This window comes from Eurytemora carolleeae, unplaced genomic scaffold (assembly GCF_000591075.1).
Source record: "Eurytemora carolleeae unplaced genomic scaffold, Eaff_2.0 scaffold19, whole genome shotgun sequence".
Classification (NCBI taxonomy): Eukaryota; Metazoa; Arthropoda; class Copepoda; order Calanoida; family Temoridae; genus Eurytemora; species Eurytemora carolleeae.
Genome location: NW_019396026.1, coordinates 615,883 through 687,971, shown reverse-complemented (window position 1 = coordinate 687,971; position 72,089 = coordinate 615,883). Strand labels below are relative to the sequence as shown.

Sequence of the window (72,089 nt, the reverse complement as noted above, 5' to 3'; positions counted from 1 at the left end):
ATTGTAATACTGGAGAAATATTTATCTCACCACATTATATACGTTCTCGTTTAGTGCAGATGAAATGTTTCTCTCAAACCATTATATACGTTCTTGTTTAGTACAGAAGAAATGTTTATCTCAAACCATATACGTTCTTGTTTAGTACAGAAGAAATATTTCTCTCAAACCATTATATACGTTCTTGTTTAGTACAGAAAAAATATTTCTCTCAAACCATTATATACGTTCTTGTTTAGTACAGAAGAAATGTTTATCTCAAACCATATACGTTCTTGTTTAGTACAGAAGAAATATTTCTCTCAAACCATTATATACGTTCTTGTTTAGTACAGAAAAAATATTTCTCTCAAACCATAATATACGTTCTCGTTTAGTACAGAAGAAATATTTATCTCAAACCATTATATACGTTCTTGTTTAGTACAGAAAAAATATTTCTCTCAAACCATTATATACGTTCTCGTTTAGTACAGAAGAAATATTTATCTCAAACCATCATATACGTTCTTGTTTAGTACAGAAGAAATATTTCTCTCAAACCATTATATACGTTCTTGTTTAGTACAGAAGAAATGTTTTTCTCAAACCATTATATACGTTCTCGTTTAGTACTGAAGAAATATTTCTCTCAAACCATTATATACGTTCTCGTTTAGTACAGAAAAAATATTTCTCTCAAACCATTTTATACGTTCTCGTTTAGTACAGAATAAATGTTTCTCTCAAACCAACTATGCATTCTCTTCTTGTGAAGTTTTAAGTTCAGAAGAAATTTTTTTCTTAAACCAATCTATAAGTTCTCGTTTAGTACAGAAGAATTTTTCTCTCAAACCATTATATACGTTTTCGTTTAGTACAAAAGAAATGCGTCTCTCAAACAACTATACATTCTCTTCGTGAATTGTTTTCAGTACAGAAGAAATATTTCTCTCAAACCATTATACGTTCTCGTTTAGTACAGAAGAAAAGCTTATCTCAAACCATTATGCACGTTCTCGTTTAGTACAGAAGAAATATTTCTCTCAAACCATTATATACGTTCTCGTTTAGTACAGAAGAAATATTTTTCTCAAACCATTATATACGTTCCCGTTTAGTACAGAAGAAATATTTCTCTCAAACCATTATATACCTTCTTGTTTAGTACAAAAGAAATATTTCTCTCAAACCATTATATACCTTCTCGTTTAGTACAAAAGAAATATTTCTCTCATACCATAATATACGTTCTCGTTTAGTACAATGTTTCTCTCAGTGCAAGTTTTAAGGATAAGAGAAATATTTCTCTTAAACCATAAAATGCTTTCTCTTTTTGTAAAGTTTTTATAACAGGAGCAAATTTTCTCTCAACCTATCATATACTATCTCTCTTTGTGTAGTTTTTAGCACTGGAGAAATATTTCTCTCAAACCATCTTATAGGTCTCTTTTCGTATAGAATTTGTAGTATAGGAGATATTTTGTTACGTTCTCTCCAGGGATAGTTTGTAGTACGGGAGAACCTTTCCTCTCAAACCATCCTATGCGTTCTCTCCAGGGATAGTTTGTAGTACAGGAGAACCTCTCAACTCAAACCATCCTATCTGTCCTCTCCTGGGATAGTTTGTAGTACAGGAGAACATTTCCTCTCAAACCATCTTATACGTTCTCTCCAGGGATAGTTTGTAGTACAGGAGAACCTCTTAACTCAAACCATCCTATACGTTCTCTCCAGGGATATTTTGTAGCACAGGAGAACCTTCCCACTCAAACCATCCTATACGTTCTCTCCAGGGATAGTTTGTAGTACAGGAGAACCTTTCCTCTCAAACCATCCTATAAGTTCTCTCCAGGGATAGTTTTGTAGTACAGGAGAACCTTTCACTCAAACCATCCTTTACGTTCTCTCAATCAGGGATAGTTTGTAGTACAGGAGAACCGTTCCTCTCAAACCACCCTATACGTTTTCTCCAGGGAGAGTTTGTAGTACAGGAGAACCTTACGTCCTCACCATGTACAGCATTTAAGACAGTATTGCCTTTTTGAATAAAACAATTCTCATACGATCTCAAGGAGGTTAAAGTTTAGAGCGCTTGTCTTCTATATAATTATTTATATATTTGTATGTTAACTATAGCTGGTCAAACGTCTGAAGCAATTTGGCTTAATTTCTTTATTAAACCCATGGATACCCTGGGGGTAACATAGCCTAAAAAAACAGATTTTTTTCAAGATGGAAATAATTTTCAAAATTTTTAAATTCCACGGGTAACGCCGGGCATTTGAGGTGATGTTTATTGAATTGCATTGTATGCCATTTATGGCATCAATCACTAGAATTACTATTTTATGTAAATTTTGTAAACTTATGTTTAAGTTTGTTTATGTAAATACAATCTATATTATTATAATTTTCCATATTTGTCCTCTCTCTTGTTCCTTCCTACATCTAATCTAATTACAGTCTAATACAACCTAGATCCCCAGCGGGGAAAAATGAACCAGAGTTTGCTGAGTTGGGACGGAGAAGGGAGAGGGATTGAGGATAGTGTGAACCAGAGCTGGGACGGAGAAGGAAGAGATGGAGAGAAGATAAACCATGATGAGGAGATCGTAGCTATGGTCCTTCTTGAGATGTTTCTCTCATTTTCAGGTTTAACTTAAGATCAGAAGTAAATAGAAATTCTACCATCAATCTAGATATTCTGGAAATCCAACAAAGAAATAGAGTCTTTGACACAGAATCTGATTTTCTAATCCGTATATCCTAGCAACCCAATGTCATAGATTTTGGATATTTAAAACTATGAATTCTGTCGGATTAAATAATCTTTGTTTAAATATCAAAGTTTTAAACCTTTAGACTAAAAATATAAGGATTAGAAAATATGAGTTTGTGGCAAAGACTCAATTCCTTTGCGTGATTTTTTTTGTCAAGAGAAACATTCGGTCTCATAAAATACGGCTGCTCTAGAATGCTAGAGTATCTTTTAGTGTCCTGGTCTGAACCAATTATGAGATAAATAGCGATTTTGTTTAAAGAAACTGAAGAAGCAGTTTCAAGTGACCATCTATTTGAAGAGTGGCATGTCATTTGACTTATCATAAAGGAATGAGATATTCTAGTCTTTTTTTTAGCTGTGGTCATTCTGTATAAGTGACTTGCGAATTTGTGTTTGAGGAAAAATGAAGGAAATGCTTTTAACGACAAGAAAAACGAAAATATATTTCTTATTGTTATTTAGATAAAATTTTAAAAGGGTTCCACTGTGAATAGGACATGTCACTCTTTCAATACAGGGTCGCTTGAAATTACATGATTAGTCCCTTTAAGAAGATGACTCAAACTTGGTTTAGGGATACTCTCCAACTTGCTGGTTGTTACAACAGTTCGACATCATGATCAGCTGATGAGCTCAACAGTTAATCTTCTCTTACTAAACCTTTGCTTCTCAAACCTTCTCATCTCATTCCTCGTCAAACCAATATCCGCCATTTACGGCGGATACTCAATTTCAACAGGCAGTTGGCAGGTAAAAATAGTTCTTCCGCCCGGATTAGTGCGAACTGCACTTTAATCTCCCTTGGGGCTGATTAACTTCTCGTCTACTGTCCCATTTTGCCGTATATAGTATTATATATGTACCGTACTGCTTGCTCTAGTTACCAAATAGTCGAACCGGAGTTTACAGTGACTGTACACCAAAGTGATTGACTGTATACAGCAGGTATAAGATCGGAATTGTTTGCTTATTTGATAAAATGCGTAATACACACATTTTCCTAATTAGAAACATAACATAAATAGATCTATAATATCGCTCAACGATATCCCTAGGGCCAGAACAATAAATACTTTCTATTACGTAATCATAGCGGGTTTTTCTGAAACCCAGTATTTTTCCGTTTTAAAACAATGCGTGAATCGTTTTTTTTTTTATTAATTTAGGCTTAATGTTATCTTTTTACAATCCCAAAAATATGGGCATTACTGTGTATTTTTACGGAAGTCTATAATTAGCAAGATTTACCTTTATGATGTGGATATTGAGGATGACATGAAGTTTTTCTGTCATCTTTATAGCGGATACCGGATACACAATATAGAGTAGATTTAAATTCTTCTAGATCTTTCATGAGGATTTTGAATATCCCTGCAGGAAGCCGGAAGACATTAAAAGTTATCTTCCCTGGATAGGAGAGATATCCAATATCTGCCCTGGATAGGAGAGATATCGAATATCTGTCCTTTACAGGAGAGATATCCAATATCTGTACTTTATAGGAAAGATATCCAATGATTGTTCTTTAGATATCATATAACTGCCCTAAATAGAAGAGATATCCAATATATGTTCTTAGGACAGATATCCAATATATGTTCTTTGTACAGATATCCAATATCTGCCCTAAAAGATAAGATATCCAATATCTGCCCTATAAAGAACAGATATCCAATATTTGTTATTTAAGGAGAGATATCCAACATATTTTTTTTTTTACGAGGATAACCAGTATATGTTTTTTTATAGGAGAGATATTTTATATATTTACTTTTAAAAGGCGGATATTTGATATTTTTCTTTTTAAGGCGGATATTATATACATCTGCCAATTATAGAGTTATAGCCGGCAGGAATCCAAAATTTGTCTTAAAGAGACTGAAAGCGTGTGTGACACCTCATGCAATGCACGATCAAGGGCAGCCTTAATACATTTGAATTTCCGAGCCGGGTCAACCTTTCCGGTCCCAGTTTGTACTGTATCGCCTGGACTTTGGCCAAATAAAGCAGACACTCAATATGACTAGTAGTCGGTGGAACAAGGTTGACGCGGTCAGACTTTAGGTCGAATTTACTTTTACTGAAGGGTCAGGGGTGCGTGCGATTTACAATGGCTGCACCCTTTAAACTTTTGTCTGATTATCGAGGCCAGAGAACTCTGTGTGTATATTTTTCAAAAAGTGTAAAACGGGAGTGTTCGCTAGCGTACAGTGTGAACTCAATTCAGGTGACGTAAAATGCATACCTCGAAAATACCAAATATTCTATGTTCAAACTGGTTTTCAAAAATACAATTGTAAACATTTATTTTCTGCGACTTCTAGAAAGAAAATATTAATATGTCTGAAATTTAAAAAATTATATTTAATTTAATTTAAAATTATATCGTTAGAACCGGAGAGGGTCAAATCAGACCAAATATATTTTAAAAGGTATTGTTTTGAATCAGACCACCCCTCTAAACATGGAGGGTTGCTTGAAATTATACTTACAGTCCCTTTAAATCATGAACGGGAGGTCATGGAAAGGGAAGGAAAGTTATAATTTCTACCCGCTGTGATTGTATTATCAAGTTGGTTTCTTTTCTACAATTATATCTCATCATATATAATTATATTAGTATATTTCGATTTTGTTGATAAAGTCAGGTTTCTACAATTTATCTCATCATACATAATTATATTAGTATATTTAGATTTTGTTGATAAAGTCAGGTTTCTACAATTTATCTCATCATACATAATTATATTAATATATATAGATTTTGTTGATAAAGTCTATAAAAAATAATAATAATGTTGCAGAGTACAAATCATTGTCGTTATTTAAGTTATTTTCTCAACTATTGACGATTCATTCTTTCTAAGTTTATAAATCAGTTATGTAGGAGGAGAAAAAAAACTTTGCTCAGAAGTGCATTGAACTCAATAAATAATAATATCTATCTTTTTTCCAGCTGAATCGTTTTATTTTCCTGTGGAGCAAGAATGTAATGCAAGGAAAGTTTATTGCGGTCGTGTATACTCTGCGTACATATTGAAACCAGCTCTCTTTGGGCGGAATTTGTAAACAAGAATAGATGCATCGTTGTTCGTTTAGTATCCGAGGAGGTTAAAAGCATTAAATTTTGAAATCTTTCAAAATTCACATAATAGTTTCCTATGACCAGATTATTTCATCGATTTTTTATGTGACAGATGGATCCCATTTCAGGCTTCGACATCCGTCTTGTGTTTACATTACCGCCCAGAGACAGTACACTGCAGTACAAAAGATGTGTACACTTTTGAAATAACTTTCCTTGCCTTACAATCCTTGCTGTGAAGTATATAATATTATACTATTGTTTCTTTATATTTTGTTCTATGTACACTGCTTAAAGTAATCCTACATGACTGAAACTTGATCCGCAGAACACTTAGATCGAATTTTTATAAAACAAAATTTAAAAGATCTGTTCTATAAACTTTGATAGAATTTTGTTCTAATAACCTAACAAAACATGTATATTTTAATAATGATAGGAATAGCTAAAAGGTTTTTAAATATATTTTAGAATTATCTATAGTTTTTAAACGTATACAAAAATACCAGCAACACATAAATATATTTGATATAAAAAATATTTGTTTTTGCATTTTTTATACATATTTGGGTTTTATTTATACCTGAGTCATTTTAAGTTTGTTAACATCTATCTATAATACTACGGGATACTACTATACATTACGTTTCAAAGAAATTATAAGAAATTGCCTGGGCTTGACTTCACTCGAAAAAAATACCTAAATTGATCATCCTAAATTAGTGGTGGTTAATAGGATAGAATAAGTTTGAAACGTGTTAATTTACCAAATTAGAGTATGTTTTAAAAATGAAATTAAAAATTAAAACATAAAAAAAAATTATTAAAAAATGAAAACAATAAAAAATATAAATAATTAAAAAAAAAATAAAATAAAAGTATATAGTTCATGTAAAGGAGCCTGCAGTGGCAAGGTCGATCCACATCCAACATTCCACCTTTGCAGTACAATGTAAAAATATTTTTCTGAATAGATTCTGAAATTCTTTTTAGCTAAACCCCTTGTTGTCTAGAAACTAATTGAAACTAATTCTAAAACTGGTAAATTTAAAAGAGAGTAAACCCTTTAGGTTTTATCCCCAAAGGGAAAGATTATTTTGCTCCAATTATTTTTCCTTTTTGTTGACAGGATTATGTAAAATTGAAATTGCAATTCTAAGATATACTTTCCTTACATTTGAAAGTACATAGAACAGTTCTTAAAGGAACTGTAAGCGTATTTTTAATTGACCCTCTCAAAGATGGCAATACCTAATTTACAACCGCCGTTTTTCTGACTTGAAATTTGTTTGATTCTGAACATTTTTCTATTGCTTTTAATAAGCAAGAAATGCGAAAGTCACTTTTACAGAGAACCTGCAAATGAAATAAACAGTTAAAAGGAATAACAACATGTTTATTTATTTCATACTTGATCAGCCAACGCTTTAAAGGGTACCGTTGTAAATCGGGCATTGTCATCTTTGCATTGAGGGTCACTTCGAATTATGCTTACAGTCCCTTTAATTGGTTAAAATATTTTCCTGTCAAACTTCTATCCAAGTCAGAGACTAGGAGACCATTATCAAGCCTGAAAATTATGTTGCAAGGTTGTCAAAACTTGCGTTTTACTATTTATGAATTCATCGTGAAACGCAAATTTTTTAATTGTTCAATTTATCACGCAGTACAGCGAATGCAATACCAGTTCATTTTGTAATTTAGAAAAATGTAGAGCTTAGAAATCAGTGACTATTCTCTTTAAACAAGCTGAAAACGTACCTTTTAAGTAACTCAAGTAACTTTCCCTTGCCATGTCCGATTCACCCCTTAAATCTTTGGCTGATGGATGTATGAGATATCTTTATTTTTCTAACTCAAAGCTTCTAAACAATAGTGCACACTTGTATGCTATTCCATTAGCGCCTGATCCAATCAGAGTTCAGTCATGTGTTTATTGTCAATTCTGAACCAATAGAAATAGTATTGCAGTATCATCTATCTTTCTATTTATCTCATTATCCAATTATAGTTATGAATCCTTATATTGGGACTAAACAGTAAATGGAAATATTTACTTCTACTGAAACTATAGTGAGTGGTTTCTCTGTAATAGTGACTTATAGTGAATTATGAGAATTGAACACTTTTAAAGATAGATAGACGTCTACAGTCCCTTTACACGCCCCTCTGCCCCTTTAGTAAAAGTAAATTCAGCCTATATGAAGCATAAAGTCTGACCGCGTCAACCTTGTTGCACCAGCTAGTCCTGTCCATAGAGCTAGGTACCGTACAAACTGGGGCCGGAAAGATTGACCTGGCTCAGTAATTCAAATGTACTACGGCTGCCCGTGTTTAAAGAAATTTAACGACACCCAACCTTACCGTTACAATAAGCCTTTGATTCCTTTGATAAATGATCCTAATATTTTACATGATATTATTCTTATAAAAACTTGATATATGTTTAATCCTTATTTGTGTAAACTTGTTCAAACATCCTTCTTAGATAATCTCTCTCTCTGGTTCTCCAGGGTATCAAGTTTATAGAGAAGCAATATATCTTTATACTTTACTATAGATACATCTAGAGCAATACATATTGTCGATCTATAAACTTTAAGTTTTATCAAGACCCTTTTAGCAAAGAGTTAAAATGATACAATGTATTAGTCATTTGCTCGCTTGTCAGCTGTCACTCGAAACTATAAACCAAGAGCAAAAATCATCCGAACTGTAGCTCAATCAAGGTCTATCCTTTCATTCAAAAACCAAAATGAAAAATATGTAGGGAATAAGAATAAAGGGAAGGGAAATGGCGCTGGTCTGGCATGAGAAAGCCAGTCGCACTGCTTTGCAGACGAGTTCGTTATTACACACGCACACTCTCTTGGTGCAGGCACACAACATGAAACCAGTCAAGGAAATTGCAGAACAATGTCGTCAATTATAATTAAGCTTATAACAAGTAGTTTATTGTAAACTTTAACCTAATTATATTGTTTGCATGAAAATTTGGCTTATAGTGTTGACTTAAATATGTAAATAATAGATTACATGTATATTAAACTTATTTTTAAGTAAACAATTAACAATAAAAAAATGTACTCCCTAGACTGTACAAATACCGAGATTCTTATGTACTGTATATATCTACACTATACACGCATAGAGAATAGAATATATATTAGAGGGGAATTTAAAGAATCTCTCGGTATGAATTTGTTCAGTCCCTTTCAGTCTGAAAGGGAGTTCAAAGAGTACAAATCATGTAAATGTTCACAAATTATTTGCATTAGAGTACATTAATACAGTATGTTCCCTAGACTATTTATTTCAATTTCGAATTTTTTAAACTGTTAAATTAACTTTATAATGAATTAGGTGAATAAAAAACATCATTTGATTTATAGTTATAACGGAAAATCATCGTTTATAAAGTGGAAGGAATAGAATCTATGTGAAATGATCATTGGTCAATTATGAAACCAGCCTATTTCATAATTTGGTTTTCTTTTAACAATAATTTTAGATTTTCTATAAAATGATATTCCAGGGCCCAAAAGGTTATATAGCATAAATATGTGAAGTACACCTGCAGTATGGAAACAGTACAACAAAATGGCCGTTTTACACTTTTTTCTAGTAAATTCCCCTCTAATAGATATTCTATTCTCTATGTATACACGCCTTTGATTCGTTATTACTTACACACACTCTTTTGGTAAAACACACGTACATAACGTTTCCGCCCCCCTGATAAGGTTGAGTTCAAAATGTAGCATACAGATTAACAATTTGAAAGTTATTAGGGTACCGTTGTGAATCGTTTAAGGGTTGCTGATTAAATTAAAAGTCACCTTAACTCAAACTGAAACTTCTAAAACTTTACTGCAATTGTAAAACATTTTCACATAAAACTTGTTTTTTCAAATATTTGCCTCGAGTTTAAGGCCTTGTTTGTTGCTTTTCTCATGCTTCCTTAGGGCCATCTTAAAGGGACTGTACGCGTAAATTTAAATGACCCTCCGTGCAAAGAAAGCAATGCCCGATTTACAACTGTACCCTTAAAAGCTTTTTCTGATCAAGTATAAATTATATTTCCATGTTTTTTGTTTTTTAATTGTTTATTCGCATTTGTGGATTCTCTGCAAAAGTGACTTGCGCATTACTTGCTTATAAGACACAATGGAAAAATTCACAGAAATAAACAGACATGTTTGATCAGATAAAGGTTTCAAGGGTACCGTTGTAAAATGGGCATTGATATCTTTGCACGGAGGGTAATAATAATGATAATGGAATAGAAAGACGACATTATAACAATATTTAAGCGTTTTGATGTTGTTACAAAGCAAATATTTTTACTAGGAACTTAGCAAAGGATAATTTGAGTGAAAATTGGTCTATTTGCACTGTACAATTTCTATGTCTAATGTTTATTGAACTAGTTTAAGTCCTTACTTGAGTTTTAAAGTCGTCTTCCTAATTCAGAGTTTTCTGATTATCGCTGTATCTTTGCATGGAGGGTCATGGAGGAAATTACGCTTACAGTCCCTTTTATATTAGAACTTTTATCTTAATCGAGGTTCGGGAGATTGTTTTGTTGAAAACAGAACCATTCTCTCCGGTACAGCCGTTTTATTTCAGTAATCTCATCTCTCTTGATCCCGTTTTGGTCCTTTAAACATGCATTTCTCGTAATTCATAGTTTTATGCTTTTTTGTTTGCCGTTAAAAAATGTCAATGAAAAGCATGCAATATCATATGGACGATTATTTATTTACTCCAAAAATCTATTACATAATTATAAAAGATTGTTTTAATGATGTTGTAATTACTATGTAATGAGGTTACACAAATTTTCCATCAGGCTTTCATGGACATTACTTTTTGGCCGTGGTAGGCCTACATTGAAATGAGTATTTGCTCTTGGTTTTCCTTAGCTGTCCTATATTGATCTTACTCCAGGACTTTAATTGTCCTAAATAAGACCTTGAATGTTTTATGTATAGATAGGATCTTGACTGTCCTATAAAGGAAGTTGAATGTTCTAAGTAGGTTCTTTAATGTCCTAGATAGGTTCGTGAATGTCCTAGATAGGTTCTTGAATGTCCGAGATAGGACCTTGAATGTCCTATATATAGGATCTTGAAAGTCCGAGATAGGACCTTGAAAGACCGAGATAGGACCTTGAAAGTCCGAGATAGGACCTTGAAAGTCCGAGATAGGACCTTGAAAGACCGAGATAGGACCTTGAAAGTCCGAGATAGGACCTTGAAAGTCCGAGATAGGACCTTGAAAGTCCGTTTCAAATCTATCTTGACAACTTGGCTGCCCTATTTTTATACTTACTGCAGTTCTTTGAGTTTCTTATTACAAATCTATAGTATCAGGACAATACAATGATTAAATATTAGTTATATATTCGCTCCTTTAAAGGGACAGTAAAGGAAAAATGAAAGGGGGTATAGGTTAAAAGCTAATCTCTTTAGCTCTTGATCGCGACCCATGAAAGTTTTATCTGATGTTCCTGTCTCGAGAAATTGATATAAAACTGTGTTAAAATTATATGAAAATTCATATATGTAAAATTTAGAAAATCTTAAACTTAAATCACGTGACCAGAACTTTCACCAATGGCAGAGCAGTATACTGATCACGTGTTTTTGCCTGTATCACGTGAACACTGTACTGCACTGTCATTGGTGGATTTTCTGGTGAAGTAATTCGGACGTGTACATAATATTATGAATTAAATCTATTAAAAATAGAAATAACAAATATAAAATTAGAATTGGAGTAAACCTAAGTAATAATTAGCTTTCTCGGGGATATTATCGTTTTCAGATTGGTTGCATATTTGCTGAATTTGATCTATTTAAACCCACTACTTTTATACAAAATTGTATATATATTAATTTTCGTATAAATTTGACACAGTTGTAAATCAATTTCTTGAGACAGGAACATCAGATATAACTTTCATGGGTTGCGATCGAGAGCTAAAGTGATTAGCTTTCAGTCTATACCCCCTTTCATTTTTCCTTTACTGTCCCTTTAATTATGAATGTCAAGGAATGACATTAAACAACTTTAGAATTACTTATTTTTAAAAAAGTTGCATTGAAAATATAAATGGCAGATAGATAGATAGTCGAGAGTTGAAAATATAAATGGCAGATTAAGGAAAAGATCGATTTTATTCAATTATTAAAATGTAGAATTGACAAAACTGAATACAGGACTAGAATCTCGGACCAAAGATCTAGGAAATATATTTTCTACAGATAAATCACTGTAAGAGTGGGAAGAAAGGAAAATGATATTTTGGTCATAAGTAAAAAAAAATTAGATGTATTTATCTAATTTTTTTGTTGTTATATTTATACTTTACAAATTCACATAGTTTAAATCTTCCGTTGGAAAATCTTAACAATTAAACCCTTGTTTTTTATTGACGAAAAATAGAAGAATAGTAAAAAATATAGTTTCCGTGTAATTATTAACGATAAATAAAAGAAAAAAAAACAATAAGCATAATTGAATTACTACCGAGAAACCCCTGTCCCCTGCCTTGGAATATTGGAAAGTAAACAAATATTTAATTACAGTTCCTGTCAATAAACACAAGACCCATATTTAATGATGTACAGTGATTTATTGCTGTACCTATCCAGGCCCTCGTATACCGAGCCGGATTCAACTTTTTACAGTAACAAGCCTATAATAGGCCTATTTAACCTAACCCACTAGATTTAGCGAATTCTCCAGTCCAGTTCTCTGGCTTTCCAATGATAAATTAAACTTTTATTGATGCTTTTATCTTTCAACATTTATTATAAAATAAACTTTTTTACGGGTTTTGTTATCTATTTTCGAGCTTTTTTCTGGTAGATACATTTTCATACACTTAGCAGTAAGAATTTTCACAGGTATTTGTTTTTATTTGTCCCATTGTCAAATGAAAAAAATGTAAATATATTTGTGAGGCTGGTATATCCCTAACGGATATAGCAGTCAAGTTTCAACACTTTTCGATTAACGGGACTGTAAGCGTAATTCTGAACCAATTAGAAATAGTATGACGGTAACATCTATCTTTCTATCTATCTCATTATCCAATTAGAGATAAATCCTTATATCGGCGCTAAACAGAAAATGGAAATATTTACTTCTACTAAAACTATAGTGATGCAAAGAAGATGGCAATACCTGATTTACATTGGTGCCTTTAAAAGCTTAGTCTGATCAAGTATGAACTATAGAAAACAATGTTTCAGTTTCTTTAAACTGTTTTTTTTATTTGAGGATTCTCTGCGAATGTGACTTGCTCATTTCTTGCTTACAACAACCAATGGAGAAATTATCAGAGTTAAAAACTTTTCGAGTCAAACACCGACGTATCAACAGAATTTGAGCTTAGCAATTCCTCAGAACACATTGATTATATATTATATTATATTATATTATAGGTATAGTATATTATATATATAGGTATAGTATATTATATATTTAGGTATAGTATATTATATATATAGGTATAGTATATTATATATTTAGGTATAGTATATTATATATATTATATATAGGTTTAGTATATTTCGGTAATGATTTACAATAAACTATAAACTAGTCCGGGACACAGTAATTGTAATTATGTCCCGGTTAAAATCTTGTTAGCCTGAACTTTTTTAGTATTTGATATTTTTTTACTTTTTGTTGAATATTTAAGTAAATCATGTCTTTAAAAGTTTTGGTTAGTTTTAAATATGGCTCCAAAAATAAATTTTATAATTTAAAATTAATAAAAATTGATATACAACGATTTTGAAATGCCTTAAAAGTTGATATATATTTTTACGCAAAAACCTTTCTTAATTCCATTTAGTCGTAAAAAAAACCTTCTTTAAGGGAATGTAAGCGTAATTTCAAGTGACATTCCATGCAAAGATGTAAATGTCCGATTAAAAATGGTATCCTTAAAAGCTTTGTCTGATCAAGTATGAATTAGATATGAATGTTTATAATAATGAAAACTCCTTGATTTTGATTATGTGGTTTCTCCACAAAATTGCCTTGCGCATTTCAACAGCAGGAAAAATGTAGGATATCATTAAGTTGTGTACTAAACATCCTTCTTAATTTAATTGTGTACCCCTTTTAATCTTTTCACTTTAACTTTAATCCTTAAGAATTAAGTAAAATGAAGGTGTACTAAAAGTACTTTACCTTATCTGGTTGCATTCATCAATAAATTCCAACCTTGAAATCAGAAAGTTTTGCGTTCAACCAATGAGAAAACAGAGAAAATCAAGAAATCAAGCAGATTCTCTCTGAAAATTCAAAAGGGCCCACATTTGATATCGAGATCCCAGCTCTGGTTGCATTCCTCAATAAATGCCAACCTTGAAAATGATATGGATAAATGCAAGTTTGAAATAGTTCTTCAATATAACATTCTGCATCTAGTTATAATATTACTTATAATACTCAAAACAACAATGTGTATTCCTCTAATCCAATAACTTTCTGTTTGTTTTGTACCTTCAGAATCGATCTGTATACAAAGTAATGATTTCTCTGTTTATTTGTTAAGATATCCGATCATATCATAACTCATATCATAACATTTATATTTTTAGTGGGAACTCGGGAGAACCACGAGAATGTTCTTAGCATGTTTAAAGTTCAAGTTTGAGTGGGTCCACTTTTGCAGTGAAAATTCCACGCAAAGCTGGGTTCCCTAGCTAGTATAATATTTCAGAATATATATATGACCACAATTTATAAAGTTCGTTCAGAACTATTGAAAATCTAGTTTTGATAAAAAAGGAACTGAATACTAGCATCATTTTTTTTTCTTTTATCCCTATATATTTGCAAACTCGATGTCGTGTTAAGCTTTGATATTTAAAACTATAAAATCTGTCAAGTTGTCAGATTTTAAAATATCATTTGTGTTTTGTTCCTTTGTCAATAATTAATAAAATAAAAATAAACGGTGTTTAAGTCATCTTTACATAAGCTTGAAAGAAATCAACTGCAGAACTTGCTTAATTAGTTTTAATAAAAATAAACGGTGTTTAAGTCATCTTTACATAAGCTTGAAAGAAATCAACTGCAGAACTTGCTTAATTAGTTTTAATAAAAATAAACGGTGTTTAAGTCATCTTTACATAAGCTTTAAAGAAATCAACTGCAGAACTTGCTTAATTAGTTTTAATAAAAATAAACGGTGTTTAAGTCATCTTTACATAAGCTTGAAAGAAATCAACTGCAGAACTTGCTTAATTAGTTTTAAGATAGAATGTTTTTACATCTTTTGGAACTGAGTCTTAATCACAAACTCTGATTTTCTATATCCTATATCTTTGCAACCCAAAGTTGTAGACCTTAGATATTTCAAACTATGAAATCTGTTATGATCAAAGAGTGTAAGTTTGAAATATCAAAGGTTTCCAATATCAGGTTGACAAGATATAGGGATTAGGAAATTTGAAATTGTGGCAAAGACTCAATTCCTTTTGTAAAATACTTAAATACTTACCTGTGTTTATCTAGAGGTACATTAAAAATAATTCCAACATCAACATTCCATGATGTATACATTTTTAAACACATTGGGAAAATAAGTCCTAATTACTAGATCTATAAAATCAAATAAATATTTCCATCTCACAATTTAAAAACCCGTATTTTTCAGGTTAGTCTTGTATTCTGTTCCTTGTACACCCTGATATACAGAGTAACCTTGTGCATCCTACCCTTCACCATCATATCCCTGTCATCCTTACATCTACTACCAACCCATCTACAGGTACAATATTTCCTTGTACACCCTGATATACAGAGTCACCTTGTGCATCCTACCCTTCACCATCATATCCCTGTCATCCTTACATCTACTACCAACCCATCTGCAGGTACAATATTTCCTTGTACACCCTGATATACAGGGTAGCCTTGTGCATTCTACCTTTCAGTCTTCACTTTAATATCCCTCTCCATCATCATTGAAGGTTGAGTTGAGAAATTGAGTCTTTGCCACAAACTCAGGGAATTATCAAACCCCAGAATTTAGGATGAAAATTACACCATATTAAAAGAAAAGCAAATTAATGAAAAAAAGGAATTGAGTCTATGCCACAGATTCTGATTTTTTAATCCCTATATCTTAGCAACCAAATGTAATAGACCTTAGCTAGATATTTCAAAATATGAATTCTTTTAGATTAAAGAATCTAAGTTTGAAATATCCAAGGATGCAAAGATATAGGGATTAGAAAATGAGATTTTGCTACAAGACTCAATTCCTTTGTACAAATTTTGTTCCGAATTTTCTTTCTTTTTCTGATGATTTTCCTTTTTTTGTGAATCACGATTCTTATTTATTATTTTGTCCCAGGAAATGTTAAACTATTTTGTTCTTTATGATAACAACACAACGTTGTAATTTTCTGAAGAAGTTATATTTTAGGATTTAAGCATGTTCCTTCGTCTAATTTTGAAACAGAAAGAACCAGAAAACTGTAGAATAGGTAGACGACATTATAGCAATACTTTAGTGAAGTTTTACTAGTAACTTATTAAATTACATATCAATTTAATTGGCTCTGTTAACACTGCACAATTGCTGTGTTTTATGTTCATTGAACTATTTAAAGTCATTGCTTGAGTATAAAAGTCGTCTTCCTATTTCAGAGTTTTCTCGTTCTTACTATACAATACACAATACGTTCATATTGTACTTATTGAACATATTGTACATATTGTACATATTGAACATATTGTACATATTGAACATATTGTACTTATTGTACATATTGTACTTATTGTACACCAGAGTGGAAAACTAGTTAAAAAGTTTTCAGTATTTCAATAAAATCAGTTTGATGCAATTTGAATTGTTTGCAAAACTTGTAATTGTAGAATAAAGGGAGTGTAGGCAAAATATAAAAGGGGTATGGGATTGTAGAATAAAGGGAGTATATGCAAAATATAAAAAGGGTATAGGATTGTAGAATAAAGGGAGTGTAGACAAAATATAAAAGGGGTATAGGATTGTAGAGGGAGTGTAGGCAAAATATAAAAGGAGTATAGGATGAACTATTTTAAATTTCTCGGCTCTTCTATTTCTATTCCATGAATCTGTTAAAATAATTAATCTAAACGGTCCTCCTTGAATCTTTTAAACGCTTTGCCTATGTTGTCCAGTTTGCAGGACCCTGAAGGCTATGCAGCTAGAGAGAAAAAGAGGATCAACCATATTTTCTGGCTCTGTGAATGTAGAGTTTCGCAAAGTTATTATCATTACAAACATTTAGGGTTTTTAGGCGTTCCGGAGACTTCCCAAAATTTGTATAAATTTTGGCATGTTTTAAAATTGTATTCTTTAAAAAGTTTGCTTTTATCACAAATGCAAAATCTTGACTCTGGTAGAAAATACAAAACTGAGCGATTTTTCAAATCGCTCTTTAGCGCACGATTAATTTAGCTTTGTTCAGACTTCTAGATTTTTGTGAAGCCTCCTAAAAAACAAAAAAAAATCTTAAATATCTAAAAAAACGGATAATAGCGAAATCTTTGTAGATGACAAAAACATTTGATGGAAATAAGATTAATTTACAGTCTTATCAAATCAAGGTTCGTTCTCTCCCCCGACCATTTTTTCGCGAGAACTCTCTTTAAATATAGAAATTTGGTAAAAGTTAAATTCTAAATATTTGGTCTAAAAATAAAATCTAGTGATCTGAGATCAAAAACATCTTGAGACATTTAAAGTATAGTTTAGAGGTTATACAGGAATAACCAGAATAAAGTGGAATAAATGCTGACTTAACGGTTGTATTCCCTGACACTCAAAGATAAAGGGACTGTAAGTGTAATTTCAAGTGACCCTCAATGCAAAGATGGGAATGCCTGATTTACAACGGTACCCTTGAAATATTTATCTGATTAAAACTGTAAAAGATAATAGATCAGATAAAGCCTTTAAGGGAACCGTTGTGATTTGGGCATTCCCATTTTTACATAGAGGGTCCCTTGAATTATGCTTACACACTCCCTTCAACTAAATATCTGCAGGGTTTATCTGTACCAGTGGTTGAAACTCCTCCCCCCTCTCCTCCTAGTTCTCTATTCAGGTAAATATTCAAGGGACTGTACCCGTGGTTGAATCCCCTCCTCCCTCTCCTCCTAGTTCTCTATTCAGGTAAATATTCAAGGGACTGTACCCGTGGTTGAATCCCCTCCTCCCTCTCCTCCTAGTTCTCATTCAGGTAAATATTCAAGGGACTGTACCAGTGGTTGAAACTCCTCCTTCCTCTCCTCCTAGTTCTCTATTCAGGTACACATAATTTATACTAATCCCACATTGTAATGGCATGTCCGATTCACAACGTTACTATTAGAAACTTTGACTGATCAAGATATCCAACGAATTATAATGACATCCATCCTTTATATACAGTTATTTTCAAGTGTGGTCTTTTCTAGTGATTACAGAAACAATTGAGGAAATTGTAAGAATTAAAAACTTTTCAAGCTAGACAACATCTTTCATATTATTGATCAGTAAAAGCTTTAAAGGGTACCATTGTTAATCGGGGATGGCTTTTTAAAATTATCTAAATTAATTAAATTTGAAATTACAACTACAGATTAAAAGTTTGAAATGATACATTATGAATGTTAAACATTGGTTCCTGGAATTTACTTAGGCTGACATTTTGATTTACAGAATAAAATTCATCTAAAAAGTCGTAAACAAATAGTTTTTAACTAACAGAAAAAGTACGAAATCGAATAGTTTTTATATGATTGTGACTATTTTATCTAGTTTCAGTTTTAATGTACTTCTATTTCACTGCTATTTTTATACATCTTAAAAACTTTTTATATTTTCTCAAGAATGCTTAAATTGTTCAATATAGTATATTCTGATTGAACATTCCAACCAACTTTTTCAGAAATTCTCCCCGGTCGTCCACTCCTTCTCCGTACTATCCAGGAACCTAGAACCTTCATCAAAACCTTATTCATGAATCATGAATCATGTTCTAGCAAATTCTGTATAAATGAAGGATATAATAAAATTTCAATATTCGATCATGATTTGATTCTTTAGTCAAAAAGTAGTTACCTGAATGAAGTGAAAATTCGAAGACGACCTAAAATTTTCCATGGACTTATTAAGTCACGTGACACGATTGAATCACCCTATTTCCTATTCAAATTCCGGGACCACTCTGTAGCAATATATTAAAAAAAAGTCTCAATAATTGTTTTATGAGCATGGTGCCAAACATTTCCTGGCAATGTTCTTTTTTAGATACCCATTAGTACAGCCTTTTATATTATAAAGCATCGACAGTACACGTAAAGTTCTGCACGGTTTAAGTTCAACCAAAGGCCATGCCGGTGCAAGAATTTGGTACGGTACAAATGAACCGAAATAGTACTCTGATTGTCTTCATTGAAGGTAAAATCGCGGTCATTTGTTTGACGGATTCTAATTTTCGAACACTCAGGTTCAGAAATTGGTTCAATCAGGATATGGTTTGAATCTCAGATTAGTTACAACTACTTTAGACTTATTTCTACTTAATTTAAAATATTTGATCTAATGCAAGAAAAAAAATTGTTAGATTTTTTACTCATATATAATATATATGTAGGTTAGATCTAAAAAAAAGATTGTGTTCAATTTTATAGTTAATAATTAGCCTCTTCTTAGAAAGAATTTTATGTTTTAAATGTTGCTTTTTAATTCGCCATCTTTTTCGTTCACTACAAAACTTAAAATTTTACATGTTTAGCAAGGGTGGATTTTAAACTACCTTTAAAATCTCCATTTTTTCTAGGCAACATTTTCAATTTCGATCATCCACAAAACTTTCCCATGGGATTATGTGAGATACCGCCAAAGAAAAATAGTCACGATCGGTTCAACGTTTTGACATTTATTAGATACAAACAAACAAAAAACATAAAAACCAACAAACCTGCCAAAATATATTTCTGAAAAGGTTTACAGATATTAGACCGAAGGGTTGAAGCCAAATAAAAAATAAAATCACCCTAGACTATGCCTTTACTGCTTACTTTATAGTGATCTGCAGTTCTACGACCGAATAAATAGTGGGGTTTAGTTGAGAGTGAAATGGGCTGTATCAAGGTCTAGGTGATGAATAGGGTTGAGTCCTGAACCTGCTCCACCCTCTCCACAAACCAAGAGAAGACTTGCTGAACTCAGGGAACCCATTTTAACAAAATATATAAATAACAAAATATACAAATAAAAAGAATTAAAGTTTAGATTATAGGAAAAAACACCATTAATATAGAAAGTTTATAATGCAAGAAAAGTTATTTCAGAGGTGTGCGCATCTTTTGTACTGCAGTGTACTGTCTCTGGGCGGTAATGTAAACACAAGAAGGATGTCGAAGCCTGACATGGGATCCATCTTTCGCATAAAAAATCAATGAAATATTCTGGTCATAGGAAAATATTATGTAAATTATCAAAATTATCAAAATTTAATGCTTTCAACCTCCTCGGATACTAAACGAACACTGATTCATCTTTTCTTGTTTACAAATTCCGCCCAGAGAGAACTGGTTTCAATATGTACGCAGAGTATACGCAACTGCAAATAACTTTCCTTGCATTATAACCTTGGATTAATTAATCTAAATAAGGAATTCATTCTTTAACACAAACTCTAATTTTCGAATCCCTATATCTTTGGCACCCAATTTCGTAGACCTTAAATAGTTCAAACTATGAATTCTGTTTGATGAAATAATCAAAGTTTGTAATACCAACTATCAGGTTGCGAAGATATGGTGATTAGAGATTATGGGTTTGTGGCAAAGACTCAATAAATCTATCTTAATAATCCAAACCCAAGATACGTTGACATATATTCTAAGTCATGTTTTTTAGTGTATCTCTATAATTCTGCATTATGGTGTTCTCTACAGTGATGATCTGACCTTAAAGCAAAAGTTGTGTATTCTGGGTATATGGATATTTTCTGCATTCTACGGTATAGCTACATGCTTTCCGGAAAAGGTGGGTTTCACTGATTTTATAAGATAATCAATCTGACAATTAACGTCGATCCAGCCAGCCTACATTTGTGCATAGAACATGCTGAGTTGACTACACACTATTTATCCCAGACCCGCCGGTACGGGTGAATCCTTGTACCGGTTCGGATGATGCGTCTATTGGACATGTGTCAAGCATCCTAAAAATAGTTTGTTTTTTTAGCTTACAAATTCTTTCTGCTTCTTGTATTTTAAGGACAAATTAATTAATTGCTATTGAAAATCCGATAGTGAAGTTTGATATTTCATTATTTTGATTCAAAATCCAGATTATCACTCCAGTTTCACCCTGTGGAGCATGCAAATTGCATGAGGTTGGGTGATGATCCAAGTTTTTGCGCTAAAAGATCAATAATCAACTTTAAAAACAGCGCTTTGGTACATATCATATTTACTTGAGGGACCAGATTTAATGATGAGTTGAACCACGTAGATGTGGTTCAGCCACTACACTTTAACTTAAACCGACGCACAAAAGAAGTAGTTAAACTACCTCAGCGCGGTTGAGCTAATTCGTCCTATTCATTAAATCTGGTTCCACGTCAAATGTAAATTAAAATCTTGAAATTAGCTGTTCATATAATATTTATTTATTACTTTTATTGTGATGAAAAAGTGAAATGAAAAAAATGTATTTTTGTTTATTTTTGTATGCTTGAATTTTTTTCTGTAGATTTAGATAAGTCCCTTTATTATTCAAGAAGTTATCATAAAATAAAACATTTTCTTCTACAAATATGATGTTTTAGTTCTGAAATGGAATTGAGTCTTTGTCACAAACTCTGATTTTGAAATACCTATATCTTTGCAACCCAATGTCATAGACCTAGATATTTCAATCTATGAATTCTGTTAGATCAAATATTTAAGTTTAAATTTTGTAGCTTTACGCCATTAGGTTGCAATGATATAGTGATTAGAAAGTTTGAGTTTGTGGGAAAGACTCAGTTCTTTTGATGCAAAAAAATGTTGATTAGAAGGGACTGCAAAGGAAAAATGAAAGGGAGGCTGAAAGCTTAGCGCGCATTTGAGGAGTTGATCGAGACATATCAGAGTTTTATCTGGTGTTCCTGTCTCGAGAAATTGATATAAAACTGTGTCACAAACACAGATTTACTAATCCTAATATCTTTAAAACTTGATGATGTAAACCTGTGATATTTCAAACTTTATTTATAAGATCCAGCATAATTCATAGTTTGAAATATCTAAGGTCTGCGACATTGGGTTGAAAAAATATAAGGATGAGAAAATCAGAGTTTGTCGCAAAGACTCAATTTCTTTATACAAAATTTATATATATAAAATTTTATGACAATAATACTGCACTGCCGGTGGGATATTGGTCACGTGATATAAACGTATTAATAATATTATCAATTATATAATGAATAATTATTTAATGCAAATAATAATAGGAGCAAACCTAAGTTTGTCATGGGCTCATCTGGGATATCGTAGTTTTCAGATTTTTGCATATTTGCTGAATATAATCTACGATTTGTATACAAAATTTTATGCATGTCAATTTTTGTATAAAGGAATTGAGTCTTTGCCACAAATCAAATTTTCTAATCCTTATATCTATGCAACCTGATGGCGTAAAACTTTGATATTTCAAACTTAGATTATTTGATCCAGTAGAATTTATAGTTTAAAATATATAAGGTCTTCAACATTTGGTAGCAAAGATAAAGGGATTTAAACATACGATTTTGTGGCAAAGACTCAATTTCTTTTACACAGTTTTATATCAATTTCTCGAGACAGGAACACCAGATAGAACCTTTATAAGTCTGGATCAGCTCCTAAAATGCTATATCTCCTTTCATTTTTCCTTTACAGTCCCTTTAATAATTAAAATCCCTTTAGATATTTGGAGTGGAACTACTCAGAGATACTCAGATAGAAGAGGTATATCTAAACTGTTTAATTACTCTATTATTAAACTTGCTAATTAGTAATTAGTTTAATTCGTCTAATTATAATCATTAGCTTTAGAAACTATCCTGCTATAATTAGTTGGTCAATAAAGAAGTGTTCTAGTCACTAAATATTTGAATATTTTTCTAATTTAAACTTTTCATGTGAGAAGTTTTAAACTTATTAAAGACCCAGGCGCTGCAGATACTTTTAGTTAGGTAATATCAATACTTTATCTATGTTCTATGTTATATATATACTGTTCCATTCATAGAAGTGTATTCTAGGGAGTAAATTATAGCAGGTATAATCTAGGAAGTGTATTATAGGCTTTAGGCAGTGCATTTCTATTTTCTATTTTATATTCTAGCATATTCTAGAAATTGTATTCTAGGAACTTTATAGGAAGCGTTATCTAAGAATTATAATTTGGGAAGTGTATTCTAGGAATTGTATACTAGGAATTGTATACTAGAAATTGTATACTAGGAATTGTATTCTAGGAATTGTATTCTAGGAAGTGTATTCTAGCATGTATATTCTAGGAAGTGTATTCTAGGAAGTATATTCTAGAAAATAAATTCTAGCACGTATATTCTCGGAAGCGTATTCTAGGAAGTATATTCTAGGTAGTATATTATAGGAAGTGTATTTTAGGAGGTGGGAAGTGCCAAGGCCGAAGAGATGACTGTTTGTAACATAAAGTCCGGGCTCAATGATTTTCTAGATTATATATCACTAGTCGTCTGTCTCGTCCTTCCAACTATTCTTGGTCCTTTCCTTCTACTCGTCCTCTCTCCATTTTTCGTCTTTCAGGTGGGTTTTCTTTTAATTTTGCAGCCAAACCCCGATTTAAAATTTCCAAGTTTTAAAAAGAAATCATGAATATCTAATTCGTTCTTGATCAGAGAACTTTAAAGGTAACAGATCAATTAGAAAGGTCAATTTGTTAAATTAATGGTCGCCCACTTCAAATAAATTTAAACTATAAAGAATGAAAACAACAAAACAGAATCTAAAAACTATATTTGCAGAAGGCCCGCGGTGTTCCATCCCTCCGTCTCTTGATCTGGTTGAGCCTGATCTACATCATCTCATACTCCTTCCACCTCGTCATCTCGGAGTCCCTGGAGGTCCACGGGTTCGTGTTCCTCGTGTTGAAGAACCTGGTCGGATTCTTGTTCCTGGTTGCTGCTCCGATCATCATTATCATACTGCAGGATGATATCAGGTACCTTGAGCAATAAATTCGGATAATTGATCAAGGACCAAATCATTCAATTTCTTGATCAATCAGAGAGTTTTAATTAAATTGTAAGGAAATCCTTAGACGCTCTATATTATTAATAAAATCCAATCCAAACCTTTTATGCCTTTGAACCTAAACCACGATGATTTAAAAATAACTTTCATTCGCACTTTAGTCTTTTGAATCTATTTTTTTTTTGCTTTTCTTTTTCATACTTTTCTGTCGAAGATTGCGTTTCGAATGAAAAAGTAAAAGAATGTTGAATTACCAAAACACAAATAAATTCGAATTCTAGAAACAGAACGGATCTTGTCCCATGTTTAGTTCAGGGTGAAACCTTTGAGTCTTTTGATTATTAAACCTTTAAAAGCTTGATCTCGACGGATGGATCGTATTTTACCAGATTGGATCCAATCACAATAATTTTTTTGCCGTTTTAACTTTTTTTTAAATCGATGAATGACTGACATTTAGGTAAAAGTTATAAAAGCTATTAACATTATTCTATATAAATATATTCCATTATTCAGAAATTCTATTTCCGAATACGTTTGCAAACTTGTTCTCATGATTTTGATTTGAAATTGAAAACTTTGACATGAAGCACAGTAAACTCATTAGTATTGAATTCCCCAGATTAATCTATATAGGCGGCCTGGATATATAGATTAATCTATAAACCCAGCCTGGATATACAAATCTATATATAACTTCATATGCATATGAACAGCTTTACGTATTTGTAATGGTCCAAAAATCGTTCACTAGGAAATTACCTTGTTCATTTATGGGAGCACGAACGATCCTTCTTTTTAAAGGGACTGTTTACTTATTTGGGTATTTTAAGGGTAAACTAAATAGACTGTTAGCTATATTTTGGTATTATTTGGTATTACTATAAAAAGGTGCCGCACCTTGTCCCGTAGTTCGACCGATAAATCGATTTTTTTTCTCCGGCATTTAGGCATGTTTTTTTGTTTGTTTTTTCATAAAAAATTGATTTTAAAATTGTAAATTTGTAGATTTTACTGTAATTTAAAGGTCTCAAGCTCTCAAGCAAAAATCTATGAGAATTTTGTCAATTACTGCTTAAAAACCAAAGCTAACAGCAAGTGCTTTCTAGTGCCAAAAAAATGTACATGTCAGTAAAGGGCTACCAGGGGGGATGATAGTTCTCTACCCGTGTGCGGCTCAGTTTCATTTGCCATAAATATTTTTGCCATAATTACATTTTCCATTATACGTTTTCCATAAGTCACACTTGCCATAAGTTACACTTGCCATAATAGTTACACTTGCCATAATTACACTTGCTATAATTACTCTTGCCATAATTAATATCAAATTTGTTTTGAATAAACAAACATATATTAATATTTTTTTACAATTACAAATTGAATACAAATTACAAATCTAATGGAGAGACAGTTCATGAGCTATCAGGTTTAGGTACTCTTCTATGGGAAGAGTAGTATACTGTAGGACAATGTTAGCAATCCTCTCATAGGTTGGAGGGAGAAATTCGGGTTCGAATTCTATCTGAGCACATTTTAACCAAACATTTCCAATATTTCATTTCTGTAGACAAGGCATTGGCTACATATATGGTGTAGTTGTTGCTGTCTCGAACCATTGGTTTACCCTCAAAGGTCACTAAAGGGTCCTCCATTGTGAGAAAATATTGAGCTGAACTTGTGTCAACTGTTCTGTTTTAAAACAATGAGAAAACTAAAGTTGGGAATTTTCTTGGGAAAATTTCCCGCATTTGCAATAAAAAAGAAAGATTTTCATCTTTTTAGAAATTAGAAAATTATGACAAAAGTAATTATAGCCAGTGTAATTATGGCAAGTGTAACCATTATGGCAAGTGTAACTTATGGCAAGTGTGACTTATGGCAAGTGTAACTTATGGAAAGTGTTACTTATGGCAAAAGTATTATGTCAAGTGTAATTATGGCAAAAATATTATGAAAAAATGAAACTGAGCTCTTTGTGCTCAGTTAGCTGTACTGTACGCTTACAACTGTTTACTAATCTATATATAAATTTGGCTTGTCTGTCTGTTTGTTTATTTGTTTGTATCCAATAAACGTCAAAACGGCTGAACCGATCGGGCCCAAATTTTTGTGGGACATCACGTGACCACAGGAAAGGTTTATGAATGATAAAAATTAAAAAAAATGTGTTTCAAAGGTTTTAAATTTTGTAAAAAATTTAAATTTTTGAAAATCCTCGAATTAGCAGGCTGAATCTATAGTCATTACAGGGTTACCCAAATAGCTTAAAACTTTAATGAAGACCTATGAATCGATCAAATGTTAAAATTTAAAAATTATGTGTTAAAAAACTAAAAGAGTCTCCCAGGTGCAAGGAACCATGAGCTAAAGACACAAGTCAATGACGTAGTTGCAACTCATCTTTTTAAACAAAAACTCCTTATTTTTTCTTCAAAAAAATGGCATTAGTCGTATACCTCTTTATAAAATTAAAGGATTCATTCAGTAAAAAGCTTGCAAAAGTTCTGCAACATTCTGGCGTAAACCTTAGATATTTTAAACTTAGATTATTTAATTTAACAGAATTCATAGTGTTTAAAATACCTAAGTCTACTACTTTGAGTTGCAAAAATATAGGGATTAGAAAATCAGAGTTTGCGGCAAAGACTCATTCCTTTGAAGACAGTCTCGTCTTAAAAGCGTCGCAACGGCCTGGGTTTTGGTTTTTACCTCACCAAGTTACTTAAAGGTTTTTGTAGCCCCAGGCATATTGCATATACATTTAAAAACTACAACGCTAATAGTTCTATAGTTTAAGTTTAAAAGAAGTGAATGACAAAATACTGCACGATTCTTGCGTAAGGGTGTTCACATCTTGGTTTGCAGTTCTATTTCTTACAATAGGACGGGGTTTATAAATAAACTAAAATTCTTTTTTGTAAGCTTTGTTAAATAGATTCAATCACTATATATAACTGTTTAAGTATGTAATGAGAAACGCTAATTTCATGATTGATAAGTGGAACATAAGAATGTAGAAAACATGAATAATGGAAAATTTAAAACTTCATTTTTGAGAATAAATAGATTTACTATCTTGACTGCGTCCATGTAGAATACTAATACAAACTCCATCTTTCATATTTTCATATTTTAATATTTCCAGAANTGGTACGACACGGCGGAATATTTTTACTATAAAAAATTGAGCTTAGCTCTTCTACTTTATTCTAAGTGGGCCAATGAATACATCAATATGAAGAAAAAAATATTTTATTGGTTTTCAACCTTTGAAAGAAAAAAAATGCATTCTCCGGAGTCATAAACTTTTTGGAGACTCTTTACAGACTAAACGGAACCTTTTGAAATGAAGCTAGTTGGATGAATATATTATCCGTTTTTTCTTTCTGACAATAATTTCAAGATGGTTGAAATATCTTGAACTATTATTGGTTGGATCCCCGAACGTTGACTGAATAAAACACGGGGTTTTAAAGTGTGCAAGTAACGGTTAACGAGGGAAGAAACGACTTAGCTTTTTAGGAATAGGTTAGCTTGCACCGAGCATTCAGAAGTTTCCAGCTCCGTTCCGATCTTATATGAAGAAACTGATTAAAAAATTGAGTCTTTGCCACAAACTCAGATTTTCTAATCTCTAAATCTTTGCAACCAAAGGTAGTAGACCTGAGATATTTCAAACTATGAATGCTGTTAAATCAAATAATCCAAGTTTGAAATATCAAAGCTTTACAGCATCAGGTTGTTGAGATATAGGGAATAGAAACTTTTAGTTTGCGTCAACGACTAAATTCCTTTCTTATAGATATTGATATTGATATTTATATATATATTTATTTATCTTAAAGCTGTAAACTTCTAATATCCTTTAACCTGATGGTGAAAACTTTTTATATTTCAAACATTAACTGTTAGATGTAATAGCAGAACTCATAGTTGGACATATCAAAGTTCTCGAAACTTTGTTTGAAAGATAAAAGGACTAAAAAGTTAAGTATTGAGGCCCGACGTTATACAATCACTCAAACACAAAGTTAATAAACTCATATATTAATTAAATTTTTTTTTCATCTTTGAAGAATTGGAAAATTTTTCTTAATGTTTTCGTATTTCTAGGGGAGGTTTACGGCCCTTGTTCCAGAGTAAGATAATTTGTCCTCCTGATGAAAATCAAGAAGATCAAGCATGCTGACCTTCTGGAGATCCATGAATATCAAGAAAATCAAGTATGCCGACCTTCAGGAGATCCATGAATATCAAGAAGATCAAGTATGCCGACCTTCAGGAGATCCATGAATATCAAGATGATCAAGTATGCCGACCTTCAGGAGATCCATGAATATCAAGATGATCAAGAATGCCGACCTTCAGGAATCCATTAATATTAAGATGATCAAGAATGCCGACCTTCAAAAGATCCTTGAATATTAAGAAGATCAAGGATTCTAACCTTTAAAAGATCCTTGAATAATAAGAAGATCAAGAATGTAGACCAGCGTAAGATTCTTGAAAAGTAAAACATATTCTGTAGAAACCAGATAACCTCCCTAATAAGGAACTGAATACTTGCATCTAACTCGAATTAATTTTTTCTCGCAACCAGATATTTTTGAAAACCTGCTGGATTAAATAATCAAAATAAAAGGTTTGCATCATCCTATTGCAAAGATTTAGAGTTTTAGACGAGTTGTCAATTTCTTAGCATTTGCAGGTCAAAAAAGATTTTATCAATCGTCTTTTTTTGTGATTTTAAATTGAAAAAATAACTAACGAATTATCCGCAAGTACCTTCAATTTCCCACTTTTTCCCCTTTATAGTAATAGTAGGAATGTTATAAAAAATATTCCGCTAAATCTGTATTCTATGTTTGTCAAATTCCAGCCAAAAACATAACAATTCATCCAAATCTTTCAATGTTAACTGTTAATCTTTCAAAGATCAGCTTTCATCGTTGTAAATATATGTTGCTAATTTCAAACCTTAAAATTTATCCGCCCCCCCCCAAAAAAAAAATAATGAGGTGTCCACCGTGCATAACTCACTGTCCTAGTCGTAGCGCTCGGCCGATAAATCTTCCCAAACCGACATAACTCTAGATATCTGTAAATGTTACTGCTGATTTTATCATTATAGGTGATTCTAGTTTGGCAAACGCATTTTTAGGATGCTGGGTGTAACTGGGGGGTGGAAGTTTTTATTTCCAGAATCAGCTTTTTTCTCATTTTTTGTCAGTTATTACTTAATTTATATTGCAGAGATTTGCAGAGATGATATTTTAAAAGCTTAAACCCGGGTAAAACCCAAACTCGGGCTTGGAAAGAACCCAAGTCAGGATTGGTTCTGATTCGACCAATGAGAGACTGTTTAGCAAGCTTTCTCTCTGTAGCAGACAGAAAAACCCGGGTCTTCACTTGAGCTTTACTTGGGTCTAAGCAGGCGCAAAGACTGAGTTTTACTCGTGTTTAAGCTTTAAAAATCTCATCTCAGAACAAAAAATTATCTGTTATCATGCTGCAATATTGTTGTTATTCAATTATCTGTTATCATGCTGCAATATTGTTATTACTCAATTATTGTCGCCAATACTTCTTTAATATAACACCATCATTGTCAGTTATCATATTCAAATACTGTTGTTAACTAATTCTTATAATTGAATATTTTTTCTTGGATTTGCACTCTGTTAAGTTGTAATTCTGTTGTTATTTGATTATCTTAATGTAATATTTATTGATTAGAACAATATCATTGTAAGTACACTTAGAAAAAGTGGTTGTTATTCAAAAAATATCATCGATGTTACGCTGGACTAGGGTCAATTTAAATTCGAACCGGACCGACCCCTTGTACTGGGTTTAATGAAGAGCAGCAACTACCGGCCCAACCATATCCCTATGTTGCCTCGGTTTCGAAGTTCATGGCGCGGCCAGACTTTTTACAGTACCCGGCATATCAATTATTGTCTGCAATCATAATGTTTATATTGTTGTCCTTTTATAATTGTAAGATAATAATTCATAATTAAAATTAATATTTATCGTCAGTCATCCGTTATCATGTTGTTGTAATAATGTTGCCGTCAATGTCATTTATCATTTATCATGTTGCAAAACGATTGTCATTTATTCACTTCTAATATTTCTTGGTAAGAACAATATTGTTGTGAGTTATCATAAACTAATACTGTAGTCATTTACTTATTGTTATCATTTTTGTCATTTGTCACAAAGTGGCATTAAAGGAAAATAATGACTTAAACTTATTAAAACTCAATCATTCAAATTAAAAGTTTTCAGCTGTGAACGTCTGCCAGGTTAATAGTTTTTCCTTGATGTTCCAACTAATAAATGTTCTGCAATATTTTCATTAATGCCTCAACTCGGACACGATCTTATAAATTTCAATGTCTTAACCCGGACACAATCTCAGGGGTTTCTTGTTCTCTAAACAAGGAACAAATTACTCTTGCTTGGTAATCGTTCAAGAGTCTGTTTCAACTCAGTATATTTTGAATTATAGATTAAAAGTCAAGTTTAAAAGACGTAATTATAAGTTTTGCGTCAATGTATACAAACGTAGTTAAGCTAATCACAATATGGGTTTGACGGAGTTAGGTATATTCGTATATAGGTTAGGTCAATCGCAATATAAGATTTGCGTATTTACTGATAAGCGCAATTAGATTTACGTAAAATGTACAAAGTAAATTAGCTAAGTTACTATGGGACCTAACCCTGTATTACTTACATATAAACTAAAACTTAATTATTGTTATTTATGAGAATTTGATAAACTTATCACAATTTGTTGTTCAGTGACATAATTGCAATGTGTGCTATAGACAAAAAGTAAAATTTAAATCACAAAGAAAAGATAAAATTTATGGTTCATTACTGTTTTGACTTTGTGACCTCGTAGCTCCTCTAGATTTGATTTCAAGCACAAATATGAGAAAAGCTAATCTATCTATTTGCATATTAAAATTTTAAAGCATTGTTGTATATTTAAAATTCTATGCTATAAGAATAAGAGAAGTTTTGATTGTAAACATATAAGATTTCAATTTTACCTCTAATCTACTTTATTTTACCTCCAATATACTTTATTTTACCTCCAATCTACTTTATTTTACCTCCAATCTACTTTATTTTACCTCCAATCTACTTTATTTTACCTCCAATCTACTTTATTTTACCTCCAATCTACTTTATTTCAATTTTACCTCCAATCTACTTTTTTTCAATTTTACCTCCAATCTACTTTATTTCAATTTTACCTCCAATCTACTTTATTTTACCATCCTCCTAATAGCCAGATCACTGTGAACCAAGATTTGCACTCTTTTATGCAAAAATCGAGCGGTATCGACATTACTCCTTTTAAACTTGAACTATAGAAACAAGCATTTAATGTGCATATGTCTAGGGCTACAAAAAATGATAAGTGACTTTGTGAGGTAAAAGCAAAGCCCATGGCCTTAGCGATGCTTTGATGTTCAGGGTGTCTAAATTTTTTATGACTAATTTTCGATCATATAGTTTTCTATAAATATCAGTGAGATATGCAAACTGCAGGCATATCCTTCATTTTTTTACCTACTTTACAGGGTTACCCACAAAGGATGAGACTGTAAAAATATGACGAAGCTTAAATTTTGGTTTCTGCACTCAATTGAGTATTTTGATGGTTTACTGAATGATGAAACACAGAAATAAACCAGTTTTGACCTGAAAGAACTCTGAAAAGAAGAAAATGAACTAAACAAGTTCAGTTTAAGTCTCTGAAGTCTCATTCTTTTTGGGTAACCCTGTAGATTATTAAGCTTACCGCTGTTTATCTATATGTGAATATATGAATATGAGTGAATATCTAGTGTTTATCCTTTGTATCTTTACGGGATTAAGATATGGATGCAATATTGCGTTAAATATATATGTAAAGCATGTGTATAATATCACTGTTTATTTGTATATTTCAGTATATGTTTATTTGAATATTTAATCATTTGGAGCTTATTTAAATGTTAATGTAAATCTGCATGTACATTATATTGTACATTATATTGTAAATTATATTGTACATTGTATAGTACAGGGTCACGAGGGTGACCAACTCCAAATATTGAAATATCCCCTAAAACAAGAAGAAAAACCCTCTTTCTCACCTAAATAAAAATTGAAAATCCCCCGAAATTCCCAAACTTTGGACCGATTTTTAAGACAAAGTTTGGCCATTGAAACAATAATTACCACAAGTAGCCATAGGTTTTAGTCAAAAATAAGGTTAACTGATCATTTTCAGACAAATTATATATTTTTATAATTTTTGGTTTTTTTTTCAATGAAGTCATATTCTCAACTAGGTTTGAAATATGAAAAAACATTTTTCTTCAATGATATTTATGAACAATTTCATTTGCCTGTTTTTTCGTTTTGTTTACTGCTTATTTTTAATGTTAACACTGGTTGATATTAAATGTTGATATTAAAATTCATTGATTATTTTTTAGAAAATGTTCAAAGCTTTACTATCTGTTAAGAATAAAAGAAATTTATTTGAAATTGTGAAAATTTCATAGTTTTTGAGCTGTGTAATAGTCAACTTAGTCAATTGAATTATGAAAATACTAGAAGGATGTATATACTCGCTCTAAAAATAAATGTAAAAATCGGTTATAAAGTCCTTTAAAATAGAAATTCTTAACTGACATGGAAACTTTGAAAATCCCCCAAAAATCCCCAACTCCCCAAATGTGCGCTTTTAGGGGATGAAATCCCCAAGGTTGGTCAGCCTTGGACCCGGTCACCCACAAATCACAAATGTTAATCTCCTTAGTTTAGTTTTTATAGAAAATAATATAATCGCACAGCAAATTTAAGGTCCTTCTTAAAAATCTGTAAGCCTTGACTTTAGAACCATTTCACCCATTATTAAATGTAAAATTTTTCGCATTTGCTAATAATTTTTGTTGGGCTATTTAACGTATATAAAATTGTTAATTCTTTATTTTGAATGAAAGATTAAATTATGACAAAAAAACAAAACGTACAGTATGCAAACCTAAATGAGGATACTGCAGTAGCCCACCATTTCCAGCCAATTAAAGAACCAGACCCTTGGGTACCATAGATTTTACCGATCCAGGGGGGGGGGGCTGCACAACCCCCCTGTTTACGTAGTTAGTATTCCGTGTGATGAACGTACGTTGATTGTTGATTATATTCCAGGATCCAGGGTTCGCTAGTGGGAACTCTGATTGCAATCATTCAATTAAGTATTGAGCAAGAATATAAAGACATAAAATCTAGTCTTTCTCAACAAAAATAACGAAAAAGAATAAGTCATGGAATATGAATGGAATTAGGGTTGGTTTTATCTGAAATTTTTATCTAAAATAAGTGAGAACAAATTGCAATTGATTCTTTAGGATAAAAAAAAATTAAGATCATTTCCTAGAGAACGATTATTTGACTTAAAGAAATTGAAATTTTAAATCTAATTCGGTGTATTTTTGTGTATTATTAAACCCTTTAGTTCGGAGAAACCAAATTTTCTATGCAAAGAGATTATTAAAATTATTTCCGCATGAGGACCTAAAGATAAAAAACATGACAGCTTCTGGAGATAAAATCTTTCTTGATAGTTTCCAGTTGCAATCTATAATCTGTATATTGTGTCACCTGAAAGGACAGGAAATGTATTGCAAATGGACGGAAATAAAAACAAGTGTTTGGTTCTAAGTTGGTTGATTTATTATACCGTTATAGTTGATACTTTTCTTCTTTAGTCTTTACACTTAAAATAAGAACAGTAAGAAGGGGGGGGGGGGAGGTTGGAGGTCCCCCCACCCCCTCCCAACACCAAGACAAAAGTGTAATTGTGATTTCCACTGACCATTCATTTAAAAAGTGATTAATAATGTAGAGGATGTTTTCAGCGAAAAAGATACATTCTTAACACATTCTTACAAAGGAATTGAGTCTTTGCCACAAACTCTACAGAGAGTTGGATATTTTGAATTGGATTTACGTAAAAAATCAGCGACTTAATTAAAAATGAAGAGGACAAACTCTAAAGACAATTTAAATCTGGGAATTAGTAATTCTTAAATCCACCGGAGAAAGCATTAAAACTCTGAAATAAATTCTGCAGCCAAAAGGTTTAGCCATCAATTTTCAGATCTGCATCTTAGCCTAGAGTCATCAGGCGGGATGATAGTTCTCTACCTTTGTGCTCAATTAGCTGTACTTTACACTTACAACTGTTTACTAATATTGATATACTATGGGTTAGGTCAGAATCAACTTATAATAAACAAATATGCAGTACACTCTCGGTATAGTTTAAGGCCTGTAAAATTAGTAAAGGATTAGCGTATATCATCACTCTATAACCTCGTTTAGAGTCATCTTTTTAATTCTGAGACTAAAGATATGTTTATTTAAGAGTTGTGATAATACCCTTGATATTACCACCCTCACCGTGTTTACAATATACACTGTAAACACGGTATAAATGCACAAGAAAACTAAATATTTACCAAGAAAACATAAACACAATAAAGATGTAGATATTTATAATATATAACCGCTCAGGAACCAAGTTTAAGCTAAAAATCTGAACTTTTTTTCATAATAAAATGACAAAGAACTAAATTTTAAGTTTCTAAACACATTCCCGTGGAGTTTCCAAATCAAAATTTGAGGCAGATCGGTCGGAAGATCCTTGATTTCTAGTCTTACATACATACAAACAACTAGGGTTTCCAGTCGTAATTTCGTTACGCGTAATTACGCGTAACGAAACGTAACACTTTCTTTCACTTACGCAGGAGCATTACTCGTAATCCTGCGAAATTACACGAAATGAAAATTATTACACGTAACTGCACGTAATTACGCGTAAGAGAATAATCTATTACGTTGGAAACCCTAAAACAAACGTTGAACGAGACTCGATCCTGATCTACATTTTTTGGTCAAATAACAACATTTTTAGATTTTAATTTACGAAATTGAAAATAAAGAGATAATATAAAAGTAATAATATCAAAAAAAGAAATTGAGTTTTTGCCACAAACTTAAATATTCTAATCCTTATATCTGTGCAACCTAACTGTGTAAACCTTTGATATTTCAAACTTAGACTTCTTGATCTAACAGACTTTTTTAGTATGAAATAATAAAGGTCTACAATTTTTGGTTGCTAAGATATAGGGATTAGAAAATCAGATTTTGTGACCCAAACTCAATTTCTATCTGAATAAATGTATTGGTATCTACAAAATTGTCTATCATGAAGCCGGGGTTCGATCATGTTATGCGTTACCAATGCACGTAAAACTAACTACCACGAATTTCGTCCTCTCTGTGTCGGAATGTTTTCAATCTTATTTTGATCTCTTATTCAAAATTTGATAAAATTAATGCAAGACACCTAGCTTATATGCACAACAAAAAGTAGAAACAGAAAATATAAGAAATTAATATTTAATGGGTAAAAATGGGGTTTGAAGTTAAGACTACCGTGAATGATAAGGGCTGAACTGTACTCCATGTTAATTCTGGACAAAATGAAAAACAAAGCGCTGCTCATCAGACTTCTAGCTTGTTTCTGCGTTTTATTGCTCCCAGACACATATTGTAGACACATATTTAAAGTTTCTTGTTTTCCTTATTAGAAAACGTTAATAACATTTTTTACACTGTAAAGTGTTTAGTGACTATAGTGAGTAAAACTGAAACATACAATCTTAAATCTTAAAACTTAAACAAGTACATAGAATAATCTCCCCTGTCCTATCTGTTCATTCTTTTGGGTAAAAGAACACATATTTATCATTCTTGAAACATTTATTTTGAAAATTGTGACAAATATAGCTCCTGGGTTCTGGCGGTAATTTGGAATAAAGCCACTGGTGTTTCTTATTTATGAGAAGCTTTAAAGTAGATATGTTGTTGTATACAGTTGGGTAAATAAATATATTGGGAGGGGTCACACATGTTTAAAAGAAATATGGATATTTTTGAAAGAAGTTTAAGAAAACTAAAAACAGTCAATTATTTAAAGGCATGTAGACAACTTTCTTGGAAGGTATTTAGAATTAATTTTAAGCAATGCAGTGATGCCACTTTTGATCGGAACTTGTTCATTAGGAAATAGGAAAAAGTTTTTAAAAATGTAGGACACTTATTCAGGAAAAGGATTAAGGAAAACTGTTTGAAAGAGGTAAGAATTAATAATAATAAATCTTCTTGATTTATAAGGGATTTTGGAAAACTATAATTCATAATTATTCCTCATATAAAAATAATATATAAAAATCATAGTTCTATTTTATATCTTTAATTTATAATTTTTGTTTTCTTTTTCATGCTATTCAACCCATCAGTATCATTAAAAAATTAAGTTTTCGCTAAATATTATCTAGCTTTTTTATTTTGGTATAAATTATAAAAGAAATTTAGTTTGTAGCACAAACTCAAATTTTCTAATCCATGCAACATAATGGCGTAAATTTATTGTTTGAAATATGTAAGGTTTACGACAATGGGGTCTTTTTGTCTGTTTATATCCAGTAAACATTAAATCGGCTGAACTAATCGGGCCCTAATTTTGTGTAGAACCGCATATGACCTCAAGAAAGGTTTATGGATGATTAAAATTTAAAAAATTTGCCTCCAACACAGTTCGATTTTCATTTAAATTTTTTAATCTGCAAACTTTTTTGTGATTGTTTTACAATGTATACAAAGAGAAAATTTTCACAATTTAAATAGAAGATTGGCGCAAAGCGCCCTGAAAGCCTAGTAAATTAAATATATATAAGATTCAGTCCACTGTTGTTGTTCTCCTAGTATCCTATAGAAGCATAATCAATTTCTAATCATATATACTATACATGACAATGGTAATTGATTGCATCCATATATTTATCCATTTATTATCTAGGATCCAGATTCTTATTACAAGCATACTCTGTAAACACAATTATTTATGAGCAAAAGATTGTTTACTCCTTCTACAAAGGAATCCATACCTTCAAACTGTCGTTCACACAAAACTACGCTTTTTCTGATCAAGTATCCATGTTTTTTTGTTGAAAACTTATTATTTTCAATTGTGGTTTCATTACAAAAATGACTTGCGCATTTCTTACTTAAGAAACAATGGAAAAATGTTCATAAAACTACATTATCCTATTATTTACCAGATAAAGGTTCAGGGGTACCGTTGTGAATCGGGCATTCCCATCTTTACAGTGTCAGTTCTTTTAATCCTAGACATCTGAATCACTGTGTGCATTGAAACCAGGTGTAAAAGGTCGTTGATGAGATCTCCACAATGTTCCAAAGGTTCCAGCTCTCATGCTAAAAATTAATAAGAACTTTGCTGATAAATGTTTCAAAAACTTGAAAACTTGATATACAAATGTTTAATCTTTCTAAAATGTAGATGCGAAGGGCAGCAAAAAAAGATGAGTTGGTGATAAAATAAAATCAACCAAGTCTGAAAAAGGTGAGATGGTGAGGTAAAATAAAATCAACCAAGTCTGAAAAAAGGTGAGATGGTGAGGTAAAATAAAATCAACCAAGTCTGAAAAAGGTGAGTTGGTGAGGTAAAATTAAGTCGACCAAGCCTGAAAAAAGGTGAGATGGTGAGGTAAAATTAAGTTTACCAAGCCTGAAAAGGGTGAGTTGGTGAGGTGAAATTAAGTCGACCAAGTCTGGAAAGGTGAGTTGGTGAGGTAAAATAAAGTCGACCAAGTCTGAAAAAGGTTAGTTGGTGAGGTAAAATTAAGTCGACCAAGTCTGAAAAAGGTTAGTTGGTGAGGTAAAATAAAATCAACCAAGTCTGGAAAGATGAGTTGGTGAGGTAAAATAAAGCCGACCAAGTCTGGAAAATGTTCACAAATAAATCGAGTCTTTGCCACAAATTTCTATCTTTTAATCAATAAATTTTTCAAACATGATGTTGTAAACCGTTGATATTTTAATTCTAATATAATTCATAGTTTGAAATATCTATGGCTTACGTCATTGAGTTGCAAAGAAAATCAGAGTTTGTGACAAAGACTCAATTTCTTTCTGTACCAGTCTGAATCTAATTGTAAGTTCAGATAATTCATAACTCGACCAATTATAACTCAGGATTAAAAGGATAAAATTAGAAATTATACACTACAGTGGTCGGCCTTTACAGTGGTCGGCCTTTATAATGGTCGGCCTTTATTTCAATACAATGAAGACAACTTTTCTATTTAAGTATTTAATTCTAACAAGCTTTTTTCAAATTCCAAGTTTACAAATAATCAAATAGAAGCTAAAATAAATTGACAGATTCTCTTAGTTTTCATGTTTTCATCTATATTGCTTAAATAAAATATATCAAAAGTCGTCTTCATTGTATTAATATTTACGACGACGACTGTACTAGGAAAATTGTCTTAAAATTTCATTTTGATTATCTTTACATATTTTACAATATTTCAAGTTTCCGGAAGTTTTGAAAATCCAATCTTAGCTTGAATCTGTCAGGTGCTAGCTTAGGACAGAATAATAACAACACAAACATTTCACATTTCGTAATCCTCGTTTGAAAATATACGTTTGAATTCTTTCATTTCAGGTGTTTACCAAAATGTTTTGACTTTCATTCAATCCCCATAGTAAATTTCCATTAATCATCCATAATCATGTAACAAAATCTGTCCTATGACTGATCATGTAACAAAATCTGTCCTATGACTGGTCATGTAACAAAATATGTCCTAGGACTGGTCATGTAACAAAATCTGTCCTAGGACTGATCATGTAACAAAATCTGTCCTAGGACTGATCATGTAACAAAATCTGTCCTGATCATGTAACAAAATCTGTCCTAGGACTGATCATGTTATTTTTTACAGATAGAGCACGTCAAATTCTACAGATAGAGCACGTCAAATTCTACGGATAGAGCACGTCAAATTCTACAAATAGAGCACGTCAAATTCTACAGCTAGAGCACGTCAAATTCTTCAGTTAGAGCACGTCAAATTCTACAGATAGAGCACGTCACATTCTACAGATAGAGCACGTCAAATTCTACAGATAGAGCACGTCAAATTCTACAGTTAGAGCACGTCAAATTCTACAGATAGAGCACGTCAAATTCTACAGTTGGAGCACGGCAAATTCTACAGATAGAGCACGTCAAATTCTTTCTACAGACAGAGCACGTCAAATTCTACAGATAGAGCTTGTCAAATTATACAGATAGAGCAAGTCAAATTCTACAGATAGAGCACGTCAAATTATACAGATAGAGCACATCGAATTCTACAGATAGAGCACGTCAAATTATGCAATGTGTTTAAAATCAAACCTAGAAAAGCTACGAGGTCACATAGTAGTAACAACAGTAATCTCGTAAAATTTTGACCTTCGCCTTCTGTATGGTTCAAAGTAATAAATAACCAATTCAGAATTTGATTAAATATTTTTTTTGAGTTTGTGTGTTTTTTATATAATACAGGAAATTTAATATTAATTCACTAATTTGTTGCTTTCAGAAACCCTGAAATATTTACAATTAAAGTTCCTTCAAGAAACTTAAACAAGAATTCTAATGTAACAAATGATGAAGATTCTGTATTATTCTTTGAGAAAGTTTTTTAGAGAGTAGATAGAATATCTTTGGTTGATTTAGTAAAATTATTTGATTCCCTCCAAATTAAACAGCAGAACGTTTTATTTGTGTTAAGATCTCTAGAGAAAAAAGAAGAAAATTGACAGAATTTAACACGTTTTTTAAGATAAAATAAAACGAAGATATCATCCAATCCTTTTTACTTTTTAACTATTTTGAAGAAGTGAACATTGTAAATGAAAAATAATTTTCAATATTTGAAATACCATCATAGATTCCGGCAATCTCCTCCATTGTTTCTGCAGCATAAATGCGAAAGTCATTTTAACAGAAAACCCACACTTGAACATAATCAATATCCCATTATCCTTGATCAAACAAAGGTTTAATGGCTACCGTTGTGAAGATCAACTTGCAGGTGAAGGTCGGATGTTCGCTTTTCTAATTATTTAAACATCAATATTAGTAGAGCAGAGCCCGCGATTTAAAACTTCGGCTCAATTCGTAATTCATTAAACCCGACTTTAAAACCCAATCTTCAACCCAACTCTGACAACAGTTTGTGTCACGTGATTGACAGCTGAAAGATCTTCGGCTCGACTTAAGGAGTTAGGCCCAATGAAAATAAAACCGATCTTGGTTGGTTTTAGTGGAGAATGAGGCCTAATGTTGAGTCTTGTTTTCATAAAAATCCAGAATGCGCCATTTCCTACCATGAAAATCCGCCAAATATAATATTAAACCGGTTTTTGAACTCAACTCTGTGGAAAATAAGATGCAGCTTGAATCCTCAGCTCAAGCCGTAATAAGGCCCAAGGACAGTTTAGATCCGAGCCGTATTTTCCCGAATTTTTTTAATCGCAGGCTCTGTTAAAGCAAAAAATTAAAATGTAAAATTACATAACTCCAAACGGCCAGAATTGTCTTTTCTTTTAAATAAAAAAAATAACTATGATAAATGGATTCCACACAATCCTCACTTCATTCATAACTTAGTAAATTCAAGTTTTGGAATGGACAGTAGGACATTTAAGGTAAGGTTTATAGACGATCAAATTTGAAAAATTTGCCTGGACTCGATCTTGTGTGGGCCCTAAAAGCTTAGAGTAATAAATGTTAACATGAGGAAACGAATGTAAGAGAATGTATAAAGCCCAGAGTAATAAATGTAAACATAAGCAAACGAATTGTGAGAAGATGTATAAAGCTTAGAGTAATAAATGTAAACATAAGTAAAGGAATGTAAGAGAATGTATAAAGCCCAGAGTAATAAATGTAAACATAAGTAANTCTAGATTCTGAATACAGAATATCTAGCATGTTCTTAAAATTAAATCTAGATTCTTGAACCAGAATATGTAGTATGTTTTTAATGTTAAATCTAGATTCTGAATACAGAATATCTAGCATGTTCTTAAAATTAAATCTAGATTCTTGAACCAGAATATGTAGTATGTTTTTAATGTTAAATCTAGATTCTGAATACAGAATATCTAGCATGTTCTTAAAATTAAATCTAGATTCTTGAACCAGAATATGTAGTATGTTTTTTATGTTAAATCTAGAATCTGGAACCAGAATATTTAGTATGTTTTTAATATTAAATCTAGATTCTGGAACTAGAATATTTAGTATGTTTTTAATATAAAATCTAGATTCTGGAACCAAAATATTTAGTATGTTTTTAATATTAAATTTAGATTCTGAAACAAGAATATTCAGTATGTTTTTAATGTTATATTTAGAATCTGATTCTGAAACCAGAATATCTAGTATTTTTTTAATATAAAATCTAGATTCTGGAACCAAAATATTTAGTATGTTTTTAATATTAAATCTAGATTCTGGAACCAGAAAATCTAAGTAACATATTACTATATTTTATCTAGAATCTAAAACCAGAAAATCTATCTATGATTGTATTTTTTCTAGAATATGGAACCAGAAAATCTAGATTTTCTGCATTTCAACAAGAATCTGGAACCAGAACTTCAAGACAAAATATCACAGTAATTCATCTAGAAGAATCTAGAACCAGAAAATCTAGATATTATTGTATTTCATCTAGATTCTGGAACCAGAAAATCTAGATAAAATATTTTTGAAATTTATCTAGATTCTGGAACCAGAAAATTTAGATGATATATTATTGTATTTCATCTAGAATCTGAAACCAGAAAATCTAGATAAAATATTACAGTAATTCATCTAGAACAGTCTGGAACCAGAAAGTCTAGATAAAATAATATTGTATTTGATCTAGAATCTGGAAGAAGTAAAAAGGCTTGGCAGGGTAGGTACATATCATTACTACTGTCTGTCATCCGGAACCTGGCTAGGATATTACAGACTCAGGATTTTCTTCCAAATATTAAATCTATGTAAAATTCATAAAATCGCTGATCAAGTGACTAAACCTTCACATTCGAGCCCATTTGTACTCTGGACAAAACGAGAATATTTTAAAATGCTCTCTTTACTGTTATTTTTTAATTATACTTTCAAAAACCTTGCATTTGAAACTGGCTACTTGCGTTTAAAAAAAAAGAATGTAATAAAAAAAATAAACAGATTTATTTGGCTTCGGGTAATCTCAAATGTAAAAAAGAAATATCTGTACCAAAAATATCCGTCTTGAAACGTCTCAAACGTTGAATCATTAAAACATACTAGATTTTCTGGTTTCAGATTCTAGATTCTAATGTACGAAATTTATCGAAAAAAAATCCGTGAAAGAAAGTGAGTACTTGCCCCAAACTCTAATTTTCTATTCCCTTGATCTTTGCAATCAAATGTCGTAAACCTTTGATTTTCCTGACTATTAATTCTGTAATAGAATTTCTGATTCCAGATTCTAGATAAATGGTATCTGCAGTTTTACAATTGTTTAAATAATATTAATTGAATATGTCATGGCGTTACAACTTCTCAGGTTAAATTTTGATATTTTCAACCAGAGCTGGAAAGTTTTGTGTCGGGTACTCCCAGAACCCGAAACTTAAGACTGGGTATCGTAATGAAACCCAGTATCGGAACCCGGTTTCATAATTGGGGTCAGGCAGTTTTGTAGATAACAATATTCTTGTTAAGAAACATTATTTAACGTGGTTTCTTTACATTCTTTTTTTGTTTTCTGATTTCTTAAATTAAAATTTGCGCAAATGTTTAGACCCCAAAAAGTATCTCGGGAGCCTCGTTCAACGATACTCTTTTAAATTTCCGGCTCTGGGGGCTGGACACAAGACGGATGTCACAGCCTGACATGGTATACATCTTTCACATAAATAATCAATGAAATATTCTAGTCATAGGAAACTATTATGTGAATTATCAAAATATTCAAAAATTAATGATTTTATCCCCCTCGGAAACTATTATGTGAATCATCAAAATATTCAAAAATTAATGATTTTATCCCCCTCGGAAACTAGAGTAACAATGATGCATTTATTCTTGTTCACAAATACCGCCCAGAGAGAACTGGTTTCAATATGTTCGCAGAGAATACGCAACAGCAATTAACTTTCCTTGCCTTATTGCCTTGGCTACCTGTCGGTGATATTAGCCTGAGTGTACTGCACTTTTAATATCTTCATTTTAGTTATTCCTATACCCTGATCCTCCCTTCAACCCATAACAAGGTACGATTACCATGGGGGATATAAAAAAAATCATTGAATTAATCTTCAAATTAACAACAGATCGAGATCAAGCGGATCACTGCTCTGTATATTCACAATACAAGAGTTCCCGGCTCGGAGGTTATTCCTTTTAACATTACAGTGGTCGACCACATCACGGTTCACTATTGTGGTCGTACGAATTATCTATCTTTCAGATAAGAATTTAGTGTGAGACATCTGGCGGCCAAAAAATTCGTCCCCCAAAGTACGGCAACAACATGACGACTGTTCCAGGGGCGTACGAGGGGGGGGCCGCGCCCCCCTCTATGTGTGCCCCCCCTGAGAGGCTGAGAGGGGGCACCCATGAGGGAGGCTCTTTTAATATTACATCTGCTTGCATTTCCCTTCCTCAGGCCAGGCAAAGTGCCCCCCCTGGGAGTTCCAGGCGGGGCAGTGCCCCCTGGAAAATACAAAATTAAAAGGAAACTTCGTTTTAAAAGTAACACCTGACAATGACAAAGACTAAGGATTTGTCTGAATTCACTGTTAATACAAGGAGAGAAATAAAAACAAATAAAAAGGTATCAGTACTTTTTCAAAACAAAAGCCCTCGTACGCCCCTGGACTGTTCTTACATTATTAAGGTAAGAACGGGCTCAGATAAAACTTTCCAAATGATAAATTATGTTATTATCATATTGGTTGATAAGTTAAAGTTTTGAATAAGAAAACGTGCCAAGACTGCAAATTCTTTGGCATTAAATGCAGTAGTGCAGTATACAATATACAATATTATAGATACATAAATATTCAAATAATTGACTTTATGTTTGGGGGAATTCACATAGCTTACTCCATACTATAGGATGCATATAAAGAGACTGTCAACGAAGTTTTGAGTGCAGACACCTCCCAGGCTAAAGACTATATATTTAAGCCCAAATGCATAGGCTTCAGGGAGTAAGGAATAGAAGGGAGATATAACTGACGCGGTTCGCCCTACCATATGATTAAACGTGCTTTGCAGACGAGTACTCCATTTGTATATGAAATATTCAGAATAGGTTATTGTATACGCGGTAATTGTACATCAGACAAATATTTCTTAATCTTATTCAAATGAATGACCGTCTGCAAAGCATGTATAATCATATGGTAGGGCGAACCGCGTCAGTTATATCTCCCTTCTACTCCCTGATACGCTTCCTGAGGGGGGGGGGGTTCTCCTTTAAGGGTGCAACAATAAGAATAATTAATTTTCAAACTTAATTTAAACCCGAATTGTGGCCATGCACGCCCCCCCGGCCCCCAAGATGTTCTAATTTCTTATTTAGATAGACGTGACTCAAATACTGCAGCAAATACATTTGTGCATTATTCCACTTAAAAGGACAATTGATATAATTTCAAATCTCTCCACTTATAAAAGGGATATATGCCTAATCTACAGTGTAGCAATTTTAACCTTTTTTTGATCAATTCTGTGGAAGATATCGTTGTTTCACTAGCTTAAGAAGTAATTAATTCTGATAATTTCCTTCATAGTGTCTGCAAGTCATATTTGAAGAGAACCCACAATTGAAAATAATTAATTTTAGAAGAGAAAAACATTAATTTTTCATTCGTTAAAGGAACTGTAAAGGAAAAATGAAAGGGGATTTAGGCTGAAACCCAAACATTTTAGGAATTGATCGAGACCCATAAGAGTTCTCTCTGATGTTCCTGTCTCGAGAAATTAATATAAAACTGTGTCAAATTTATATGTTTATACAAAATTTTATATATATATATATTTTCGTAAAAATTTGACACAGTTTTATATTAATTTTTCTGTACAGGAACATCAGATAGAACTCTTATGGGTCTCGATCAACTCCTAAAATGGTTAGGTTTCAGGCTATACCCCCTTTCATTTTTTCTTTACAGTAGTCCCTTTAACGACCGCACAAAGCTTTTACTGGTACCATATTGAATTATACATACCAATTTATAACTTATCACTTGTATAATTTCGACTATAATTAATTTAAATGTATCAAACCAAGTTTCACCTAATCTTAGCTTCCGAGATGAACCGTACTTTTTCGAGATTTTATTTTTGTATCCAACCAAAACCATTCCAAGTGAGAAAAGTTGACTTTTAAACTGCTTCCGCATACAATGCAATACATGGTTGTTAACACAAATTCGAAATATAAGGAAGACGATTTTACCGACTCAGATGCCATAGTCTATTCTCAAGACGTGTGTATCTATTTTCTCCATGAAGCGCCCACATGTTACCCTCGCTCCTTCGATCCCTCCTCACCCCTCTACACATCCCAGCCCGGCAGTCAGTTTGAAACACTAGAGATGATCACAACTCCGTCTCAGGGAGCAACCCTGGCTCCTTCATGGTGATGATGCAGATACCTAGCCATCAACAGACGATGCTTACATCCAGCTCAATATTGTTCCAAGAGTTCCAAAATTATCAGGCGAACATTGAGACGCCTTCCCTCATATTCGAAACTGATAAGACCGCGATCTCTCCCCTGTTCCAAGAGTTCCAAAATTGTCAGGCGAACATTGAGACGCATTCCCTCATATTCGAAACTGACAAGACCGCGATCTCTCCCCCTCCTTATCCAAAGCCTGGGGTGAGCGGAAACCTGTTGTTCCAGTTCCTGATGATCAGCACCACCATCATGAAGTTCTAAAAATATCTTCCAACTGATGTTCGTCAATAGTTTTCTTTGTCCATTTTTAACCAACCAATTTTACTCAGCCATGGGCAAACATTTCAAAACTTTCGTTTTTTTTAAAATAAATGTTAGAAATATCCATTTCAGATATCTTTGTTTTATTATAGTGACTTTTTAAGTCAACAATGGTACATTGGTATTGCTAACTATTTACAGTGTATTTTATACAATGTTTATTTTCATTGATTAACGTTGTGTAAATTTAAATTTTTACATGTAGGACCCATCTCATATTTTCACAGTTCGGTAAAAAGTTTGAAATTTCAACAATCATTTTGTCATTTATTTAATCACCAATTCTTTTTACTTTCTTGATGCTCGAAAAGTTTTTTTTCAGCCAGCCCTCTAAGATAAGGATTACTTGAAATTCCAACGACAGTCCTTTTAGATGAATTATTTTAAATATTTTCGGAAGGTTCCCATCACAATGCACACTAGGGACTATAATCATAGAAAAATTAATCAGAAATTCTTTCAATTCATTTATTCAATATTTACATTTTACATGATGAAATATTTCTTTAATCAAAATATATGTTGATAACCCTTGAAGGGTGTAGATATAATTATTATTACTATGTAGTTTAATCATCACTTTTTAAGAGAACATTGCATAATATATAATAAATATTCATACATATATTTCAAGTAATTAATTATATAGTCCAGGGAGTGGTGGAATAAAAAATTAAAAATGGTCTACTGGGTCTACTGGGTCTATTGTTAATCGATTGGAATTGGTTTTATTTCTGTCCGATGTTTCTGCAGAGCAATTGACGAATAATGGGGTGCAGGGGAAAACCGGTTTCTCTCTGTGCTATCTGACTTAACAAGGAGCGCGCTCAACCACAGAAACATCGGTTAGAAAAGTTGTTTAAATTCATAATTAACCCTTCCCACCCCCCCAACACACACACACCTTCACGTATAGAAATATAATGTAAACATTTATGATGATCATTTATGTTTAATGATGCCTCATCTGAACCAAAATGGGGGAAATTCAAAAAGAAAAAATATCAAAAATTAGAGCTATTCAACTTTTATTTAAAAAGAATTTGTGAAATTAAAACCTCTGTGACTAGAAGTAGAATTATCAATGGATCTAAGTGGTGTTTACGGTAGAAATGTTCTTTGTTCAGAATTTTAAATTTCCTCACAAAATTTTTCTTTTTTTTCATCATAAATCCGTATGTGAGAAAAATAAGTTTCAAGTTTTGCTGCACATTGAATTACACAGATTATAAATATTGGCAAAACTCAATTCCCTTTATGGAGGTTTTTTTAAAACAAATCTGAGCTGAAAACTTTAGAATTGGATACTCTAAATACCGATCGCTTAATCTGAACATCCACTGTGGACACTTTTGATTTCTACTTACTCCGCTCTTTTCCCCCCTTTTTGGATATCCCTGCCGGATTTCGACCTAAAATATTCTTCTCATAAAATGGCGCGGAAAATTTCGAATATCACGGCTTCTCATTGGCTGTTCGGAGTTCTGCATAATTCATTCTGATTGGTTGATTTTTATGCATTTTCCTGGAATCAAACTGAAGATAAAAATAATCTTAAGATTAACAAAAAGAGGAAATCAAGCAATATAAAAGTTTACAGCTCTTGTAAAACCTTCTAAATCAGGATTGGAATATCCAGCAATGAATAATCCACATTATAAATCCGGAATGTGGAACTACGAATTATCTCTGTGAAACTCCGATTGTAGAAATCATCTTGGCAATTTTCTCCTCGTTCCTCAGGATGTTAGATTTTACCACCGAGATCTTATCCAACTAAACAAATATTCATCTTCTAACTTATATACGGGTTCAGGAAAACATGTGTGATGGGAACTATTCTTTGAAAAAGAATTAAAGAAAATATTCTGATGATACGTATATATATACTTTTATATATATGTATATATATATATACTTTTATATATATACTCTCAATACCCCTTCTTCTTCCCTCCAATCTTCTCTTTTTCCCTCCCTTTCTTCCCTCATAACCCTCTTCCTTCCATCATATTCTCCCCTTCCAATATTCTCTCATAACCCCCTTTTTTCCTTCTAGTAATATCTCATTACCCCTTCTTCCCTCCCCATCTTCTGAAAAATATCTTCTCTCTTTAATCCTTTTTTTACCTTCCTATATTTTCTTTAACCCTTCTCCCCTTCCAATCATATCTCGTAACCCTTTTCTCTCCTCCCAATAATCTCTCATAATCTTTTTCCATTCTCCCAAGCGTTTCTTTTCTCATTCATCCATCACCCCTTCTCCCCTTCTACCCTTTCTCCCCTTCTACCCTTCTCCCCTTTCTCCCCTTCTACCCATCTCCCCTTTTCCCTTCTGCCCTTTCTCCCCATCTCCCCTTCTTCCCTTTCTCCCCTTTCTCCTCTTTTCTTCCTCCCCTATATTCCTGTCCCCGAATTATTACCCGTTCTGTTCCTCATGCAGTTCTGCAGAACTAACCATCTCCTCCTCGCCATTTATCAACGGAGGAAAGGAGGGCAGATCCATTTCAACTGGTGCGGGAGGGAGGGATGGTGGTTCCTCTTCCGGCTCCATGTCAAGAGGAGGGGGTTCAGGCTCATCGTTTATTAGTGAATCCGGGGCCTGTAATATGATATCAATTATAAATTTTATAAAATCTTCTAATAAAAAGTTTTTGATGAAGTGTTTTAATAGAAATTTCGTTGAGAATAAATTTACTTCATTCGACTTTGAATTCTATCTAATTATTTTAAATACTGATATTATCTTGTGTATGCCCTATTCCAAATCTACATCAAAGGTATGTTTTAAAAAATGTCAAATGTCAAATGTTAGAATTTGTTATGCCTAGTGGATATCTCTGTTTGTTTGTTTGTATGTCCGATCATAACGCTTACACCCCTTCACGGATTTGCCTCAAATTTGTAACTATTGGGGAGCTTGGTCACTATAGTTTCAGTAGAAGTAAATACTTCCATTTACTGATAGCGCCGATTGAAGGATTCATAACTCTAATTGGATGATGAGATAGATAGAAAGATAGATGTAACCCCCACACTATTTCTATTGGTTCAGAATAGACAACAAACACATGACTGAACCCTGATTGGATCAGGCGCTAATGAACTCGGCATACATGGAAATATTCTTAGCTCGGTTTAAGAGCTTAGGTTGAATGGTTTTTACTTTTATAGTGAAAGTTCGGTTTCTAGACAAAGCTGGGTTCCCAGGCTTCTACTGTGAAACTATATGGCTTGAGAACCCACCTTTGCCGGGGAAACTAAACTTTCTCTTTAAAAGTAAATTCACTCAGCTTAGAATTTTTAACCCAAGCTAAGAACCCTCCTTGGTTCTACCAAGTTTCCCAAAAGACTTGAAGCAAATCGGTCAAGGGGTTTATAAGTAATGATCGGACAAACTAACAGAGATTACTACTTTATCTATATAGATCATTAAGGTTTGAGTTATATCATTGGAGATTAAAGTGAGATGTTTAATATTATTCTTCAAAATAACCCGCCTCAGTTCTTGTAAGTTGTAACATTTACCTGTTCTGGCTCCGGTTCAGGAGACGGGGATTTAGGTTTAGGTTTTTTAGGACTCTCTTTAGCTCCAGTTTTACTTGTAGGCTTCCCAGAACTGCGTCGATTATTTTCACGATTTTCCTTATTTTCGCGGTTTTTCTTGTCAGGAGTCTTTTTTGTCGTCTTTGTTTCAATTTCTTTCTTTTTCGCAGGCTTCTTTTTTAAATCCGGCTTTTCTCCATTTTTAACCCGAGCAACAGCATCAGTTGTGTCAATCTAAAAAGATTAAATTTAAATAGCAAAGATAAATGTTGATTACAAAAAATTTAGAAAATTCGTGACGACATAAAATAAGTTTCTGGGGGGGGGGGCCCCCTCTTCGGAGAACTAAATATATACCAAATGCAGTCATTAGCCCCCCCTCGCCATTAATATTTTTGCTGCCACTTTGATATCATGATTAATTTATAATAAAATATTTCCGAGAGAGAAAAAACCTTATTTTCAATGACGTTGGCAAGAGCTTGGAGTAACTGGGTGTATTTGTTCATCAATGTTTAGTATATTACTTACAATCTCCACTCCTTTCTGTGTTTTATTCCCGTCCTGGAGGTATATTATGTACGAAATAAACTACACGTACTGCTAAGGGCAAATTTTGTATACATGTCTCTACTGTTTTGTACCCAGTCTTACTTTGTGTACTGTACTGCACCTGGTCCTGTACTGTATTTAATGTACTGTACCTGGTCGTGTATTGTGTATACTGTACTGTACCTGGTCCTGTACGTGTGTACTTTACTGTACCTGGTCCTCTACTATGTGTACTGTACTGTAACTGGTCATGTACTGTGTGTACTGTACTGTATCTTGTCCTGATCTATATGTACTGAATTGTACTTGGTCCTGTACTGTTTGTACTGTACTGTACCTGGTCCTGTACTGTGTGTACTGTACTGTACCTGGTCATGTACTATGTGTACTGTACCTGGTCTTGTCCTGATCTATATGTACTGAACTGTACCTGGTCCTGCACTGTGTGTACTGTACTGTAACTGGTCATGTACTATGTGTACTGTACCTGGTTTTGTACTGTGTGTACTTTACTTTACCTGGTCCTTTACTATGTGTACTATACTGAACCTGGTCTTTTATTGTGTGTAATGTATTATTCCTGGTCTTGTACGGTGTGTAGTGTACCGTACCTGATTATGTACTGCGTGTAATGTACTGTACCTGGTCCTGTACTGTGTATACCGTGCGGTACCTGGTCCTGAACGGTGTGTACTGTACTGTACCTGTTCCTGAACGGTGTGTACTGTACTTTATCTGGTCCTGAACTGTGTGTACTGTACTGTACCTGGTCCTGAACTGTGTGTACCGTACTATACCTGGTCCTGTACTGTGTGTATTGTACTGTACCTGGTCCTGTACTGTACCTGGTCCTGAACTGTGTGTACTGTATTGTATACCTGGTCCTGCACTATGTGTACCGTACTGTACCTGGTCCTGTAGTGTGTGTATTGTACTGTAGCTGGTTCTTTATTATGTGTACCGTACTGTTCCTGGTTCTGCACTGTGTGTTCCGTACTGTATCTGGTCCTGCACTGTGTGTACCGTACTGTACCTGGTCCTGTACTGTACCTGGTCCTGTACTGTGTGTACTTGCTGTACCTGATCCTGTACCGCTGAGAATAGTTCATTAAGATGTTGGTTGAGAGGTTGTAAAGTTTCCTGGGTTAATTTCTCTTCATGTCTAAACATTATAAACATGATATTATCTAATCTTCTACAAGAGGAAACTTCATAATTAAACCGTATACAAACAAAACTATAGTTACATTAAAGGGATTGTAAAAGAAGACGTTTTTTAAAAATTAACGGTGCAAATATTCGACAATCTCGGCAGGTTAAAAATAAATCTGTAGGAGGTTCGTTAATATACAGGGTAGGAATTAGGAATTTTTAAATTTTTTTCGGTTCTTAGTATTAATTCTTTAATGCAGTATGTAGAATTTTCCTTTGAAGGATATTAATTCTAATTTCAAGAATATATCAGATTAAAGGAATGTGGTGGCCGAGCTAATTTAGCAAGGTTTAAAGTCTGAATTATTCAAACCTTCCGAACTTTATCGGTATCCTGTTAACCTATTTGTATCCACTAAACCTAACGGAGCTGTATCTGTATCTACTAAACCTACCTAAGCTGTATCTGTATCTACTGAACCTACCAGAGCTGTATCTGCATCTACTAAAACTACCTGAGCAGTATCTGTATCCACTAAACCTACCGGAGCTTTATCTGTATCTACTGAACCTATCAGAGCTGTATCTGCATCTACTAAACCTACCGGAACTGTATCCGTATCTACTAAACCTACCGAAGCTGTATCTGTATTTACTAAACCTACCAGAGCTGTATAATCTGTATCTCCTAAACCTACCGGAGCTGTAGTTGTATCTATTAAACCTAACAGAGCTGTATCTGTATCTCCTAAACCTACCGAAGCTGTATCTGTATCTACTAAACCTACCAGAGCTGTAGTTGTATCTACTAAACCTACCTGAGCTGAAGTTGTATCTACTAAACCTACCGGAGCTGTATCTGTATCTACTAAACCTATCGGAACTGTATCTGTATCTACTGAACCTACCAGAGCTGTATCTGTATCTACTAAACCTACCGGAGTTGTATCTGTATCTACTAAACCTAACGGAACTGTATCTGTATCTACTAAACCTACCGAAGCTGTATCTGTATATACTAAACCTACTGGAGCTGTATCTGTATCTACTAAACCTACCGGAGCTGTAGTTGTATCTACTAAACCTGCCGAAGCTGTATCTGTATCTACTAAACCTAACGGAACTGTATCTGTATCTACTAAACCTAACGGAGCTGTATCTGTATCCACTAAACCTACCGGAGCTGTAGTTGTAGTTGTTTATTCTCCTGTGTCCATGTGTCGAGCTCCCTCTGCATACTATCTACGTCCTCTTGCAGGAAATCCATCAGTTTACCCAGTGGATTGGCAGACCTGAAGAATAAAATACATACTCATTCTTATTTTAGGGATGCCTGTGAATAGTGCAATCTCTACGCGCATATACGTATCTAACCTTATTGTTAAAAAGGATTAAAATGTACGAAAATAAATAATGGATTTATCTATGTATAATGTATACAGATTTGTATATTATTTCGCTCCATCAAATTATACTTATTCAGACAAGAAAGCAACAGCAATTTGTTATAATAAATTCATGAAAATATTTCTACAGAAATAAATATTTCTTACCTGGTTAGTGTTTGTATTGAGGTTCGGAGTTTATCCACTTCTCTCTGGGTACCAGCTCTATCCCGGATCCGTCCTGCTTCTCCTACTCCTTCATCCCGCTCCTGTACAGAGATACAGTTACAGATACGGATACAGTGACAAATCCAGAAACAGATACATTTAAGCCTACTTAATACTTGATATTTTCCTCAAAATCTGAGAAGCTTTATTATAAACTTTATTTTTAATTTCAACTCTAGAATGAATCCTATATCCAGAGTTTTAATTAAACAGGAAAAAACCATTATCTTAATTTTCTTTTCATTTACACATTAGAAACTTTGTAACACAGATGACTAAAAAACAGATTCAACAACATTTGTGAAGGTCACTTGTACATTGTAGAATTGTACAAGAACATGAACCTAGCTGGCCAGTTTTTACACTGTACATAACATACAAGTCTTTCTTTTGGACAAGAAGTATTTATGTTCAAATAGAAGCTAAACACCCAAAAATTATAATTTTCTAATCCCTGATCTTTGAAACTTGGTGTTGTAGACCTTTAGATTTTTCAAACTATGAAATAAAAAGGTTTACGCCATCAGAACATTGGATTTTTTTTTGGCTCGTGCTAGGTTTCAAATAATCAACTTCTGCTAAGTCTGTGTATTTGTTCATCAATGTTTAGTATATTACTTACAATCTCCACTCCTTTCTGTGTTTTATTCCCGTCCTGGAGTTCTTTCTGTGTTTCTAGAATCTGCTGTACCAGTACTCCGTGCTCTTCTCCACTAGACTGTACAGCAGATACCTGTATAGTAGGATACACTAGAGTGTAAAGCAGATACCTGTATAGTAGGATACACTAGACTGTACAGTAGATGCCTGTACAGTAGGATACATTAGAGTGTACAGCAGATATCTGTACAGTAGGATACACTAGACTGAACAAATGATACCTGTACAATAGGATACACTAAACTGTACAGCAGATATCTGTACAATAGGGTACCTTAGACTGTACAGCAGATACTGGTAAATTATGGTACCATAGTATGTACAGCATATACCCATTAAGATTGATATTCTACAGGTTGTCAATAATAGAGTCATTTTCCGAACAGCTATGTTAAGAAGTATTTAAGAATAAAAAAGTTTTGAATTTTTAATATGCAACGTAAAAATTAGCTTTTTTGTACTTGGACGTAAAATGAAAAATAATAGATTTACGAGGTTACACAGTTTTACCTTTTTTAGAGCCTTGAAACTAAACTGGAGTTAACTGCTTGGTTAAACACTAGACTATAGGATATGTCTCTGTATTTATATTTAAATTTAAATTTTAAGCACAATAGCCTTGACACATCATTAACAAGCCTCTAAATTTTAAATGATTGCCCCACTGTTTATAATTTTAAATTCAAATAGTATTACTAGACAAGATTAATTAAAATAGTATTACTAGACAAGATTAATTAAAATAGTATTACTAGACAAGATTAATTCAAATAGTTTTACTAGACAAGATTAATTAAAATAAAGAACATCGAAAATCGATGTTAAATGAGAGTGTATTGTATAATGTTTACAGTATACTCTCGTTAACAAGTTTGAAACTTTGTTCATTTAGGGATACCACACTGAGACCCATAAAACTGTGGAATGAAAATCTGTATTTGATGGTATTCTAAAGAGTTTTTACCAGTAGCTTGAAAATAAAGTTATTAAGTGAATTGTTTTATGTTTAGTACACTCTTTAAAATCATAAAAATATGTATATACAGCCATCTTCCCATTCAACTGTTGATGAAACCAACCTTCCACTCACAAACCAGGATACTGACTCAGAACTTACCTTTTTGTGCTGAATCAAGGTACTAATGCAAGGAAAGTTAATTGCAGTTGCGTATACTCTGCGTACATATTGAAACCAGTTCTCTCTGGGCGGAATTTGTAAACAAGAATAGATACATCAGTGTTACTCTAGTATCCGAGGAGGATAAAAGCATTTAATTTTGATAATTTTGATAATTCACATAATAGTTTCCTATGACCAGAATATTTCATAGATTATTTATGTGAAAGATGGATCCCATGTCAGGCTTCGACATCCGTCTAGGGTTTACATTACCGCCAAGAGACTGTACACTGCAGTACAAAAGATGCGTACACTTCTGAAATAACTTTCCTTGCATTATATCCTTGGGCTGAATTGTGGTTTGCTGCATTCTACTCGACCCTTGCAATATTAAATATAAAAACTCATCCGCCAACAAAAAAAGTATGAAAGAAAAAGCCCAAAATGTTATGTTTCATAGGTCAAATTTGGATTATAAGTCACGGCTTGGGGACCAAACTGTTAAATCAACATGACCCCCACACTAAACTAAGCTAGTGGGGAAGGTAAAATAGGCCTAAGATACTGTAAAAATTCTGGCCGAGTGATCAAAGTTAAAACCGGGCCTACATAGGATAAGTTACTGCAGACTACACAGACTGCGCATACACTCTACCTGGATAGGCTGAGCAATGAGCATGCCTATAGTGTCCCGGCACGCCATGCTACGGTTCCATGTAATGTTTTTTGACTGACACTTGTTGCATTCAGGGGTAAAAGTTTTACAACTTTTAAAGAAATACTCCAATTTTAAACTTAGAACATAAAGTTTATGAATATTGTCTTTTTTTAAAGATTTTGCATTTCCTATTCAAAGGATCCTTAAATATCCCTGAATACAGATCTCTCCTGATTGGTCGTGTACAGTACTTGTACACAATAGAACATGCTGTGGAAAATATCCCATATTAGGTGTTAATCAATCTCTGTAACTCTCTTATCTCACGGGCTGGTACATGCCGCACGTCGTTAGCTAAGACCAGTACAAGAGGCCTGTTTTGTTCGAATTCGAGAAGTAAATATGTCTATTTACCTCTGCTAAAGGATCTGAATCCAGAGATACAAGAGGATCTTTAGGAGCTTCTTCTATAAGGAATTCATCAGCATCATCATCATCTGCTTCAGTGTCTAGGATCAGGTTCGCTACAGGCTAAAGAAAACCAACAGATTGTTTTAAAAGCTTTGCAGAATACAGGAGGCATTAGTCCCAACCCGCCATTTGGCCCAGACCCGACACTCCGTGTTCAGATCTAGGCCATGAACTCGGTTTGGTTTGGAACTAATTCCCCCTGGAATAGTTTGTTGTTGGGGCAATTCATCAAACTTGTTTTGTTTGAACGTTTTGATATTTGTAGCAGTGTGCTTATTTAGAATTCTAAGAGTGTTAAATAAAGTTGAAACCCTAATCTTTTTACAATTTGAAAAGAATTGAATATTCCTAAAATGTAAACAATGACAAAACAACACATTCCTCGGTCTCTACTATTCTATTCAGAAACTTGCAATGATAAAATTTTGTGGAATGAAAGTAAAATATATTTAATATATACACTGAAATGTTTGGTTGGGATTTAAGAAAAATGATTGTTGTTTTCAACTTGTTCCAACAACATAACATGTGTAAAAAATAGTTGTACAGATTTGAGAATTAAAATGTTGTTGCAATTTGTTTAATTAATGTTTGTTTTTGATTTGAAAATTAATATCATTGTTGCAACCATAGCTTAGGTAAAATAACAAATAGGACCCTATAATAGATGTTGTCTTTTCAAGGTTTATGTGTTTTTCGTTCACAATAACCCTGAGGCAAAAGCCCAAAGGAGTTACGCGTAGTCAGCGTAGAACAGGCTCTCTCTCTGTCTTGAAATTCTAAAGAGAGAGAGCCTGTTCTTCGCCGACTAAGCGTAACTTCTTTGGGCTTCTGCCTCAAGCCAGGGTTATTGTGAACGAAAAACACATAAATCTTAAAAAGACGACATTTAGAGTCCTACCTGTTGTTTTGATTTATCTATGGTTGCAATATTTTTGATTTTACCATGGTTTTGATTTTTATTATATTATTTCAATTATTTAGTTGCAATATGTTTTATTAATGTTTGGTTTGTAATTTATAATTGATATTATTGTTGCAACATGTTTAATTAATTTTTGGTTTGGTTTTTAGAATTATTATTATTGTTGCAACATGTTTAATTAATGTTTGGTTTGGATTCCTTAGCAGTTGCTGGTCTAGGTTCTTCAGCCACCTCCTTCCTTTCACTTCAAAATTAAAAAGTAAAATTTTAAATCAAAATTAAAATTATCTTTTCTTAGCACATTTATATAAGAGTTCTTTCGATGTTTTATTTCAAGCTCAATTATCTCAAAATTAAGTTTATTTTCGTTGAATTTTCAATTCTTTTGAAAACTTTTATTTTTCAAAGTTTTCCTTACAACAATTCAAGTTTCTTCTTTTTTTGCTAAAACTTTAACAAAGTGGAATTTTTTCAATTTAATTTAAGATGAATACCGTATTTTTGGAGGAGCAGGTCTTGCACTGGGAGGTCGGGCTCTTCCTGTGCAAACAATAATAATAAAGATATTTTACAATAAATCTGTATAAAAAAAGTAAATGAGTGAGTGAGTAATCTGTAATCTATTTAAATATAAGTTGTAATCTCTGTTTGTCTGTTTGGTTATATACAGGGTGTCCCACGAAACATGACAGTTGGTGAATAGTTTTGAATGTCTTCTTCCATATACTGTATTAGATATTAAAGACTTGCTACAGTTTATTTAGTTTAAAAAATACTCAAATATATTTTACTTAGAAATCCATTTTACTAAAATATGGATGCCATAAAATATTTATCATTATTCTCTTTGGTGTCAAACAACTTGACATATTATGGAAGAAAACATTTTAAACTATTCACCAACTGTCATGTTTCGTGGGACACCCCGTATGTCCTTAAGTCTTGAACCCCTTGACTGATTTACATATAGTTTTAATTGGGGAACCATGGGAATATTTTCAGTTAAATTGGTTTAAAAATTCTAAGTTGAGAAGGTTTAACTTAAACTTAGTTTCCAGGCAGAGCTGGGTTTCCTTAAAACCATTTATAGATGAGTAAATAGTAAACTAGTAAGCAAGTAATTTATAAATAAATTATACAAAAAATACAAAACTGTTTTTGAGGAACAAAATATTTAAAAACCTCCAAAAAATATATAAAAGTTTTAAATAACGTCACATTTTTACATTTCACTTAATTAGTGGTGGATTGTTCTATTTTTTCGACGATAAATTTACTACTTAAACTAGAAAAAGATTTTAGTATTGAAAAATTAAACATTTTAAGTGTGTAAAAAAGAAAAGGCATTTTGAAACATATTTCTAATTTGTATGATTTTTGACAACCTATCGCTTAATCGTTTCTTTAACTTTTTCAAATTAATTTTTGAAAAATAATCAAAGTAGGTATAGAAAAATGTTCTATCCCGTTTTGTTCTGAATCATGGAAGTCAAAAGAAACCTGTTTTAGCTGAAAAGATGGAAAGATAAAAGCTTTTAATTTGAATTTTTCTAAAAATATAGTTAACATAGTTGTGAAATAACTTTTCTTATACTTGTTACTTCTATTTATTACTTGTTTATCAAAATAAAAAAGGTTGTATAAAAATTCTAAAAAAGTCGAGGACACATTTTAACGAGACACCGACCTGTTCTAGGGCGAGCTGACCCAGCCCTCATAGCTGTACTAGGACGAATAGGATCATCGTCTTCCATCTGACCCAATACCTGGAAATATTTACTTTTTAATTGGAATTGTGTAAACAATAAAATTTGCTGTGAGAAATGAAACAAGAAAGGAAATGAGACTTTGCCACAAACTCTGATTCCTAATTCCTATATTTTTGAAGTCCAATGTCGTAGACCTTAGATATTTCAAACTAGGAATTCCGTTGATTTAAAAATTAATTTAATTGTCAAATATAGAATGAAATATTGATGCAGTAAAATTACTAACAAATAATTTAAAATCCAAGCAAATTTGCAAACTTTCTTGAAAAATGCAAAAGACTCCATAATATCAAGTAAACGAAAGGAACCCTTGTGTTAGGGTATTGTAGGCGCTTTATTCTATCTTTTTCCTACCATTTAAATCTAAATAAATACTTTTTAACATTATAGAGACTTTTCCTATATGCGGTTTGAACATGGAGGGGNTTCGGGACTGTTACCGGTTTTACAAAAAAACATTTAATGTTCCAGCAAAGGCAAGGAGAGGGGGGGGGGAAGACTAGATGAGAGCTCTATCTGTCAACCGCTGATACAGTTTTCAAATACCCTAAGATTAACTAAATCCAATTTTAAAACTTTCCAAATAAATACAAACTTGAAGTTCGTGTAAGAAATATTCATGTAAATTGTAAATGAAAGTTACAGAAGCTTTAAAATCTTCATTTGTTAAATTGTCTTTTCATTCTTTAATTTGAAATATTTCAAGTATTATATCCCGACCCCTGAAATATCCCAGTATCCAGTTTACTTGTTCCATCCCTATATCTGGATATTTCAGTATATATCCCTGAATATCCATGAATCTATACCTCTGGGTTTGGTTTATCTGACTCCAGGTCGGTAGGTATAATGCTCTTCTTCCGATCCTTAACAGTCTGGGGGCGTGAACTCATTACTCTTCTGGGAGGAGCGGATTCAGGAGACTCAGGACTTAAATAATATTAAAGATAAAGCGGAACACGAAAAAGAAGAAACCAATAAATTCCTTTAGATTTTTTGCTTTTTTGACTTATATTTCTGTATAATACTGTAAATTCGTCCAAATGATTTTACCCAGGGTTATCCATAAAGAATGAGACTGTAAAGACGACCTTAATCTCTTCAAATCTGACGATCCCAAGGTTAATTAAGACTAAGGCCTTGAATACAGTCTTGCAATGGTTTATTTATTTTTTCTGCTAAGGAATCAACAAGTTTAAAGTTGCAGAGGATCATGAATAAAAGGAAACAGACAGTATGAATTCCCTACAATCGTCTCTGAAGCCTCATCCTTGCATTTAACCCTGTACTATAACGTGTACTGTAATGTAATAAATATATAATTGTTTTTAATTATTTATGCAATCTCTAGCCTACATGTGATGAAGATTATACCTACTTTGTTTTCACAAAACAAATACCATTATTCATTAAGGAAAAACTAAGATAATTATTTAGATAATGATAATTAGGAATATATTGGATAAATGGAATAAAGACAGAGGAGGTTTCAATTAATGAATGTCGAGTGGTATGTGGAAGTATGTATTGCTGGTTGAACTACGTTTCTCTGTTGCACTTTAGTTCAAATATCTGTACCTAATTCGGCTAGTTCTTTCTTTTCATTTTTTCTGGTTCAAACCCCGACAAATATTGGATTATGGGTTTACTCAGGTTGGATATTAATTCAACTTGAGAAGGAACACGAATAAACATGTTTTATATGATTCTCCATTAATTAGGGTGCTTGATCAATTCACAAAGATACCCTTAATATTGTTGTGGCTTCTCTTTACATTGACCTGTGTTTTTTTAGTTTTAGGAACGATTAGAAATTAGAAATTAGAATTAGAAATTGTCTGAATTAAACACTTACAAAATATAACAAACTTTTCATCCGCAAAAGGTGTGAATACAGGGTACCGTTGTGATTTGGGCATACCCCTCTCTCTTTAAATAAAGGGTCTCTTTAAAGGTTCAGTTTAAATTCAGATCATGTTAAATTTGAAATCATTAGGTTCAGTTTGAACTCAGCTCTGTTTCAGTTTGAATTCAGCTCAGGTTCTGTTTGAATTCAGCTTAGGTTAAGTTTGAATTCAACTCAGGTTCAGTTTGTAGCTTAGGTTCAGTTTGTATTTTCTTAGGCTCAGTTTGCCTTTAGCTCAGGTTCAGTTTGTATTCAGCTCAGGTTCAGTTTGTATTCAGCTTAGGTTCAGTTTGTATTTAACTCAGGTTCAGTCCGTATTTAGCTCAGGTTCAGTTTGTATTTAGCTCAGGTTCAGTTTGTATTCAGCTTAGGTTCAGTTTGTATTTAACTCAGGTTCAGTTTGTATTTAGCTCAGGTTCAGTTTGCATTTAGCTCTGGTTCAGTTTGAGTTTAGCTCAGGTTCTGTTTGTATTTAGCTCAGGTTCAGTTTGAATTTAGCTCAGGTTTAGTTTGAATTCAGCTCAGGTTCAACTGGAATTTAGCTCAGTTCAGTTTGTATTTAGCTTAGGTTCAGTTTGAATTCAGTTCAGGTTAAGTTTGTATTTAGCTTAGGTTCAGTTTGAATTCAGCTCAGGTTCAGTTTGTATTCAGCTCAGGTTCAGTTTGTATTTATCTCAGGTTCAGTTTGTATTCAGCTTAGGTTCAATTTTGTATTTATCTCAGGTTTAGTTTGTATTCAGCTCAGGTTCAGTTTGAATTCAGGTCTGGTTCAGTTTGAATTCAGCTTAGGTTCAGTTTGAATTCAGCTCAGGTTTAGTTTGTATTCAGCTTAGGTATAGTTTGTATTCAGCTTAGGTTCAGTTTGTATTTAGCTAAGGTTCAGTTTGTATTCAGCTTCGGTTCAGTTTTTATTTAGCTCAGGTTCAGTTTGTATTTAGCTCAGGTTCAATTTGTATTCAGCTTCGGTTCAATTTGAATTTAGCTTATTTAAGTCTCACTTTATCTAACTTTAGTTTGAATATAAAAAAAAAATAAAAAAAAGATCGTTTTCTTTGAGTTGAGGAAGCAAGAAAGGAAACTGATAAATGACAACTATCAATTTCTCCGGACTGGAAATAGAGTAAAGGAAATAAAGGACAATATGTAATCCAGTTGGAAATTGGACCTGGAGTAAAATATCCCCTGAAAGGTTTTGTAATTTACTCTGACTTTAACAGAAAACAATAATGTTTGTGTGTGAGTGTAGAGTGTAGAGTGTACTCTGATATTTCAATTTATTAAGCGAGATAAAAGCATTCTGTAGCACAAATATTCGCTTTAAACTTTATATATTTATATATATATTTATATGTATATATGAAGATTGGAGGAAAGAAGAAGGGGTATTGAGAGTTATAGATTGAGGGGGGGGGGGAAGCAGGGAATTAAATGAGAATAAATTTAAAATGTACAGGAAAACATGTGTGATGGGAACTATTCTTTGAAAAAGAATTAAAGAAAATATTCTGATGATACGTATATATATACTTTTTTATATATGTATATATATATATACTTTTATATATATACTCTCAATACCCCTTCTTCTTCCCTCCAATCTTCTCTTTTTCCCTCCCTTTCTTCCCTCATAACCCTCTTCCTTCCATCATATTCTCCCCTTCCAATATTCTCTCATAACCCCCTTTTTTCCTTCTAGTAATATCTCATTACCCCTTCTTCCCTCCCCATCTTCTGAAAAATATCTTCTCTCTTTAATCCTTTTTTTACCTTCCTATATTTTCTTTAACCCTTCTCCCCTTCCAATCATATCTCGTAACCCTTTTCTCTCCTCCCAATAATCTCTCATAATCTTTTTCCATTCTCCCAAGCGTTTCTTTTCTCATTCATCCATCACCCCTTCTCCCCTTCTACCCTTTCTCCCCTTCTACCCTTCTCCCCTTTCTCCCCTTCTACCCATCTCCCCTTTTCCCTTCTGCCCTTTCTCCCCATCTCCCCTTCTTCCCTTTCTCCCCTTTCTCCTCTTTTCTTCCTCCCCTATATTCCTGTCCCCGAATTATTACCCGTTCTGTTCCTCATGCAGTTCTGCAGAACTAACCATCTCCTCCTCGCCATTTATCAACGGAGGAAAGGAGGGCAGATCCATTTCAACTGGTGCGGGAGGGAGGGATGGTGGTTCCTCTTCCGGCTCCATGTCAAGAGGAGGGGGTTCAGGCTCATCGTTTATTAGTGAATCCGGGGCCTGTAATATGATATCAATTATAAATTTTATAAAATCTTCTAATAAAAAGTTTTTGATGAAGTGTTTTAATAGAAATTTCGTTGAGAATAAATTTACTTCATTCGACTTTGAATTCTATCTAATTATTTTAAATACTGATATTATCTTGTGTATGCCCTATTCCAAATCTACATCAAAGGTATGTTTTAAAAAATGTCAAATGTCAAATGTTAGAATTTGTTATGCCTAGTGGATATCTCTGTTTGTTTGTTTGTATGTCCGATCATAACGCTTACACCCCTTCACGGATTTGCCTCAAATTTGTAACTATTGGGGAGCTTGGTCACTATAGTTTCAGTAGAAGTAAATACTTCCATTTACTGATAGCGCCGATTGAAGGATTCATAACTCTAATTGGATGATGAGATAGATAGAAAGATAGATGTAACCCCCACACTATTTCTATTGGTTCAGAATAGACAACAAACACATGACTGAACCCTGATTGGATCAGGCGCTAATGAACTCGGCATACATGGAAATATTCTTAGCTCGGTTTAAGAGCTTAGGTTGAATGGTTTTTACTTTTATAGTGAAAGTTCGGTTTCTAGACAAAGCTGGGTTCCCAGGCTTCTACTGTGAAACTATATGGCTTGAGAACCCACCTTTGCCGGGGAAACTAAACTTTCTCTTTAAAAGTAAATTCACTCAGCTTAGAATTTTTAACCCAAGCTAAGAACCCTCCTTGGTTCTACCAAGTTTCCCAAAAGACTTGAAGCAAATCGGTCAAGGGGTTTATAAGTAATGATCGGACAAACTAACAGAGATTACTACTTTATCTATATAGATCATTAAGGTTTGAGTTATATCATTGGAGATTAAAGTGAGATGTTTAATATTATTCTTCAAAATAACCCGCCTCAGTTCTTGTAAGTTGTAACATTTACCTGTTCTGGCTCCGGTTCAGGAGACGGGGATTTAGGTTTAGGTTTTTTAGGACTCTCTTTAGCTCCAGTTTTACTTGTAGGCTTCCCAGAACTGCGTCGATTATTTTCACGATTTTCCTTATTTTCGCGGTTTTTCTTGTCAGGAGTCTTTTTTGTCGTCTTTGTTTCAATTTCTTTCTTTTTCGCAGGCTTCTTTTTTAAATCCGGCTTTTCTCCATTTTTAACCCGAGCAACAGCATCAGTTGTGTCAATCTAAAAAGATTAAATTTAAATAGCAAAGATAAATGTTGATTACAAAAAATTTAGAAAATTCGTGACGACATAAAATAAGTTTCTGGGGGGGGGGGCCCCCTCTTCGGAGAACTAAATATATACCAAATGCAGTCATTAGCCCCCCCTCGCCATTAATATTTTTGCTGCCACTTTGATATCATGATTAATTTATAATAAAATATTTCCGAGAGAGAAAAAACCTTATTTTCAATGACGTTGGCAAGAGCTTGGAGTAACTGGTTGGTTTTCTCAGGTTCCTGGCCGCTTACTATCTTTCCAGGTTTAGCCTAGATATACAGGGTTATCCACAAAGGATGAGACTTCAGAGATATACAGACAATTTTACGGAATGTACACTGTCTAGTGTGTGTTTCCTGAAGATCCAGACTCCCTGCAACTGTAAACAGGTTTCGCTCTTTGCCAATGCATTAAATAATCCGTTAAAAGACGACATTCAATGCAGAACCTAGAAATCTTTAAAGTCTCATCTTTTTTGGGTAATCCTGTATGTAATATATGGATTTATCATGGATACTCTTTAACTGAAAAAGATTAAATATATGTTAATTTTTTGTACATCTTATACAGTGAGAACCAAAAATCTCTGGAATATGAAAACGATACTTAAATATATTTTATGTTGTTAAATTAAGCAAATAGTTTTACTAGTTACAACTTACAAATCATTTATTTAGCATAAATAGTTTTGACTGCACAACTGCTGTGTGTTATGTTCATTGGACAATTTAAAATCACAACTTCAGTGTACAAGTCGTCTTCATATTCTAGAGTTTCTGGTTTAAACATATTTTAAGTTAAAGAAATCAAATACGGATTTTTTATGCAGAATTTATAAATTGAAGATTTTCTGATGACATATTGCGCTCCTAGGATTCTTTTTAAGGAAAAGGTTCGTAAAAATGACCTGTAGGTTTGTATCTGTAGCTAAGGAGAGACAGTCAATTATTTTACTTAAATATAAAACTTTGGCCTCTTTCTCCTGAACAGTAAAATAAACATAATTTAAAACTATAAAATAATTCTAAAACCAAAATTAATAAATAAAGAGAGGTAGTTTAATTACGTTTAATTCGTATTTCGAGAAATGTTTGAACCTAGTTCAGCTACTTCAAGCTATGCATAAAATTTGGTTCCAGAATTTCTTTTTCATTTAACGATTTAAACATTTATGTATGTCTAAGGAATTCAGTCCTCGTCTCGAAAGTTAATTTTCTAATCCTTTATCTTTGCAATTTTATTTCGTAGACCTTAGATATTTCAAACAAAAAATTCTGCAATATCAAATAGTCAAAGTTGAAAAAATTAAAGATTTGCACCATGAGTTTGCAAAGATATGGGGATTAAATGATTAGATGTTTTGGCAAAGGATCAGTTTCTGTGTCGAGGGATAAATCATGATATTTTTTCCCCAATTATTTTTTCTTCTAAATTTCGATTTTTTTCCCAACTGTATTTAAGGGACTGAAAGCGTGCACTTTTTTAGATATAAAGGTTTTAGGGTACCGTTGTAAATCGGACATTGTAATCTTTGCCTGGAGGGTCACTTGAAAGTACGCTTACAGTCTCTTTAATATTACTTAATAGTCACGTAACAAACAACATTCAATGTTCGAATTTAATGAATTTAAGCCGCGTCTCAAATCCTCCAAAAACCGGTTTCAATTGAGCGCCGGCTTAAATATTGAAAAATTGATTACAATTGTAAGTGAAACCAATCATATTTGAACACAGGCTTAAATTTAAGCCGCGGCTCAAATTCTTTAAATTCGGCCTTTGGTGTAAAGTATATTCGTATCAAAAATATTGACTTTCATTAAAAATCTAAATGTCTATTTTAACTTTTCAAGCTAAAAATCTAAATTCTGTAGTGTGTAGGGGGATAATAGATCTTGATATAACATTTTGTCTTTCCATTGAAATTTTATTTCTTTTGTAAACTTAAACCAGTATTTTCTATAATATAGAACATTTAGAAAGAAAAATAAAAACATAAAGCAATTTTCTGCAATATAATAATAAAAATGCATTCGGATGCATTTTTTATGTGACTTTTATTCCTCGAAATAAAAATGTTTTGACAGGTTCTGATTTCTTACCTTTACATTATTAGAATCTAGTTCAACATCTTCGAATAATCCTTAGAATAAAAATAAATAAATTCAACCTAAATTATTATTCAAAAAAGAGAATTTTATATTTTCAATATGGTGTACATGGGTCGAGCACTATAGTTTCAGTAGAAGTAAATATTTCCATTTACTGTTATAGCGCCGATTTAAAGATTCATCTCTAATTGGATAGCTAGAAAGAAAGATAGATTTTACCGCCAAGCAATTTCTATTGGTTCATAATAGACACCAAACACATGGCTGAACCCTGATTGGATCAGGCGCTAATGGACCCGGCATACTAGAGTGCGAGTGTACCGAGCGAAAGGTAAAATTCTTAATCAACCGAACTTTTATGAATTATTTTTAAATGAAAATTTTCTACATTTTATTATTTTTCCAATAATAATAAACTACTAAGCTACTATAGGAAAATGTATGTTTAGCAATATACTACTGAGCGTATATATATATAGGAAAATGTATGTTTGGCTGCTAATAAACTACTGAGCGTATATATAGAGGAAAATGTATGTTTAGCTGCTAATAAACTACTGAGCGTACCTATAGGAAAATGTATGTTTAGCTGCTAATAAACTACTGAGCATATCCTATGGGAAAATGTAGGTTTAGCTGCTAATAAACTATTGAGCGTATATATATAAGAAAATGTATGTTTAGTTGCTAATAAACTACTAAGCCTATTCTATAGGAAAATGTAGGTTTAGCTGCTAATAAACTATTGAGCGTATCCTATAGGAAAATGTATGTTTAGCTGCTAATAAACTACTGAGCCTATCCTATAGAAAAATGTATGTTTAGCTGCTAATAAACTACTGAGCGTACCTATAGGAAAATGTATGTTTAGCTCCTAATAAACTATTGAGCGTATCCGATAGGAAAATGTAAGTTTAGCTGCTAATAAACTAGTGAGCGTATATATAAAGGAAAATGTAGGTCTAGCTGCTAATAAACTACTGAGCGTATCCTATAGGAAAATGTAGGTTTAGCTGCTAATAAACTACTGAGCGTATCCTATAGGAAAATGTAGGTCTAGCTGCTAATAAAATACTGAGCGTATCCTATAGGAAAATGTATGTTTAGCTGCTAATAAACTACTGAGCGTATCCTATAGGAAAATGTAGGTTTAGCTGCTAATAAATTACTGAGCGTATCCTATAGGAAAATGTAGGTCTAGCTGCTAATAAAATACTGAGCGTATCCTATAGGAAAATGTATGTTTAGCTGTTAATAAACTAGATAGCATATCCTACAGGAAAATGTATTTTAGTTGCTAATAAACTACTGAGCGTATCCTATAGGAAAATGTAGGTGTAGTTGCTAATAAACTATTTCTAATCCTGTCAGATTTATTAAGATGGAGAATACTATCTGTATACAGAAAACAGATAAGAATAAGACTATATATTTCTAATAGAAACCAGGTCGAGTTATCTCTTTAATTGCTTTTCTATGCTTTGAACTAAAAATAATTGATTTAATAAGAAAAATACGTTTCATCAAATTAGTTCCAAGAAGTTTAAAAAACAGGAATAATCTGAAATACTTGGCTTTGCCAAGATTAGATGAATTTAAATCTGATCTAATATAATTTCTAATTTAACTTATCTGCAGAAAATAAATGAGGATGAGCACAAAAATTATGAATAGCTGTGTTTAATTGGTTTTCAGCGGAAGGATAAATAGTTTAGTCGTGAACCATTTTCTGGGGACATTAGTTCCAAAACTAACACTGGGCCCATTTCTAACAATGAATGTTAGAAATGAACACAAATTGAAAAGGTTTTTGGGACACCGGCCCATATTCAGAGTCATAGTTGATAATAACAGCTATAACCAATATTTTATTAAACATGACGAGGACAACAATTCCCAATTATTAGTTTATAATTGACATTTATTGTTTCAGTATATTGTTCGTCTTGGATTTAAAGACATATACTCTTAAAGGGAGTGTTCGTGAAAAATGAAAGGGGGTATAGGCTTAATGCGATAAAAAAGCGCTTTTGATCGCTACTAATCTTACTTCTATCTGTTCTATCTGTCTATCTATAAGGAGAAAATTGTTAAAGACGTCTCATAACGAATAACTTAGCGTCCATACAAATTGAGAAAATTGCAACATACGACTTAGACCGTAAAAAAGTCAATTTAATTTCAAACAAACCATTCAGATATTACGACCTATAGTCATCGATTATCTTTCGCCACATTTGTATATAGTTGATATTTCATACTAGTTTTGATTTTGTTTTTTAAAATAATATTTAGCTTACAACTTGTTTTCAAACATTCCTGGAAAATATAAAAATGTCGTCTTCATTACCAAAAACCCTCGAAACAGGAATAAATGTTTTTATAAGTAACTCTCAGATCATAACAATTAAAACATATTATGAAAAATCAACTCAATCAGCGAAAAATTATAAAATAGCAAATATGGAAAATCTGCATCTCGTGAAAATGGGTTTGAAAGTTAAGACTCGCTGGACTTTTATTCAGGAATTCCAGTTTACCGTGAGACGACAACTTTATAATTATCACAAAATGGCCGACTATATGGTTACAAAATCAAACCACATATTACGACTATACTCTGCTATATTATATAATAAATTGCTTTATCCAAGTTATATTTATCAAGATATGTATCTACTGACCTTGCATTGCTCCAGTATCCTTCATTGCTATCGTGAATACATCATGGAGAAACCTGCACAAGTATACAAGGTGGGCAAATAAAAATATGCCTCTAGAAGTATAGAGCTAGGGGTACATCTTGCGCCTTTTTTAATAACAGAATCTTCTTAAGGCTATTTGTATATTTTGTTCATTGAAAGGAAAATTTTTTGTTAATAAATACTTTTTTCGGTAGGAAAAATTCAAAATGAATTTCCTTGACTTTTTAAGTCATCCCTTTTTAAGTCATCCCTTTTTAAGTCATCACTTTTTAAGTCATCCCTTCTTTTTAAGTCATCCCTTTTTAAGTTATCCCTTTTTAAGTCATCCCTTTTTAAGTTATCCCTTTTTAAGTTATCCCTTTTTAAGTCATCCCTTTTTAAGTTATCCCTTTTTAAGTCATCCCTTTTTTAGTCATCCCTTTTTAAGTTATCCCTTTTTAAGTTATCCCTTTTTAAGTCATCACTTTTTAAGTTATCCCTTTTCAAGTCATCCCTTTTCCAATCTAATTTATTTTATTGTTCATGAAACAGTAAATTGATAAATTAGTTTTTTTGGAACCCTTGGTCAAGTAAAAACCCTTAAATTTCCTATAAATAATTTCCCTATAAAGCATAAAATCCTTTGCTATCCCTTTAATGTCCTTAAATATCATATAATCCAATTTGATATCTCTTTAATATTCCTAAAAATCAATAAAGTAAATTGAGTCTTTTAACCCCTCTTATATCTCATCAAAACTTTTCCGATCTTTTCAAAAAACTAAATAAATGATTATCTACAATCCCTTCGTGTTTTCTTGACAGGTCTTAGGTATTTGAATCAAACCGTTGAGTCAGCAAGAGAAAACAGACTCAGATAGGGAGCAAGAAAATAAACTACTGGAAACTTTATGTTTTTTTCAGTTGGGGAGCAAGAAACAAAAATACGGGAAGCTTCATGTTTATTCAGCAGGGGAGCAAGAAAACTAAAACTAAAGGAGGCTTCATGTTTATTCAGCTGGGGAGCAAGAAAACTAAAACTAAAGGAGGCTTCATGTTTATTCAGCAGGGGAGCAAGAAAACTAAAACTAAAGGAGGCTTCATGTTTATTCAGCTGGGGAGCAAGAAAACTAAAACTAAAGGAAGCTTCAAGTTTATTCAGCTGGGTAGCAAGAAAACTAAAACTAAAGGAAGCTTCATGTTTATTCAGCTGGGGAGCAGGAAAACTAAACCTTAAGGAAAAACCATGTAGGTTTTATTCAGCTTGGGGGGATCAAGAAAACTAAATCAAGAGGAAACACCATGATGGTTTATTTAGCTGGAGGAGGAAAAAAACTAAACTAACGGCAACACCTTGAAGGTTTATACACATGCAGAAAAAGAACACTAAAACTTCAGGAACCAACATATAAGATTTTCAGCTGTGTGAGCAAGAAAACTAAAACGAAAAAAAAACACCATGAGCTAGGGTTTGTTCAGCTGGGGGAGCAAGAAAATTTAAACTTCAGGAAACATAAATAGGGAGGAAGGGGTGAAGTGAGGGATGCAGGGAGGGAGGAAGTGAGGAGGGAAGAGGAAGTGAAGAGGGAGGGAGGGGGGAGGATATTACCTGAAGGGAGGTTTGCTCAATAATTTCTCTGTGAGAGGAGGTTTCTTAATAAACTTGCCAAGGCTCTCCTGGGTCTGTTTTATCACAGCTGGAGATGCCGACATATTGGAAACCTGAAATTAAATGCACTGTTCACAAGTTTATTTAACAGAGTTTTTAAAGTTAGATTCATTGTATGATTATACAATTGCACTGTGCTATCTACCCCACCATTGCACTGTGCTATCTACCCCACCATTGCACTGTGCTATCTACCCCACCATTGCACTGTGCTATCTACCCCCATTAAAAGAATTACGTTCCTAATTCACAATTGTGTTAAGTTATGTTAAAAAATAAATACTTTTGCTTAGAATAAAGTTTATAAGATAACGATGTTAATATATCGTACAATTCATAAAAAGAGAATAATTTACGGAGATTTTGCTACGTTATAACTTTATACAAAGATAAAGGGTTTCTAAAATTAGAGTTGGAGGCGAGTAATATTTTCTCTTTATGTCACAGTTATTTTTAGATTTTAAAACTCAGTCAGAGACAAACTGACAATATAACTTCTTATTTCTTAAAACAAGTAAAAAGTAAAAATAGCAAAATAAATAATCTTTCTCCAATCTTTAGATTCTTTGGAAGTCCTAATCTAGTTTTGAATATCAAGTAAAAGAAAATTATAAAAAAAACGAAAAAAACTGCATTTTTTAGAGATCCGAACCAAACCAAATTCTGCTTATAAATAAGTTTAAAAGTAGAATAGAGAGGTGGTTAGGAGGGGAGGTAGAATATCGATTAAAAATAGATTAATTATATGAAAGTCATGTATCGAGTAGAGAAGAGGGATACGGTTTATTAAATTTTACATTTTTGAGTGTCGAGTGTAAAACAGTGCAGAACGAACTGGTTATATTGTAACCAAACAGCGGTTCTTTTAAGAAAAATGTGTTCCCTTACATACAATTTTTATTTTTGGTTTGAATTAAACTAGTTTATTTCTCACAAATCCAAATTCTCAAAATCTTGATTTTCAACCTGTTCAACTCAAACTAAAGTATTTTATTTTGAATTCGCACCAAAATTTACAAATGACAAGAAAATATCATTTTTGTATTATTTTTCTTAAATTTGTCCATCCAAACTTTATGAATTTTTAATTTTTCCATTTTCTAAATTGTTATCTTCATTTTCTATTCCGAAAACAGTTGGAGAACATTTCCAAGAAAAAAAAAAAAAAGAAAAAACTAGGAAGAAACTTTGAGAAATATTTCATAGCAATGTGTTTTAAATTGTTTTAAATTGTGTTCGTTTGTCGTAATTAAACCTCAGTCCTAAGAGAGGGTGTAATAAGTTTTTTGATATTAGAATAAATTATACCTGAGTTAAAAATCCTAAAAGATCGAAATTCACCTCCAAGAATTTGAAATTCTATTTAATAATCTGCATACTTTCTGTCTGAAACATTTAGAAATAAATATCTTTTAAATCTGTAAATTGCGTGTTTCATTCTTATCAATTTTGTTCTACGAAAGATGTTTTATTGTTTTCTAAGTTAGGACACGTAATTATAACAGTAATAATAATAATAATTAAAACAATATTGACCGCGACAATGAGAAAGACTATTAATACCAAATAAGAAAACATCATGAATACATATACCATTCACGTTCTTCGTGTTATACTAATAGGAAGGAATTTGACATTAAACAACTTTGAATTCCC

The 72,089-nt window shown here is 32.6% G+C and overlaps 2 protein-coding genes across 2 annotated transcripts; one reads left to right on the top strand and one right to left on the bottom strand.

Annotated features, from left to right (window-relative positions):
- The first annotated feature begins 236 nt into the window (after positions 1-236).
- Positions 237-29,470, top strand: LOC111715979 (uncharacterized). Its single transcript, XM_023491419.1, has 11 exons — positions 237-2,634; positions 3,339-3,514; positions 15,535-15,648; positions 17,916-17,974; positions 18,800-18,840; positions 20,025-20,085; positions 20,817-20,907; positions 22,818-22,859; positions 23,526-23,684; positions 23,903-24,099; positions 28,248-29,470. Exons 1-11 carry the CDS (start codon positions 2,478-2,480, stop codon positions 28,321-28,323), a joined length of 1,173 nt encoding a protein of 390 aa, XP_023347187.1. The 5' UTR covers positions 237-2,477; the 3' UTR covers positions 28,324-29,470.
- Positions 29,471-46,598: 17,128 nt separating this feature from the next.
- On the bottom strand, positions 46,599-71,825 carry LOC111714467 (TRAF3-interacting protein 1). The gene is made up of 18 exons (XM_023489614.1): positions 71,742-71,825; positions 70,374-70,486; positions 68,765-68,817; positions 66,072-66,112; positions 64,880-64,954; positions 64,155-64,241; positions 63,682-63,933; positions 62,577-62,755; positions 59,420-59,540; positions 58,529-58,607; positions 57,336-57,381; positions 57,040-57,085; positions 55,860-55,976; positions 53,630-53,740; positions 52,948-53,048; positions 52,573-52,686; positions 51,323-51,404; positions 46,599-47,920 (listed from the first exon to the last, which is right to left on the bottom strand). The coding sequence occupies exons 2-18, from the start codon at positions 70,475-70,477 to the stop codon at positions 47,828-47,830; spliced, it is 1,701 nt and encodes a 566-aa protein (XP_023345382.1). The 5' UTR covers positions 70,478-70,486; positions 71,742-71,825; the 3' UTR covers positions 46,599-47,827.
- Between the last annotated feature and the right edge of the window lie 264 nt (positions 71,826-72,089).

What these genes read in the sequence shown, in the direction of transcription:
- LOC111715979 (XM_023491419.1), top strand. Translation starts at nt 2,478, where the DNA reads ATGAACCAGAGTTTGCTGAGTTGGGACGGAGAAGGGAGAGGGATTGAG. An exon ending in CTACATGCTTTCCGGAAAAG is followed by an intron (nt 20,908 to 22,817) that starts GTGGGTTTCACT and finishes AAATCCCTTTAG; the next exon opens with ATATTTGGAGTGGAACTACT. An exon ending in GAGATACTCAGATAGAAGAG is followed by an intron (nt 22,860 to 23,525) that starts GTATATCTAAAC and finishes AGTGTATTTTAG; the next exon opens with GAGGTGGGAAGTGCCAAGGC.
- LOC111714467 (XM_023489614.1), bottom strand. Translation starts at nt 70,477, where the DNA reads ATGTCGGCATCTCCAGCTGTGATAAAACAGACCCAGGAGAGCCTTGGC. An exon ending in TTGAGCAAACCTCCCTTCAG is followed by an intron (nt 68,818 to 70,373) that starts GTAATATCCTCC and finishes ATACTTGTGCAG; the next exon opens with GTTTCTCCATGATGTATTCA. An exon ending in CTAGACCAGCAACTGCTAAG is followed by an intron (nt 55,977 to 57,039) that starts GAATCCAAACCA and finishes GGTTTTCTTTAG; the next exon opens with CCTGTAGCGAACCTGATCCT.